Source organism: Papaver somniferum, chromosome 1 (assembly GCF_003573695.1).
Source record: "Papaver somniferum cultivar HN1 chromosome 1, ASM357369v1, whole genome shotgun sequence".
NCBI lineage: Eukaryota > Viridiplantae > Streptophyta > Magnoliopsida > Ranunculales > Papaveraceae > Papaver > Papaver somniferum.
In genome coordinates, this window is record NC_039358.1 from 92,563,772 (window position 1) to 92,635,860 (window position 72,089).

Genomic DNA, 72,089 nt, shown 5'->3' on the forward strand with positions numbered 1-72,089 from the left:
AAATGAGCATCGATATATGTAACAACTCTCTTACCTAATGTGACAGCTCTTGTTATAGGAGTAAGATTTCTACCAAGATCTTCCAGCATTAAGTTGACACAGTGGGCAGCACATGGAGTCCAGTACAGTGTCGGGTGTTCAATCATTAAAAGCTTCCCAGCATCCTTAAAATTAGAACCGTTATCAGTAATAAATTGAACAATGTTACCAATCCAAACATCCGCAATCCCCTCATTAACAAGTTCAGTTATGTAAAATTGATCATTGGTTCGAGATGAAGCCTCGACTGACTTTAGGAATATTGATCCTTTTGGACAATTTACCACGAAATTAATAAGATGACGCCCTTTTCCATCCGTCCAACCATCAGACATAATAGAACATCCAAATATCTTCCAATGTGGTCTAAACGTCTCAACAAACTTCTTTATTTCTTCAATCTACCTATTGAAGAGAGTTGAACGGATATGATGGTACGATGGTGCCGGCATAGCTAACAACAAAGATAGAGAAAACATATGCCATTAGTTTAAGACATTCAACCTCCAAACACATCAGTTGTAGTTATGCCATTAGTTTGGAAACAAAACACAAATTCTGATTGAAAAAGGAGGATATTATTGTTATGAAAATGTTATGAATTTCTTACAGATGAAGCACTTCTAAATGCTAGACAGGTAGTTGTAAAGTATATGTTCAATAATTTCCAAACCTCATAAAGCAGCAACTTCCTTAGCAGCAACTTTTAAATGCTAGACAAGTAGTTGTGCGGTATATGTTGTGAAGTATATGTTCAATAATTGAAGCATATGTTCAATCAGATGATTCCCATAAAAATACAACAGTTTATTATATGAATACCAGCAAAATTATTAACATCTAACAGTTCATAGAAACAAAACAAAAATACAAAAACGAAATTGAAAAGTAAACATTGGCATTATATGACATACCTTTTCCATAATCTCCAATATAATGGAGCATTACTTGGAAACTAGGGGAACAAACATTATTAAAAGGTATAGCATTTTTGGTCATCCAAGCCGATGTGCTATGCCACGTGGTCTCCTTCAGCTTCTTTTTGGTACCACTTTGTCTCTCGAGTGTTGTTTGCTTCACTTTTAAGAATCAGTTTTCATGAATTCTACAATAGAACCCCTTACGTTACTTGTGCCTTTAAATTTTTTTTTAGAAGGAACAATGACATCGGATTCAACCTCCTCTACCTCGATATCTTCGTTATCTCCAGATTCTTCTTTAAAATCAGCAACTGCATACATCATATCAATCCGACCCCTACGAACCTTTTCTGTCTTCTTTATTATATCAACATCTCTAATCTTCGCAATAATATCTCTACTTGATTTAGGACATCCTTTAACTTCCCCCTGCTTACTCAATATGTGCGGCTTGAACCTAGTGATTCCCCCAGATATTACTTTCTTACATAACTTACAAATAAGGGTGTCTCTTTTAGAAGTGCGTTCAACGCATTCCCAAGCAATATCTTTCTTCTGATCCTGACCAGCAGTCTGAGCTTCAGTAGCAGTTTGAGATTGAGGAACAATGTCGACTGGTAATGAATCACTTGCCATATCTAGCTCAGATTGAGGAGCAATTTTAAATTAGAAATAACTAGTAGAAGACATAAAGTAATTATCCAATTCAGTTAGACAAACAAGAAGAACAATAACAAAGTAATTATCCAATTAAGTTAGATATGACATGCTTTGAGCTTTACAGGAAAACAAACATTGACCTAGAGCTGGAAAAATATGACTAAGAACGATCATCCTCACTTAGGATCAAGGTAGTTAACAACGTCTATCGGTATCGTATCGGTCGGGTCCGATACACCTATACAAAAGATACTACCTGTATTTATCGGCGATACATCATTAGAAATTTTTTAAATATGTAATATTTATAGAACCATGATAGAAAAATAATATCTATAATAAACATATTTCAACCTTACAAAATAAGAGATGGTTGATTAGAGTAGTGTCTTAGCCCGTCAATATTACATACATTTACAGTAACTACAGTCTACATCCACCATTATATGGGGTTAGCAAAATAAGTAGAGTTACTTTCTTGAACTTACAGTTCAAGAAATCAAAAGACAAAAATATTAGTGATATACCGAGTATGACATTACTTACATTTCTAGAAGTCAGTATCACATTACATACTGCCATAAGTTATATTTCTAAAGTAAATCATCCATAATAGCGTTTGCAAAATCAGCCAAAGGACGTCCAACACCATAACCCATACTGGCAGGTCCTCGAGCTTCGCAGTTGAAATCCGAATCAAATTCATCTATTGTGGAATCAATTGGAGAGCGTCTATTAGATACTTGTCGGCTACTTCTTGTGACAGGTCCTGGACTAATACCCATGACACTGTTTGCTTGAGCACAAGTAAACTCATCGGCTCGATGAGGAAAATCATTTAAGTTCTCAGGGTCCAACCAATTATCTTCTTCTACAACTGCATCAAAGAAAATAGGGATTTCAGGACCCCCAGAATTATGCCTTTGTATCTCCTCGTATCTACGTTGCAATTTATTGTTGTATTGAATATACACACAATCATTCAACTTTTGTTGTAAGAAACGATTCCGCTTCTTTGTATGCATCTGATCATTAAAAAGACAACAAGTCTTGGTTAAACTGAGCAGTTGTATGTTTTGTAATAAAAACATTGGTTGTCCGCAGTCAACCTAAGGTGAAACTTTACTGGACATAGAAAGAAACATAGTCATGACAAAAATCCTACTGCACAGGAAAGGTGAAGTGTGCCATGGTAGAAAGTCTATTCAGGTGAGAAGAAAGTATGTATCGAAGTTTTCGAAAATCCTACTGCACCTGTACCAACAATTACAGTTGCATACCCAGTCCTAGTCTAGAAGTAATACCACCGACAGTTACAGAAGAATTTAATACTCACATTGCCTAAAGTACTCCAATTTCTCTCACACGATGAAGCACTACACGTTTGGCTTAAGACCCCCATCGCAAATTTTTGGAGGTTTGGAACATCCATTCCGCCATTCGTGATCCACCGGTCATCTGTCATGAAAAACAATCAACTTAATATGCAGTAACCAAATTTTGACTTAATATGCAGTTACCCCTAGCCCCGAACTAATATGCAGTAACCAAATTTTGTTGTTATCTATTTTTAGAAAATAAAATACTTGCAAGGTGATTTAGTATCTCTTGCTCTCATGGCAGCTCACGATCCTAACTCCCCAATTGCATCACTGTACTTTCTCAGCTCACCTCTAGCCTTATCATGTTCATCATCATCAGTTATAAGCCTTTCCATTGCGTTAAAAATTCCTCTCTTTATCTTAGCATACTTTGAGCTACTATCCATATATTCTCGCGGGATTTTGTAAAATATGGACGGGTTCAAGTACCAAGCTGCTACGTGGACAGGGTGATCTAACTGGTCCTCCCATCTTTCATTAACGATAGCCATGATCTTGTCCAAAGTTCCATTATCTTTTCTAAATGTTACTTGTAGTTGTTCCCTTGCTATTCTCATTGCTTCATATATGTAACCCATGGTAGGCTTCAGCTCGATATCCACCATTCTTACAACATCCACTAAAGGTTTCAATACCTTGCAAGAGAATTCACAATGACTCCATAATGCACTACTAGCAACAATCTGAACAATATTCTTCCCCGGAACTTCCTTAGCTAAGCTAGACTGCACCTACTTATCATTGACAAACATCATTTGCAGTGCTGTTTTGTGCTCAAGAAGGATGTCAAGTGTATAATATTGGGTTGCAAATCTAGTCTTTGCAGATCGATGCAACTATTTCTGCCCTGTCATTTCTCTCATCAAATCTAACACTTGAAAATGAGCATTGATATATGTAACAACTATCTTACCTAATGTGACAGCTCTTGTTATAGGAGTAAGCTTTCTACCAAGATCTTCTAGTATTAAGTTGACAGTAGGCAGCAGATGGAGTCCAATATAGTGTCGGGTGTTCAATCATTAAAAGCTTCACAGCAGCCTTAAAATTAGAACCGTTATCAATAATAAATTGAACAATGTTACCAATCCCAACATCTGTAATCACCTCATTAACAAGTTCAGCTATGTAAAGTTGATCATTGGTTCGGGATGAAGCGTCGACTGACTTCAAGAATACCGATCCTTTTGGACAATTTACCACGAAATTAATAAGATGACTCCCTTTTCTATCCGTCCAACCATCAGACATAATAGAAAAACCAAATCTCTTCCAATGTGGTCTAAACGTCTCAACAAACTTCTTCATTTCTTCAAGCTGCCTATTGAAGAGAGTTGAACGGATATGATGGTGCCGGCAGAGCTAACAACAAAGATAGAGAAAACATATGCCATTAGTTTAAGACATTCAACCTTCAAACACATCAGTTGTAGTTATGCCATTAGTTTGGAAACAAAACACAAATTCTGAATGAACAAGGAGGATATTATTGTTATGAAAATGTTATGACTTTCTTACATATGAAGCAAATGATACTATTGTTATGACTTTCTTACAGATGAAGCATTTAGACATGTAGTTGGGAAGTATATGTTCAATAATTTCCAAACCTCATAAAGCAGCAACTTCCTTAGCAGCAACTTCTAAATGCTAGACAGGTAGTTGTGCAGTATATGTTGTGAAGTATAAGTTCAATAATTGAAGTATATGTTCAATTAGATGATTCCCATAAAAATACAACAGTTTATTATATGAATACCAGCAAAATTATTAACATCTAACAGTTTATAGAAACATTAGCATTGAAACAAAACAAAAATACAAAAACGAAATTGAAAAAGTAAACATTGGCATTATATGACATACCTTTTCCATAATCTCCAATAGAATGGAGCATCACTTGGAAATTAGGGGAAAAAACAGTATTAAAAGGTATATCATTTTTGGTCATCCAAGCCGATATGCTATCCCACACATTCTCCTTCAGCTTCTTTTTGGTACCACTTTGTCTCTCGAGTGTTGTTTGCTTCACTTTTGAGTAATCAGTTTTCATGAATTCTTCAATAGGACCCCTTACATTACTTGTGCCTTTAAATTTTCTTTTAGAATGAACAATGACATCGGCTTCAACCTCCTCTACCTCAATATCTCCGTCATCTCCAAATTCTCCTTTAAAATCAGCAACTGCATACATCAGATCAATCCGTTCCCGATGAAACTTTTGTGTCTTCTTTATTATATCAACATCTCTAATCTTCGCAATAATATCTCTACTTGATTTAGGACATCCTTTAACCCCCCCCCCCCCCCCCCCCCCCCCCGCTTACTCAATATGTACGACTTGAACCTAGTGATTCCCCCGGATATTACTTTCTTACATAACTTACAAATAAGGGTGTTTCTTTTAGAAGTGCTTTTATCCCATTCCCAAGCAATATTTTTCTTTTGATCCTGACCAGCAGTCTGAGATACAGTGGCAGTTTGAGATTGAGGAGCAATGTCCACCGTTAATAAATCACTTGCCATATCTAGCTGAGATTGAGGAGCAATATTAAATTAGAAATAACTAGTAGAAGACATAAAATAATTATCCAATTCAGTTTGACAAACAAGAAGAAAAATAACAAAGTAATTGTCCAATTCAGTTAGATATGGCATGCTTTGAGCTTTACAGGAAAAGAAGCATTGACCTAGAGCTGGAAAAATATGACTAAGAATGATCATCCTCACTTAGGATACTGGTTTCAGTTAGAATTAGAAAATGGCTTCATCCAAAACCCCAATAATATTAGATATTGCATGCTAGATTTACAGGAAAATAAAGCTAGAAAATCAATTTGAATCAAGATGAAATACTAACATGATGTTATTTATATGAACATGCATGCAGAAATCAAGATGAAACACTAAACATGGTGTTATTCATTAATAAAAATGTGAGTAATTTGTGACTTATGATCCAGATTAAAGAAAAATTGCTGAAATCCAACACTAGGTCAGAAAATCCGAAAAATTAATAACCAATTGAGTTGGATCGAGCATCGTAGAGAAGACTAAGAACAATCAAATCTAGATTGGTTAATTACTTCTTTCACCACTACAAAACACGCCGCTGCTGCAGCATGAGAGAGGATATGGGAGTGAAACACAGAACAAAATTTAGGGTAAATAAAAACCTGCAGGTGAATTACCGTCTAATCCCTGATTCGTTTTTATCAATGTATCGGTATAACCGATATATCAGTCTGTATCGGCCGGTACGACCGTTTTTATCGCTTAATCTTTATATCGCCGATATTCTTGGTATCGTATAGTTTTTTTCCGATACCCTATAAAAACCGAGAATATCGGCATGTACAACCGATATTAACTACCTTGGTCAGAATACCAAAAAAGAAAATCTTCTAGTCTGTAATCTTTAAAGTATCACCTGCACAAACAACTTGATTCCTGCTAATAATCGATCACACACATAATGGAGTCTGTTAATGTTGGATGATCACTAGTCATATCTTCAGATCTTGAATCAAAAAATAGATATGAAATACCCAATCCTCAAATAAACTCAAGTCGCCTTAAATCAGAAGAGAAGAACCGTAAAATAATCAAGTTTGATCTATTAACAATAACTACCCCGTTAATCAAGCAAATCAATAATAAAAATTAAAATAACAATACAACTTACTTTCCCACCAATGGTATAACTCAAAGCTTCTTGATCTCAGAAAAGACTTTACACGAAGGCCACACAAGAGATTTCACATAATTAGACTACTTTCCTCTATCAACGAGTGGGCTTCCCACACAAATGATTAGGCACTGTGCCGCATGATGATTTTATAAGCATACAAGATCCACTATTTATAGAGTATTGACCAAGACTTGTTTGGACAACAAGGAATTACCAAATCCGAAAATACTTTAAATATGCAATAAATGTATATTTTCGGTTTTGACAAATTCCAACTATAATCCAACCAATATACCGAAATCACTCTTAGTTGACAAACTAATATTAACTAGCATATAATAATATACTTTCTTTTTTTTGATACGACACAGCTAGACTCACCCCCCTTGAGCAAACCTAACAAGATGGACTAGCCCCACTGTTAATCCAACCGCCATCCCATCAAAAAGATCCAATCTCAGCTGTATCCATATAGGAAATTAATGAAAATGGGGGATCCAACCTTCCCTGGTGGGAATCAATTTCCTTATCTCCTGCCATCTCTATGGACGAAATGGGGTGCTTTTACCACTGTACTAGACAATTGTTGGCTTATATTCATACACTTTACTAATATAATAACTAGATATGTGCAAGCCTCTAGGAAAAGGTAAACACTTAAATTCGAATATCTAAAATATATTTAAATATTTCGGTTTTGGGATCTCGCCTTAACAAGAGTTTAACAAATGTTGCAAATACTATGTCGACATTTTGTGAACTTTTCTTTTTAACCAAACTACGTTTCACTATTTACATAAACCCTAACATAGTAGACAAATCTAAAATGCACTTTTGGTTATATAAGGATCGGTCCTACTAGATATCTGTATGATATGTGCTAGTAGATATACTTCTTCGTATGATCTATCCTAGTAGAGATCCTTTAGTGGATCGGTCCTACTAGAGATCCTTAGGATAAGTCGTAGTAAAGATCCTTTAAAGGAATCGGTCCTAGTGTAGATCCTTTGAATCATCTATTCAACTATGAAATAAGTTTCACAGGTATACTTCCTTAAACTATGTAACTAAACACAATTCCAAGGTACGGAGTCGATCTAAAGTTCAACACACTAAATAATAAAGAATTACCAACTAGTGTTATGTTGATTCTACGAAGTTCATAGATAAACTATACTTTCTAACTCGATATATCAAACTTGTATAAAACAACTAATATATCTTTCCTTGACACTTTGATCATTGTATAAAGGCCAAGTCATTGATATTATAAACAAGTAAACAAATTATACTTCATATGTTATGTTTGCAATAAATACTGACTTGAAAGAAACGTTGATTGAAATGGTACAATTCAAGTCTGTGTTACTAACCCCGAACTGAAGAATGATATGTACGTTGATGTCGATATGTCTTCAAGTTCTTCATCAGTAACAAGAGTGAGTCTCAACATTTCTATGTTCTAAGTCTAACCTAACGAAGTTGACTATAGTAATCAAATAAAGCAGCTTCGAGTTTTGGAACTAAAATATGACAACTAAACTTGACATAGCAACGCTTGGTGGGTTCAACCGAGCAATGCTCAAATAAAGATATGCATACCTCTGGGATTTGGTAAGCATATAATTCGATACCAAAATAGATATTGAAAAATCGGTTTCAGGATCTCGCCTTAAGTATCAAAGGAATATACTTGAACATTGATATATTAGAGTTTAATACATGTTAAATCACCATGTCGACACTTATGAACGTTTTTAGTCTAACTCGTGCACATCTCAATGTCTGTAAAAATCCAAAGATAACAAACATATCAAAAACATGAAAACAAGTTAGACATAGTCATGATCGGTCTTGGGATCCATCCTTTCCATAAGGGATCGATCATGTACTTATGATCGGTTCTGAATCCAAATTTCAACTACGAAACAAGTTTTGCAAGTCTACTTCCTTAAACCATGTGTTTGAAATTTATTTCAAGCATAATTCCAAGGTTTAGATTTATCCGGAAGGTCAACACACTAAGTTAATAAAAAGTTACCAGTTAGTGCAGTGTCAAGAATACAAAATCCATAGATAAACTATACATTGTAAATCCAAACACTTAAGTTGCAGAAACAAGTCATTCCTTAATGGTACCTTGATCATATTATTATGAACAAGTTACCAATACTAAAGTCATTGTAAAAAACTTCGTATGTTATGTTTTCAATGAATAAAAACTTCAAAGAACAAAGATAGAAATGGAACAAGCCAAGTATGTAGTTACTAACCTCGAATTCATGGATGACGTCTTGGTTGTCTTCGATATATCTTCAGGTCTTCATGAGTAACTAGAGCAAGTCTTAACATTTATGTGTTCCTAGTCCAATCTAACGAAATTGACTTTAGTAATCGACTCAAGCGACTTAGAGCTTTGGATCTAAACTTGACAAACAAACTTGACATACCAACTATTGGCGAGTTCAACCGAGCAATGCTCTAACAATTTCCCCCTTTGTAAATAGTTTTAGGAATAAGAGACAGAAAAGTAAAGTTTATATTTTTCAGGAGGAAACCTAAGGTGAAGAAGTTTTGAACCATTTCCAACAACATCCCAATTAGCTTGGATTTTTTTTCGGTGGGAAGCTATCAGGATCAGGAGCTTTTTCACCAATCATGCTAAAGAGCACATTTTTGATTTCCAAAGGCTCGGGGATAATATTAAGAATGTTGTTATCAACATCATAGATGGTAGAAGGAATTACGTTAAAAATTCATTACGGATCAATTCAGCAGTGGCCATAGCCTTAAAATGACCAGTAAAGCAACAATCTCAACTTTGTCAGTAAGCCAATTACGATCAACATTTTGGATATAATCAATTTTGTTTCGTCCAGTCCTCTTCTTAGTAGTATCATTAAAAAACTTGATACTTCTATCATCTAGTCTAATGGTTTGGTCTCTACTGTTGGTTTTCCATTATTTTTTCCTGAATGTCAAATCAATATCTAATACTCCCTCCGTTTCTGCTAAAGTGGTATTATCTCTTTTGCAGAAACAAAGTATTATCAATTTCAGTCACTATAATGGATTTTTCTCTGTCAGTGTCAAATTTGTTATCAATAATTTCTTCAAGTATCTTTTTGCAATCCTTGAGATTACCTTTAGCGAAAGGAGAAGATCCAAAAATACTTTTGTTCCAACAATTTATTTATTTATTTATAAATCTCATAAAATTCATTCATAATAAAGTAGAAAGTAAACTTCAAGAACCGAAAATAATTTGTTCTAGCCATTTTTTGATCCGAAAATAGAGATTCATGATAAATTTTTTTTTTTATCCAGTAATTATTTCTGGATCCTACTTTGTTCCAGCCATTCTTACTTGGGGGAGACTTTAACTGGAAATAATTTCCACAAATAACAAAAAAGAATGCCTAGAGGCAACCATTTGCGAACCAAATATTTGTTCATACTTCATAGCACCCCTGCAGGGAAAGTATTCGCACCGAGCGTGGGAAATAGAGTCCTCCTAACAAAATAATCAGCCATTATTTTGAGTAGAATTTACAAAGAAGAAGAAGTGGGAAAAAGAAAAAGACAACAATGGGAAACTGAGAGAGGAGTAGAGAAAGGGAGAGAGAGATGCAAGGTCTCCATCATCAACAACAACAATTAGCAGGACTTCTCTCTGTTGCACTCGCCAAAGACACTTCATCATCAGCAAACCCTAATAAAATCACCAACACAACCACAGTTTCTGAAGAGGACGATTCAGCTCGTCTCGCTGCCATTAACTCACTTCATAGAACCATTCTTTACCCTCCTAACTCGTTACTTGTTTCTCACTCTTCTAATTTCCTTTTTCAAGGTTTCTCCCAACTTCTCTTAGACAAGTAAGTACTACAGAATTTTATGTTGATTTTTTTTTTGATTGAATTTAAGTTGTTATGTACCTGGATTTTGCGTTTATTTGTGTTTGAAGTGATTGAGTTTTGGTAGTTGCGTTATTTAATATGGTAAGTGATGTATTGAAATTTGAATTTTAGGTCATATTCAGTTAGGAGATGTGCTGCAATTGCATATGGGGGATTGTGTGCTGTGTTATGTCCAAACCCTTTAACAAGTAACGGAAGACAAAATCATCATGTCATTAATGGTGGTTTAGTTGATAGGTTTATTGGTTGGGCATTTCCATTGCTTAGAGATGTTGTCGTTGGAGATGGGAATGCTGAATTGGCATTGGAAGCACTTAGAGAGTTTCTTAATGCTGGAGATGCAGTTGGAATTGAAAGATATGTTTTACCGATACTTAAATCATGTCAAGAGCTTCTTGAGGATGAGAGAACCTCCTTGATAGATTGCATCAGCTTTTGGGTTTATTGACTTTAATTTCGGTTAAGTTTGTGAGGTGTTTTCAGCCTCATTTTCTTGATATCATCGACTTACTTCTTGGATGGGCACTAATACCAGACCTTCCGGAATCTGATAGGTTGGTTATAATGGATAGTTTTTTGCAGTTTAGGAAACATTGGTTGGGTAATTTGCAGTTTTCGTTGGGGTTATTGGCAAAGTTCCTAGGTGACATGGAGGTTTTGCTTCAAGATGGAAGCCCTGGAACTCCGCAGCAATTTCGTAGACTGCTTGCTTTGTTATCCTGTTTTCTGACAGTTTTACAAGTCACGGCTTCGGAAATGCTAGAAATGAATTTACTTGAGCAGATTAATGAGCCTCTCACGAGGATGCTTCCACAGTTGTTAGCGTGTCTATCTATGGTTGGAAAAAATTTGGGTGGTCAAACTGGATTGGTGAATCTTGGAGGTGTTTGACTCTGTTGGCTGAAATTATGGGGGAAAAGTTTTCTAACTTTTATCCAGTGGCTTTTGATATCCTGTTTCAAAGTTTGGGAGATGATAGCATCGCACCACCTCTCGGTTTTCGTAAGGTTCCATCGGCTCATGTTCATGGGATGCTAAAAACTAATCTTCAGTTATTGTCTCTCCAAAAAGCAGGTGTCATCCATCATCTGTTCAGAAAATTCTGCAGTTTAGTTCACCTATATCACAGTTGCGTTTGCATCCTAGTCACCTTGTCACTGGAAGTTCTGCTGCTACCTACCTTTTCTTGCTCAACATGGAAATGGAGAAGTTGCTAAACAGGGAGTTTTGTCCTTGATCGAGAGCTAGAGTTGTTAAAGGTCATGCTTGCTAATATTAGCTACCGTGAACATTCAGTCAGTGGCATCACAAATTCCAAGTCATATTCTGCACATGAGCTATTAGCAATGGTTAAATTTGACTTGAAAGTTTTGCGAAGTAGTATTCCTTTGGGTGGTGATGTCAGCGTGTTAGGCCAGCCTAAGATAGCCCTTTCATACCAAGAGAAGTCGATTAAATTGACATCATTTATTGTTGAAAAATTAAACCCTTTTGAATCTCCTATCCGAGGATTTGTGGATCTGCAGGTTAGCGTTGTAAGAACGTTGAGTGAGCTCAGTAAAGTTGAAATTTCAAGCAAGTTTGCTATGACAGAATACTCAAGCAAGACAGATTCAACTGGTGTTATAGCTGGCAAGCTGTTTCGTGAAAATGGTCCAAATGATGGACATTGTATTGTGGTTGTTGAATACTTGAGGAAGTACAGCTCCCTTCTTGTTAAATCTCTTCAGGCTTCTTCTCCTCTGACAATTAAACTAGAAGGCCTAAAATGGGTTTGCAGCTTCTGCGAGGTTGTTATAACTGCGTATGAGAATGCAAAATTGGTAAACTATTTATGTGCACAAGAGCATATTGGTCCCTGCAGTGATTTGCTTTTTGCAGTTCTGGATGCAGCTTCAGATCGGGAACTGAAGGTGAGGTTTCATGCCGCATATGTTTTGGAACTTTTACTGCAAGCAAGACTTGTGTATATGTGGAAGCTTCTCCTCCATTGCAGAAGTCGCCCTTGAAAAACTTGGTGATCCAGATGTTGCTACTAAAAAGCATTTGTGAGGGTGCTTTCTTTTGTCTTGCCTGCTACAGTTTATTCATATGGGCTGATTGATTATGAAGCAAGCTTCTCATCCGGGCCTGGCGTTCTCAGGGTCGGCAATAGATCGAACCTTCATTGGAAGAAAGTATTTGCTTTCAAGCAGTTACCCCAACAAATCCAGTCACAGCAACTTATTTCCATCTTGAGTTACATCTCCCAGAGATGGAAAGTGCCCCTTTCTTCTTGGATCGAGCGCCTTATAAATAGATGCCATGCCACAAAGGAATCTGTTCCAAGTCAAATGGAAGAAACAGGAACTCTCAGTGCTGATTGTCTTTGGGTGGACATACATGTAGATGGTGACATGCTGAATAAAATTTGCTCTGTGAACAGCCTGGCTGCTGTTTGGTGGTGTATACATGAAGCAGCTAGATGCTCATTAACCCGTGTCCGAACTAACCTAGGTGGACCCACTCAAACTTTCGCAGCCTTGGAGCGCATGCTCCTAGAGATAGCACATTTGCTTCAGCTAGAAACTGAACAAAGTGATGGTAACCTGACTTTGGGTTCATCTGGCGCTCACTTGTTGCCCATGAGGTTACTGTTGGATTTTGTCGAAGCACTAAAGAAAAATGTATAATGCTTATGAGGGCTCTTCTGTTTTAGCATGTACTACGCGGCAGAGTTCCTTGTTCTTTCGAGCAAATAAGAAGGTGTGCGAGGAGTGGTTTTCTCGCATATGTGAACCCATGATGAAGCTGGATTGGCATTGCATTGTCACTCTGCTACTTTTCATTTTTGTGCATTGCGCTTGCAGGAGTTTCGTAATCATGTGACATCAGCTCTTAAGGACAAATCTCGGACTCAGGTATCTGAGAACCTCCTTAGTCTAAGAGCTAGATATGCAGGAGACATTTTCAGGGTTTTACGCCATGCGTCCTTGGCTTTGTGCAGGAACTATGAACCAGAGGCTTTAATTGGACTTCAAAAATGGGTCTCAGTGACATTCTCATCCTTGTTTTCGGAGGAAAACCAGGTTATAGGCCATAGTGGAGTGATTGGCCCCTTTTCATGGATCACAGGACTTGTATATCAGGCGCAGGGGCAGTATGAAAAGTCTGCTGCTTACTTTACTCACCTACTTCAGACTGAGGAAGCACTCAGTTCATGGGTTCTGATGGTGTGCAGTTTGTTATAGCACGCCTGATAGATAGCTATACAGCGCTTTCTGATTGGAAGTCTCTAGATCCTGGTTGTCAGAGTTGCAGTCACTTCGTGCTAGGTATGCTGGGAAGAGTTATTCTGGTGCTCTGACTACGGCTGGCAATGAAATTAATGCTCTTCATGCTTTAGCCCGGTTTGATGAGGAGATGTTGCGGGGGCATGGGCATACCTCGATTTGACTCCTAAAAGTAGCAGTAAGCTCACACTTGATCCTAAACTGGCCCTCCAGAGAAGTGAGCAGATGCTTCTGCAAGCAATGCTTCTTCATAGCGATGGCAAGGTAGATAAGGTGCAAAAGGAAATAGAAAGGCCAATTTGATGCTAGAAGAAGTCTTATCTGTTCTTCCGCTTGATGGTTTAACTGAAACTGCGCCATATGCTACCCAGTTGTACTGCATCGCCGCGTTTGAAGAAGGCTATAAACTTTGTGGAAACCAAGATGAATCAAAGCAACTTCTAGCAAGTCTACGTTTGTTTGATCAAGTGGCACAGTCTCCAATTAGTAGGGTTCGTCAAGACTGTAATTTGTGGTTAAAAGTTTTTCGTATTTATCATGCCGTACACCCAGCTTCCCCAACAACATTGCAATTCTGTCAGAAACTAATAAGTTTAGCTCGTAAACAGAGTAATTTGATGATGGCAAACCGTCTGTACCAATATCTCAGCGATCAACTTTCAAGTTTCTCCAATTCAAAGCATCATGACTTGCTTCTGAAGAGTTTACAGTATGAACGTATCCTGTTGATGTATGCCGGAAACAAGTTTGAAGATGCTTTTACAAATCTGTGGTCATTTTTGCACTCTTTTATGTTGGAGCCAGAAACATCAGTTTCTGACACTGGCATTAGTAATCTGAAGGCTAAGGCATGCTTAAAACTTTCAACTTGGTTGAGACGGGATTATGCAGATGTAAGTTTGGAAAAAGTTGTTTATAACATGCATGAAGATCTCAAAACATTCAGTAATTGTTCTGACAGTGCATCTGGAGTCTCCGTCAGTAACCAGAACCTATCCTCGCCCCCAAGCTTTAGTCTTATTCGTGAAGAAATTGTGGGCACAGTTACTAAAATGTCTTCTCTTTTCTGCCCCACTATGGGTAAAGCATGGGTTTCTTATGCCTCTTGGTGTTACAGCCAAGCTAGAGTCTCCCTCTCTGTTCCACGTGATCCTTCTTCAGTCATGCTCCTTTCCCACTCTCCTTCCAGAAATTCAACTGATAGGTTTCAGTTGACCAGCAGAGAGATATCAAAGTGGAAGCTATAATAACAAAGGTTTTTCTGAAAAGAAGAGATGTAAACAGTCTGAATGTTGCAAGTGGAGAGCAGGTTGTTTCACCTGATTCTGGTGAAGATTTGGAAAAAGAGAATTCTGTGAAGGAATTGGTTGAGCAGGTAGTGAAGGTTATTGAATTTACACAGGTAAAACCCCGAGTGGAAGAAGCTGGAGACGTAAGCCACGCTAAGGCACTAAGTTCTCAGTTGCAGAAGTCTTTCCTCCACGTGGATGCTGGCCTAGATGAAGCTGATATTTTATCTTCAGTTCAGGAATTGGTTGAGGTTTGGCGGTCGCTGAAGCGCAGAAGGGTTTCACTGTTTGGATATGCGGCCCATGGTTTTATGCAATACCTTTCACATTCATCCTCCAAGCTATGGGAGGGTCAGTTCGCAAGCCCCGATCTAGATTCTGCGAAACAAAAGTCCGGAAGCTGCACACTCAGGGCGACGCTATATGTGTTAAACATTCTTCTCAATTATGGAGTGGAGTTAAAAGACACGCTTGAAGCTGGGCTTTCCACAGTTCCATTATTACCCTGGCAGGTGAGAATCTTGGGATGCGGCTTGTACCTATCAAAACCTGATTTTTTTTTTTAACCTCTTTTAAGAAGAGGCCTGATACTTACAAGCCCAGGTATATAGGCAAAGAAAGAAAGAAAATTTTCCCCCACCCTGATGGAAGTAACCCCAGAGCTTTTGGTACAACCAGAAAGTGTCTCACCCAATTAACTGTTGGACACTTGCACACAACTGATATTCCAGACAACAGAAAGTCGGTTGATTTATTGTAACATTCTTTTCTTCTTTTGTAGGAAATTATTCCCCAGCTTTTTGCTCGGCTAAGTTCTCATCCTGACCAAGTAGTTCGAAAGCAACTAGAGGGCCTGTTGATGATGCTAGCAAAGCTATATCCTTGGTCCATAGTTTACCCTACACTTGTCGATATAAATACTTATGAAGGGGAACCTCCTGAGGAGCTTGAGCACATACTTGGTTGTTTGGTATTGTATCCATCCTTTATTATATTTTCTTAATTTTTGTACGTGCTTAACTGTTCTTTTGTATAGTAATACTGAGTAAATGTTGTGGATATGTTTTCTGTTAAATGCAGGGAAATCTTTACCCAAAACTAGTTTCGGATGTTCAACTAGTGATAAATCAGTTGGGAAATGTGACTGTTCTTTGGGAGGAACTGTGGCTTAGCACACTCCAAGATCTCCATGCAGGTATTTTACACCATGCGTTTTGAAATTATGGGGTTTTGCTATTTAGGCTTATTATTTTGCTTAGCCATAATATCTTCTCGTCAATATACTCTTTTTTTGAAAGTTGTCTTCAACCAGCTTATGTCCTGTAGAGTCTTCTTTGCTGGTTATTTATCTGAATTCCTTTTTAAAACAGATGTTATAAGGCGCATAAATATGCTCAAGGAGGAAGCTTCGCGGATTGCTGAGAATCTCACTCTTAGCCATAGTGAAAAGAACAAGATAAATGCTGCTAAATACTCGGCGATGATGGCTCCCATTGTTGTGGCATTGGAGCGTCGTCTAGCTTCAACTTCCCGCAAGCCTGAAACCCCACATGAGATATGGTTTCATAAGGAGTACGGAGAACAATTAAAAACTGCCATTTTAAACTTTAGGTTGCCTCCAGCATCAACAACAGCTCTTGGAGATGTGTGGCGACCTTTTGACACTATTGCAGCTTCTTTAGCAAGTTATCAGAGGAAGACATCAATCATTATGGGTGACGTTGCACCACAGTTGTCTCTGCTATCGTCCTCTGATGTTCCAATGCCTGGTCTTGAGAAGCAAAATACACCTGAATCTTCTGAGAATTCTACCAATCATCAGAGAACTGTAACTATTGCTTCTTTTGCTGAACAAATCACTATCCTATCTACCAAGACTAAACCTAAGAAAATTGCTATACTGGGATCAGATGGCCAGAAGTATACATATCTCCTGAAAGGTAGGGAGGACCTGCGTCTTGATGCTAGAATTATGCAGCTCTTGCAAGCTATTAATGGGTTTTTGCATTCTTCCCCTGATACACGTAGTCGTTCACTTGGCATTCGTTATTATTCCGTGACACCTATTAGTGGTCGTGCTGGTCTTATCCAATGGGTTGACAATGTAATAAGTATATATAGCGTCTTCAAATCTTGGCAGCACCGTGCTCAGTCAGCACAAATGTCAGCGATGGGTGCTGGCAAGATACACAGTGCAGTTCCTCCACCTGTCCCTCGGCCGAGCGATATGTTCTATGGGAAAATTATACCAGCGCTCAAAGAGAAAGGTATAAGGAGAGTAATCTCAAGAAGAGACTGGCCCCATGAAGTCAAGAGAAAAGTTCTTTTGGATCTTATGAAGGAAACCCCTAGGCAGCTTCTTCACCAAGAGATGTGGTGTGCCAGTGAAGGATTCAAAGCGTTCAGCTCCAAGTTAAAGAGGTACTCTGAATCTTCCCATTTAAGCTACATATCTTTCCGTATGTTTAATTATATTTGTCAAAGACACAATCAACCTATGCACCTTAAAATGTGGGATTACCAAGTCTGAAACCACCAACTCAGACAAAATATTTTCAGAATATTTTTGTATAAAGAACAGGTTGTCCCGTGGATTTTGAGAAAATTTCATGACAGTTGTCATTTATCAACAGAACTGAAAATTTGCACAGCATGGCAATGATCATTTTCCTTCTTTTTACTGTCATTTTCAGGTATTCTGGTAGTGTAGCAGCCATGAGCATGGTTGGACACATACTGGGCCTAGGGGATAGACATTTGGATAATATTCTAATGGATTTCTATAGTGGAGATATTGTCCATATAGATTATAATGTTTGCTTCGACAAGGGGCAAAGGTTAAAGATTCCAGAGATTGTCCCTTTCCGCCTTACCCACATGATTGAAGCAGCCTTGGGGTTCACAGGAATTGAGGGGACCTTTAGAGCCAACTGTGAAGCAGTTATTAGTGTCTTGAGGAGGAACAAAGACATAATCTTAATGTTGTTAGAGGTGTTTGTTTGGGATCCACTAGTAGAGTGGACACGAGGAGATGGCCATGACGAAGCTGCGATTGGTGGTGAGGAAAGAAAGGGCATGGAGTTGGCAGTTAGCTTGAGTTTATTTGCATCTCGAGTTCAAGAAATCCGTGTACCTTTACAGGTATGGTGTCTTTTAAATACTTGTACTATGATCTGATGGTTCATTCTCTAATATCTACTGCTTATGGTCAGCATATGTATCCGGGTGGTCATAGAGTATTGTACCGTTTTTATGTCTAATTTAGTTGTTATCAGTTATTGGAAGTCTCTTAATTATTTTGCAGGAACACCATGACCTGTTTTTGTCTACCTTACCTGCTATTGAATGTGCGCTTGAGGTACGCAGGCATTCTCTTATTGTTGTCTTGTTGTTTCAATACTTTACCATGTTTGCATCTTTATCTGTTTTATCGGTGTTGTTTTTGCACTCCAGAGGTTTTCGGATGTTCTTAACCAATATGAAGTTGTTTCTGCCATCTTCTACCGTGCTGACAAAGAGAGATCTAACCTTGTACTGCACGAGGCATCTGCAAAGTCTAATGTTGCAGAGGCAACATGTAAGTCAGAGAAAGCACGTGCCTCCTATGAGGTGCAGGCTCATGAGTTTGCTCAAGCAAAAGCTGCGGCAGCTGAGAAAGCCAAAGAGGCAGCTGTATGGCTGGAACAACATGGAAGAGTTCTAGATGCTTTGCGAAATGGTTCAATTCCTGAGGCTCAAGCATGCATGAAGTTGAGTGGCATGAAAGAGGCTTTATCCCTTACATCTGCTGTCCTGGTAACAAGTGTCCCATTGACAATTGTCCCTGAGCCAACACAAGCACAATGCAATGATTTGGATAGGGAGGTTTCCGAGCTTATAACCGATTTAGAAGGTGGACTTTCCTGTGCAGTAAAATCACTCCAGGCGTATGCACTGGCATTGCAAAGAACTCTACCGTTGAATTACATAACAACAAGTCCGATACATGGCTGGGCACAAGTTCTCCAGCAATCATTAAGTACACTTTCATCAGAAACTCTTTCTCGTTCTAGAAGACAAGCATCTGACCTAATTGTGAAAGCACAAGGGGATGCTCTTGATTCGGTCCAGCGAAGGTATGATGAGCTGTGTCTGATGGTGGAGAAATATGTTATCGAGATAAAGAAAGTCGAGCAAGAGTGCTCTGAACTGGTGAACTCTCTTGGCTCAGAAACTGAGGCCAAAGCTAAGGATCGTCTTTTATCTGCTTTCATAAGTATGTGCAGTCAGCTGGTCTTTCAAGGAGAGAAGATGACGTATCACATGGCACAACTAGGGAACCCAGGTTGCAGGAAGAATTCGAAGAGAAGAAGGAAAAAGTTATCGTTCTACATCTTGCAGCTACTGGTCTTTATGCTGAAGTTAAAGTAAGATTCTCGAAACCTTGAGTAGTTTTAGTGGAAGAAGCGGATGGAGATGCAGAAGAGAGTGTGCAACTGATTCAGGAATCATTTGCTCTGAGTTTGAGGAGCAAATAGAGAAGTGCTTGCTTGTTGCAGGGTACATTAATGAGATTCGACATTTTATTGACATGGATGTACGAGTACAGATAATGACCCTGCAAAGTATTATTCAGAAGGGAACTGGGCTTCAATTTTCCAGGCTGCTTTACTCTCATGTAAGATCTTGGTTGGAAAAATGACTGAAGTTGTTCTTCCCGAGATAATTAGGTCAGTCGTTTCATACAATTCAGAAGTTATGGATGCATTTGGATCCTTTCACAAATTCGGGGGTCGATTGATATGGCACTCGAACAACGTGTTGATATCGAATTAGAGAGGGCATCCTTGGTAGAGCTTGAACAGAACTACTATGCGAAGGTTAGTCACATCACAGAAAGGCAATTGGCTCTTGAAGAGGCTACACTTAAGGGTAGAGATCATCTTTCATGGGAAGAAGCAGAAGAGCTTGCATCTCAAGAGGAAGATTGTCGAGCACAGTTAGATCAGCTCCATCAAACATGGAGTCAGAAGGATAAGCGAACGTCATCTTTAGTGAGGAGGGAGTTTGATGTTAGAAATGCACTGGTTTCTTCTGAACGCTGTTTCCTATCTCTAATTAGTAATGAACAAGGAACTGATCCACATATCTTCAGAAGCAAAGTCCTTCTGGCTAAATTAGCCGAACCCTTTTCTGAGTTGGAATCTATTGATCAAATTATATCCACTTCTTGTGCCCATCCTCCATCTTACTCGTATGGGTCGTCTAATGTGGTTGATTTGATGACCTCTGGCTATACAGTAGCAGACTTGGTCTGGAAGTTCTCCAGTTTACTAAACAATCACTGCTTCTTCATCTGGAAAGTGGGTATCATGGATGCGTTTCTTGATTCTTGCATACACGACATAATCTTCTTCTAGGATCACAGTTTCGGGTTCGATCAACTGTACAATGTTTTGAAGAAGAAGCTTCAGACACAACTTCAAGAGCATATAGGTCAATACTTAAAGAACGTGTAGGTCCTGCTTTTCTGGCTTGTTTGGAGAAGAAAGTGAACACTAAAAAAACTGCTGAGGGATCAAAGAAGTTGGCCGTGAACAGTTAAGAAGGGAAGTTGATACCGTGAAGAAGGTGCAGCTTATGCTTGAGGAACTGTAATGCACACGAGACTGCTAGAGCTGCAAGGTCAGCAGCTTCCATATGGCAAGACAGTTGAGTGATCAAGGAGTCTCTTTGTAAGACAATCTTTGAGATTGTTCAGATGGAATGGTCACACAATATTTCCGTACCATATCTACATAAAAACAGGGACCTCTCTCAGGATTTTCTTGGTAGTGATAATAATGTATACCCCATAATTCTAAACCTCACAGATCAAAATTGTTGGAAAGTTTGAAATCATCAGTCTCGTCGATTGCCAGATCAGTGGAGGGCCTGCAAACTTGTGAAAGGACTTCTGTTTCAGCAGAGGGACAGCTTGAAAGAGCCATGGGGTGGGCTTGTGGTGGTCCAAATCCTAGTGGAAATACTTCAGTCAAGAGTTCAGGAATCCCCCCAGAATTTCATAATCATCTTATGCTGCGAAGGCAGCTGCTCTGGACAGCAAAAGAGCAGGCATCAGATATAATTAAAGTCTGCACATCCATATTAGAGTTTGAAGCATCTCGAGATGGTGTCTGCCTGATGCCAGATAGGAGTGCTGGTGATGAAAGAAACTGGCAGCAACCGTACCTGAAAACCATATCGAGACTGGATGTTACTTATCATTCATTTACTCGTGAGTATCCATGCTTGCCACATGGTTGTTTGATGAAATATTTATCCCAAAATGTAGGGCGCTTGCAAGTTTCAAAATATAAGTAATAACGTGGCTCTCTCTTTTGTATGCCAGGTGCCGAACAGGAGTGGAAGTGGCTGAAAGCAGTATGGAAGCCGCTGCCAATGGCCTTTTTTGCTACTAATGAACTTTCTATTGTATCTGTTAAAGCAAAGTCAGCGTCAGGTATAATATGGACTTTTCTGGTTAATGCATCCTACCCTTCAATACCAAGATCACAGCAGGTACGGGTTTTAATAAAATTAAATTAATGACGTAGATTCAGGAGTTCGAGTGACAACATTTAACTAGAAGACCATGATACATGATATAAAGAAATTTCTTCCTTGAGATTGGTTAGTGTGAGGGGTCTTGGTTAGGAGAGTCTTCCCTGTTTATACATTAGGATTGTCATCTAAGAAAATTTCGAATTGTGGGGGGATATAGGGCCAACTTTAGGCTTAAGTATAATGTCCATACACTGAGTAGAGTTCATCCCTAAGCATCTGAAGATAGAATTGAAAATGCATTTCTAATCAAATATGTATACAGATGTATTATGTTTATGGATAGGGATACAATTGTGCTGACCTTTTCCATCCAGGTGATTTGCAAGGCACACTTGTAGCAACGAGGGATGCCCAGCAAGCCAGTGCAGCACTGTCTGCTTTTGGTCGCATTACAAGGGGCCACACAGCTTTGACATCTGAATGTGGTTCAATGCTTGAAGAGGTAAAAGTAGATTTTAAATACAATAGAAAATAATGCTTTTGCTTGGCTCAGACTGGTTCGAAGTAACTTCATCTATTATCTGATAGCTCATTGCTTCTCCACAATGAGACTACTGCTTTCTCTTGGCCAATTCTGATTTAAATTGGAATTTGCTCATGTTAGAAACTTGAGGTGCTATCCTAGTTGTTGACATGTTCTCTTCCTGTTTTGCATTCTCTTAATTGGTTATAAGCGTGGTTTATTTTGTTATGTAGGTTCTGGCAATCACAGAGGGGCTGCACGATGTTCATAGTTTGGGAAAAGAAGCTGCTGCAGTACACAGTGCTCTTATGGCAAATTTGTCAAAGGTGCTCCCTCTTCATTCCACTCTGCGGTTGTCTAGTTTATTTATTGAGAAATTGTACAGCAGTCAACATGTGATTGTGAACTTGGTGGTTCAAGCTCTATTATAAATCCGTCTTCTGGAGATATTTTGAGCTCTGCTTTCTTCTCTTGTGAACAAATATACTCTCTAAAGTTTGAACGCCTTTAAACTTTGACAGGCAAACGTGATACTTCTGCCTCTTGAATCAGTGTTATCTAAAGATGTAGCTGCCATGAATGATGCTCTTTCTAGGGACAGAGAGAGCAATATAGATATTCCTCTCATTCATGGGCAAGCTATATATCAGTCCTACTATTTGAAGCTCAAAGAAGTTCGTCAATCGTTGAAGCCCTTGGTACCATCACTTACTTTATCCGTGAAGGATTTACATTCCATGTTGATGAAATTAGCACGAACTGCAAGCACGCACGCAGGCAATTTGCATAAAGTAAAGTCACTGCCTCACCTATCTTTTATTAACTTGATTATAACTTGAAACTTTCTAGTAACCAAGAGAACAGACATCAGTGATGTGCCTCATTTTTCATGTCTTGTTTTCCACTGCAGGCTCTAGAAGGTCTAGGAGAAAGCCAGGAAGTAAGGTCACAAGATATTTCTTTTTCAAGGTCGGACCTGACAGATGATGCAGGTATTATGGACAACAAGGAGATGAATATATCACCCTTAACTAGCCAATCTCGTAGTCCTGAGAATCCGGATGTTAGTGGAATCTCGTTGCAAGGCGAAGGATGGATCTCTCCTCCTGACAGCATCTACAGTAGCAACTCAGAATCTGGGAGTACCTCGGCTGATACAAGTCTTCTTGAAAATGTTAATGATGAAGCTGGTGAGGCAGATCATGAGTTCAGTAGCCATGAAGTTGCAGGATGTTCAAATGTCGACAAACGTTCATCGCATCAAGAGGCAGAATCCCAATATCCAGGGCTCAAGGACAATGACAGTTTAATACAACATACTCCAGTCAAAAACAAGCAACCCGATGTTTTGGCGGAGGTCGAGGGGGAAATTTCCGATGTTGATCCTCAACATTCTTCAGGTAACGAAAAGTCAGAGGAGGTGAATATTGATATTGGAGATGAAACAATTGCCGTCAACCGAGTCGAAGGGAATTATCGTAATAGGGAAGCTCCCGCGCCATCTGTGGATGCTGCAACTCGCATTACTAGGAGTAAGATATAAACCCTCCTAACTATATTCTCTTATACCTTGCAGCTTATTGCGTTTTTTTTTTCCAATACGGAAAACAGTTACTCTTATTGCTACTGCAAGTAACTCGTTAACTGTCATATACTGTACACATCAACAATTTTGTTCTTTATTTCCAACTTAGGAGCATACTAAAGAACCTTTTTAAAGTAAACTTTTTCTTATTATGTTTTCTCCTCTTCTTGCCCCTAGGTAAAAACCTGTACGCATTGTCGGTGCTGAAGCGAGTTGATATGAAACTAGAAGGCCGAGATATTGAAAAGGGCAGGTATATGAAATTTCATGCAAGTTGGATTTGTTTATTTTTATCTTTGATTTTCTTCTTTTGTAGGGAAATCGCTATTGCAGAGCAAGTTGGTTATCTTCTTAAGCAAGTTGAATTTGCTCCTTTTGTAGGGAAATTACTATTGCAGAGCAAGTGGATTATCTTCTTAAGCAAGCTACCGGCGTGGATAATCTTTGTAACATGTATGAAGGTTGGACACCATGGATTTGAACCTCTTGCATATTATCATGCCTCAGAATGGGGAGAAAGGTATTCTTTGCAGTATCCCGAGATTGAGAGGACCTGGCAATATTTGACAGTTGATCTGGAGAGCTTGAGTAAAAAGCAAGACTTTGCTAATACTTCCTCGAATGAAGTCCAAACATCCTTCACACTCAAGATCCTCCCTCAGATGAAAGCATGCCCTTGCACAATTGGGTGGAGGACAGCGCTGAAACTCTCTTGGTTTATCTGCGTCGTCATTCGGAAGCCTGTATTGCGTGGCATGCTCTCAAGTGGTATCTTCGTAGACGGAGAACTTGATGAACATGAAAACCAAATCAATGAAAATTCCGCCTTCAGTTACAGGCTTACAGCTACTTCCTACATTGTTAGAAAGTAGTGTGTCAAGGTTTTGTGATGGAACCTGCTTTGGGTTTTCACACTCAGAACGATAACATCTTTTGAGGACATTTACCTTCATAGATGTAATCCACATACATGGATCCCATGTAAAACTACATAGAAGTGAAATAGTATAGTTGTCCTTTGTTTATAGTTAACAAGAAGAGATACATTGATTACACAGGGAAGGGTTGTGCTCATCCACAGCAAATTTGTATCTTTTCAGTCGGTGTCTGAGGTCTGTTGTATATCTGGTTATTAGTTTAGGAGTTTTAGTGATTTACATTGTATATATTTACTAAATTCTGTGTTCTAAAGAAACCAGTGATGCCTTTTGTTAGGTTTTGTGAAACGAAACCATTTTTACCTTAGTTAATCACATCAAGTGCCCCACTAATTGCTAAAACAACATTATAAATTCTCATTTTTCAAAAAGAACTTTTGACTCCCAAGTCCCAAACAGCGGTATTGAGATGAAAAAGTGTGCGGCTGTTGGTCCCATGAAGTAAAACCAACACCCGGGGATCTAGGACCTGTGGGTTTTGCATTGCTTAGAAAACAGTAGTTCTGTTTTCTATTCCGTCTGCTTCTTCTGATTCTATAAATAGTCTTACATGGTTTCCTATCTCAGTATCAATTCATTTCTCAGTCTCAATTCAAGATCTTCATTCAGGAGTTAAAATCTATTTAAAAAAAAAATAAAAAAAAATCATGTCTGGGTTGATTGATATATGGACAGTTGAGTTCGCAAAGCTTCGTGAGAAGACAGGTAAAGTCGATGAGCCCTTAGGCGTTGCCGCAAAATCAAGTAACAGCACACATGTAGGTGACACAGCTGTTTCATCATCTGCTGGGATGCCACTTAACGTTATCCACAAATTTCTTCATCGGTTTCAGTCAAACTATTCGGACTCCACTATTTCCAGGGTAATGGAGTGCTGCTTCTCTCCCTAAATGTCAAACTGAATAAAACTAGTCTTGTGTGTACGTAGTGTGTTCTGTCTTACTTTTATCTGTCGCCTTGTAAGTATATGTAACACATGTTTGTAGCGTGTATTTTCGTATGGTGGAAGTTTGTTGGCTATGTATTGCGTGACAATGAAAACAAGTTTCATCTGAAACTTTGCTCCTAAAATGTATTTCAATTGAGTGGTGACACTCGATAGTCCATGCAGTGAAGGTGAGAAGGATTATAAGCCACCTAGAAGAGAATTCCCATATAAACTGTCATCTATCCGCCGATGTATATCCTGCTAGCTCATAGCTGACACTTCTCCTCGAGTTAAACTTGGCCTTATCGGCAAAAGTCCCGTGGACAAGGAAAGGATGAATTTCGGAGCATGTATTATTTGAGTCATTGAGTGTTGTTTACTAAAACACGGTACGATGCATTACAGAGGTGGAGGGGACACCAGTGACGTGGCCATATTGTTCCTGGTCCAAATTGGTGTCTGCTGGTTCATTACAGGCTTCCCAACTCTCAACTCTAACGACAAGCAACATTTCACCTTCCACCGCGTGAACGCATTTTAGTCTTCAGAATATTCTTGAATCGAACACAGCATCATCCTGCGACTTGGGGGGAAATGGGAACGCTGCAAGTGATTTCCTATATTAGATACCTTTTTCAAGATATTTATTTATTTTTTCTAAGAATTTAGAGAGATATTTTTATTTTCCTGATTCTCTCTTCTCTTGCAACCAATTGGAACCGTTTATTCAAATAGCCTGATCCTCTAATGAGCCTCTAATAATTGGTATCACATTTTCCCTATAAATGCCCACTTTTACTGATAACCAATATACCATTCTTCGTTAGCTTACTCTTCAAAAAGAAAAGAACCCAAGAAGAAACATAGTGAGCCTTTAGAAGCAGCAACTTGAAATAAAACCAAAATGCCAGGTGCAATGGTAGAAGAATTTGTGAGTGAGATTGTTAAAAGAGTATCAGTTGTCCCCGTGGTACTACTCCGACGTCCCAACCGCTCTTCGACGTTGGACTCTCATCAAGAACAGCAACAAGGAGAAGCAAGAGAAGAACCCGCTACACGATTCTTCTCAATCAGGAAGTCGTCGTTTACGCCATCAAAGAATGGTAATAATGACAGAAGGGTTCGAGTCAAGAAGCAGCACAATGAAGGTGATTGCGAGAAAGACACTCTCTCAGAGGCCACAGTTTGTTTGCTAATGGACCGATTTACACCTTGTTAGGATTAACTAATGAAGCATATTTGTTGCCGATTCATTTTCTACTTATTAATCAATTTCCTGCAAGGAGTGAAGTAATGAGGAGTTCAATAAGAAGACGAAATCAAGTTCATCCACACCATTCAAGAACTATATGGCTCCTGTTTCGAAATGTGTATTATTCCATGTCTTCATTTAAATTTAGTCATTCTTGTAGTTTAGTTCATATATTGCATCTTGTATTGTATATACCAATATCTATATATGCCAATTTCCCATCACAGATATGACATTTTACCTCATATTCGATTGTTCTGGTTTTATCTTTCAAGTAATTAACGTATTATTATTTGAGTTGAGCTCTGAGGATCGGGAGATAACTCGACGATTTTTTTTTTCCAGATCTCGTTTTCAGTGCTTGAAGCAGTAAATTCGGGTGAAAATTCTGCTCTGATTGTTTGAATTACAATGATTACTGAGTATTAATTGAAGTGTTTGTTCATGGATTGTCCGAAAAATACTTCGATTAATCATAATACTTCTGAAATGGATAGATTTAGTAATGGAGAAAGTTTTAAGAAAATTCCTTCGATTCAGTTACCTGATGAATTGTTTGAAAAAGTTTAGATCCCTGGAAATTTTCTCTTATTGGAAGGCTTGATTTACAGAAGATCAAATTTGTTGATGCTTCAGTTATTTTAAGAAGTCAATGGAAGTTAGTGGGAGATTGTAGACTTATTCCTCTTGGAAGGGGCTTCTTTGCAATTAAGCTTGACAATGATCAGAATAAACAACATATCAAATTTCAGAGATGGGAAGTGTTGAATCAAATTTTCAAGTCAGGAACTGGGTTCACAATTTCAGGCCAGCAACTCAAAGAACTTCAAAGGCAATGGTGTGGGTTAGATTTCCTGGTTTAGGATTGGAATTCTGGAATGAAATTTTTTGTTTACAATATGTAAGGAAATTGGAACTTCACTCAAGATTGATAATGCTACAACTAGGTGTGAGGTTGGATATTATGCAAATGTTTTGGTTGAGGTAGATTTTTCTCAGCATATTCCTAGTAAAGTATGGATTGAGACCAAATATGGAGGCTTCTTTCAGGATGTTATGATTCCAGATTGTCCAAAATTTTGCTCTTCATGTAAAATTGTTTTGCTCTTCATGTAAAATTGTTGGACATATGAATTCTGAATGCAGATTTAAGAAAACAGACCAAGATAAACCTATGGAAAGTGTTCATAAACATGATCAAAGAAAGGAGCAACATACTCCTGTACCTTTTGATATTTGTGAACCTGTTATACAAGAAGATTCAGTAGTAGATTCAATTAAAGGTGTTGTTCAAGCTAGTTCTTCAAATGTGGAAAGTTTCTCACAAGGAAGTAAATTCAGTCCTCTAGAGAATGATCCTCATGAAGAGGTACTTGAAGAAGTAATTATGGAAACTCCTAAGATTTTAAAAGTTGTTGATGAGAATACTTTGAATAACAGTACTATCAAATTTATTAATGGGACAAATGGTAAAGTAGAAGACATGCCAATTCAAGTTACTTCTTGGGCTAAAGTAGTTGAGAAGGAAATGGTTACATCTACTTCAACTAGTACTTCTGGTTCAACAAAGGCTCATAAAAGTCCTACTGCTCCTTCAAAGGTAAATAGTCAGTTTCCACAAAACAATAAGTACAATTTTAGAAAACATCCTAGTAAAGGGGGAACTAAGAATCCCCATCACAAACAATGAAGATCTTTTTTTGGAATATCATAGGGCTAAGAAGAGTAAGAGCCTAGGATAAACTTTGGTCTTTAATCAATCAATTTAGTCCTTCTTTAGTTTGGGTTGCTGAGCCTAAAGTTGTTTGTAATTCTTCTTTCTGTAGTAAATTGAATCTTCCTGGTATGGAAAAAATGGTCATTCATAATTCTAGTCCTGGTATGAAAGGAAATATTTGGTTATTTTGGAACAAAAATATACAACAGCCTCAAGTTATTTTAGTTTCTAGTCAGATGTTAACTGTAAGTGTTGGAGATGTGTTGGTATCTGGAGTTCATGCACATGTCAAAGCTATTCAGAGAAGGTTTCTATGGTCTGAAATGAAAATTGTAAGTGATCTTAATAAACCATGGATTATCTTAGGTGATTTCAATGCAGTGCTTACTCATGATGAGAAAGTGGGAGGTAAAGTTCCTAACAGAAATTCAATGTTAGAATTTAGTGATTGTCTAAATCAGTGTGAATTATTACAAGCTCCTAAAACTGGTTTACAATACTCATGGTCTAATTGTCAACATGGCAGTAAGAGAATTTTATGCAATTTAGACAGGGTTGTGTTTAATCAAAAATGGTTGCAACTATATAGTGATTGGGGGTATAAGTTTGGCATGGGAATAGTTTCAGATCATGCTCCTTTGTTAGGAGGATGTGCTAATATTCCAAAGCCAAAAAACACTCCAAGGAAGTTCCAAAAAATGTGGCTAAGTCATCCAGAATTTATGCAGGTTGTATCAAATTATCGGTCACAAAATGTGGTGGGAGATCCTGCTTTTCAGTTTGTATACAAGATGAAGGAGTTAAAAAAAGTTCTAAATACATGGAACTGGGAAGTCTTTGGTGATGTTCAAGTAAAAATAAATGAAGCTGAAGATAAAGTTAATCTGGCAACTCAAATTTCATATGCTAATCCATTTGATGAGGAAGCTCTTACTAATTTAGTTTCTGCTCAAAATGAACATGCTAGTAGAAAAACTCAAGCAAATACTTTGATGAGACAAAAAGCTAGAGTCAAGTGGATAAAAGAAGGTTCGGCTAATACAAATTTTTTTCATACTAAAATGAAAATTAGAAATGCCAGAAATATGATTAGTGAACATGAAGACAATGATGGTAATGTAATTGCAGATCAAGACAAAATAGCTGAAGCTTTGTTAATCATTTTCAAAAAAAAAATTGAGTTTCAGCCTGTGAATGAAGCAGAAAAATTGTTGGATGTTATACCAAAAATCATTAATGAAGATGATCAGCAAATTTTGGATGCAATCCCAGAAGAGGAAGAGATTAAAGTTGTTGTTTTTGAAATGGATCCAGAGAGTGCTCCTGGTCCAGATGGATTTTATGGTATTTTCTTTAGAAGCTGTTGGAATATTATCAAAAATGACTTGGTAGCAGCTATCAAATTCTGTTGGAGGAGAAGATTTATACCAAAAGGGATGAACTCAAGTTTCTTATTCTTACTGCCTAAGACTCAAGGGGCAAAAATTGATAATAAATTTAGGCCTTAAGTAATGTGGTTTTCAAGACCTTTACTAAGATAATCACCAAAAGTATGAGTGGGATAATGGAGAAATTAATATCACCTCAGCAAGCAGCCTATATCAAGGGGTGAAGCATACATGAACAAGTTTTGCTTGCTTCAGAGTTGGTTAATGAAATGGAATTCAAAAGAAGGGGAGGAAATGTAGGAATTAAGCTTGATATCTCTCAGGCTTATGACTCAGTAAGTTGGGATTTTCTTATTAAAGTTCTTCTGAAATATGGATTTTCTGCATCTTGGTGTGAGTGGCTAATCATTTTATTCAAATCAGTAAGGATTTTTATGTTAATTAATGGAGGCCCATGTGGATTTTTTTCTGTTGGGAGAGGACTGAGACAGGGAGATCCACTCTCTCCAATTCTCTTTGTACTCATGAGGGATGTTTTAAGTAGAAACATTTATGCTTTGGTGGAAAAGGGTGAGATGCAACAAATGGTTATAAATAATGGAATATATCATACTCATCTGTTTTTTCGTAGATGATGTATTTATATTCTGCAATGGAGGTAAGAAAAGTTTAAATAATTTGTTTAAACTTCTTGATGAGTATCAATCTGTTTCTGGTCCGATCATTAATAAAAACAAAAGCAAGCTCTTTGTGGGTGACACTTCAAATATGAGAAGACAATTGATCAGTAACATGATAAAACACGTTTCCTGACAAATATTTGGGGGTATATCTTGCTCCAGGCAAAGTTACATCTGCAATGGTTTGGCATATAGTGGAAGTACTTAAAAGAAAATTGGAAGCTTGGAAAGGTAATTTACTATCTTTTCATGATAGATTGGTGCTAGTCAAATCTGTTCTATGCAGCTTATCTATCTACAACATGTCAGTTTATAAATGGCCTTTTATAAACATGCTAGTTTATAAATCAACATGTCAGCTGATTAAGATATGTGAAAACTCATAAGGAATTTTTTGTGGACTGGTGATGGAGACACAAGAAAATTCAAAACTATTTCATGGAAGAGGGTTTGTACCCCTTATGAGGAAGGTGGTCTAGGTATTAAAAAATTAAAAGTAGTCAACCAATCCTTGTTAATGAAGCTAATGTGGAGAATTTTAAATTCAGCTGAAGAATGGGCACTATTTTTATCTGCAAAATTGAAAGATAGATATGGACAATGGACATCAAATTGGAGACAATCAACAATTTGGAAAGGATTGAAATGGGCATGGAATACTTTAAAAGATGATATCAGGTGGAAAATTGGTGATGACTCAAACATTTCAGTATGGTTTGACATTTGGCTGGGAGAAAATCCACTGATAAATGAAATTGGTTATACAGAATATGTCAAGCAAAATATTGGTCTGAAAGTGAATGCTCTACTAACTGAAGGTCAGTGGCACATTCCAGTTGAACTGCAACAAATTATCTCCAATTATCAATTGTCTGCTATTAATAATGGAGTTGATCAAAGATTATGGAATGTGATAAAAATGGTAAATTCTCAGCTCATTCTGCAGTTGAAAAAAAAGATATAAAGAACCAGTATTGTCATGGAAAAAATACATTTGGCAACATTTTCTTCACCCTAGCATTGCCAGCAATGTATGGAAGCTGCAACAAGAAGTATATGTAAATGATGTGATTATGGTGAAGAGGGGATTTGAAATGGTCTCAATCTGCTGCATTTATTGTGCAGAGCAAGATAATATGAACCATACTCTCTGGGAATGTGACTTCAGTATTGCAGTGTGGGATTGGTTGACTATGGTTTTTGGATTTCCAAAGCCTAAATCATTTGCAGATGTTTGTCAAGTGGAAAAACACAAAGGTGAAATGGTAAAACAGATGTGGATGACAGCTGCTTGTACTACTATGAAAGAACTATGGTTTCAGAGAAATGCAAGGCTATTTTGTGAAGTTAAGCCTAATCTTAAAAGATCTAAAGCAGAATTATTCAGCATATTCATGAAGGTGGTTACAGAATGACAGTAAGAAGGTCTGGGCTACCATATGAGAGCCAAATTATGAACTTTTTCAAGATTTAAAATTCTGCTAGCTTGTCTTTCTTGAGTCTGTAATTTCTGCTTTTGATTTTTGGAATAGCTTTGAGTCAGTCCTATATTTAGTCTTTTGACATTGTTTTTCAATCAATAAAAAATGTGATTCGGCAAAAAAAAAAAATTCCCATTTCAGTCGTTAAATCATTTTAAATAATTATGGATCCTATACTTTTTTATGTATGAGCATATTAATTTTTTTTTAGCAATTGTAAAGATGATACTTAATGGCGATTTCCGAGCTACTTTGTTTTAGGGCTTACTACTTAGATTTTGCAACTATGTAAAACCAATTAGATGTTTTAATCAAATCAATTAGATGTTGCACACTTTCAAAATAAAAATAAAAAAAATAAAGTAGATGTTGCACGCACCTAGTCTACTTAAACATAAAAGAAAGGATATTGAGCATAAGGAACTACATAGTCGGTTGGAGCAAAAACCTTATTTTGGTATAAACAACAATAAAAGAAAATGTTAACTTAATGATATTTATGTTTTGCTAGTATTTAAAAAGGAAAATGTTAACTTAACAATATTTATGTTTTGCTGGTATTTAAATTTCGCCAATTTAGTTAATTAGGGCAAAGACAGTGTGGTATAAACATATCAAAAGCAGATTCGCAGAGTTTTGCCCACCCCGTCTCTAGGTTTGAGATGCTCGGCCTCACCTAAGCTGAGCCTCGGTTTCCTCTTTGAACCACTAACGACAACTTCCATCCAACGGCTCTAATTTCATTTTCTATGAATTCATCATTTTCAACTCTAAAATTACACATTTTACACACAAATTTTCTTATAGGTTTTGTTTATTTTCCCATCCGCATTTTCCCTATTTCCTATCCCAGCCATGCAATCCAGGTATTGTATAACCTTTTTTAAATTGGGTAAACAAAACTTGCTCTTTTATTTTCTGTAGCTAACGATGAGGTTGGAAACAAATTTTCAAATCACTATTTTATAGGGTTTGATTGAATAGTTAAACCTATTCAAAGCATAAGGACATACATGCCACACCCAACGCATGTAATCAAGGCTACTCAGCATTTCGAGAAAGCCTTTCTTTGCCTTTTCAACTATTAGTCGGTCGACGTCATCTTAAGTTGTTGTCATAAAAAACGTGTACCAAAATAGTTAACTAGAGTTTCGAAAAACATGTTTTCACATGATGTTTTTGAGAAGACGAGGGTACCCAAATATACCTCAATCTTTTATTTTTCAACCTATAAGTCCTTTACCAAGTGTGATCGTCTACGGACAGAGTCGAGATAATATAACAGCTTCGGTACACACTTCGTGTGATCGTCTTTGGATACGAGATCGAGACAATACAACAAAAAGATCACTTGTGTGAATGACTATGGATTCAAGATCGAGGCGATACGACAACGAAGTGTTCACTTGATAATAGGTTCGACATTAACCCGAAACTCTATATGATCAATATCAAGTGATATGGAGTTAACGTATGTGTGTAATTTACTTAATAATAATAACAATTATAATGCGGCAAAGTAAATGACGCAACAAGATTTTGTTAACGAGGAAACCGCAAATGCAGGAAAACCCCGGGACCTAGTCCAGTTTTGAATACTCTCAGAATGAAGCCGCTATATAAAATACAATACCAACTTCGTATAGTTGAGACCAAGTAGACTACCTTTAGCTACTTAGTTTCCTCAGTATCCCTGCGCCTTCGAATTCGAGAGTCACGTACGTGAATAACAAGTCATTTGCATCGTATTCCAAATATCAAAGGAAAAATCTGTTTGGTAACCACTCTAATAAATCTTTGCTATAAAGATATGTGAGTTGTTTACAAAGGCTCTTTCGTTTAAACTAATAAACTCCTTTGTCTGGTTAGATCAATATAAACTTTGATTACCGAAATAATCAAACTCTAGATTTGCAATCAATCAATATAGATCTCAAAGAGAAAATATAATGTGATGCCGATATCACGCAACTAGTCAATCAAGTCTATCAAAGATAAACACGATTCTAGTTGGATCCCAGCCAATCAAGGTTTGTGCACTAAGTCCACAAGATGCGAAAACTAATAAGAATTCTCTTTTGTCTTCAAATCTTCTATTGACTTTAATACATGCACAACACATCTTGAATCCTCTTGTGATCAATCTCGCGTTGAACGGAGTCTGTTAACAATGGATTATCACAAGATGTCTTTAGATCCGAATATGGCTCTAAAGATCTCGTCGATACTTTGATGTAGTTTGAGTGACCCTTATGTCAGAAGAAAAGGCTCTCAAGAATAATCAAACTAGGTTCAATCAAAGTTACAACAACCGTTAGTCAATCAAATCAATAATCGAAAACTAAAATAATAATGCAGTTATCTAGTTTCCCACCAATGGTACTCGTAGAGCTTCTTGATCCCACAGAAGTCTTTAAACGAGCGTTCGTAAGAGATGTCGCCCAATTAGGGTACTTTCCTTTCCGAATAGACGGATCCACCAGAAACTACACGAATGAAATTTTCCTGGCTCTTAGGATAGTTTGCAAGAAATGCAAACTCAACTATTTGTAGACCAAGGTTTTTTGGAAAACAAGGAAATTCCAAAACCGAAAATATTCTCAAGATATTATCATTAAAGTACCTAATTTCGGTTTTCCTATTTCCAATTAATTACCAAACCATATTTTCGAAAATCTCTTAGAAAACTTCTACTATTAGTCTAGCACATTAGCTAATAATATTTTCCAGAGGATACACTTTAATTGCTGGTAATTAAAAAATATATTATGAAAATCATAATTAAATGTTTTTCAATTTTTCGGTATGGGATCACCTTGAGTATTAAGGAATATCTTTGAACAATTAATGATAGGAGTTATGTACATGTTCAAATAATGTCGACATCTAGAAGCTTCTCATCTTAGCAAATCCAAAACCCTAATTCACACACATCATGGAGAAATATGTGAACCATGGAAACTTGGTTTTGCTCATAGAACCGATTATATCATCACTTCAAAATATGTTGTGACCGGATATAACATGATTCCCAAGATAGGTTGTAATCGGTTACACCTTGCTCCACAAAGTAGCTCGTGACCGGTTACACCTTGCTTCCCAAAGGTAGCTTGTGACCGATTACAACTAACTTCCCAATTCATCTTGTGTCCGGTTATACCTTGGATTCCAAAGTAACTTGTGAACGGTTACAACTTGCATTCCAATATAGATTGTGATGGGTTACACCTTGATTTCCAAAGTAACTTGTGACTGATTACAACTAGCTATATATCATAGACTATGACCAGTTATACCACAACTCTCAAGTCTCAACCAAAGTTAAGATTGGTTCTACCTAGTCATCTTGTATTGATAAATCAAAATATTCAATGAAGAACCGGATCAACACATCATGATTTGAATTTCGATTAAGAAACAAGTTCATACATCTACTTCCTTAAACTAATGTAATTTACATAGTTTTCTAGTTAGAAATCACCCCTATATAATGTACACATAATCAAGTAACTAAATACAATAGATTATGTCGATGTCGTATTTACGAAGTTCAAAAGATAAGCGTTATACTTTGTAATATAATTCCTTTATACTTTGATCATACTATTATGACCAAGTCTAACACTATAGTTTCACGTGTATATATCTTTGCATGTTATGTTTTCAATCTAAAACGACTTGAATGATACGTTAGGAATGGAAAAAAGATCAAGTCAATATTACTAACCTCAAGATAAAGGATGATGTCGCCATTGCAGTTCTTACTTCTTCACTTTCTTCAGGTCTTCGGAGTAATACTTTTATGTCTCAACATTCCTAGACTTTGTAGTCTAACATTAATGAAGTTGACTCTAGTATTTAATCAATCAACTCTAGATGAGTTTTGATACTAAAATATGACAACCAACCTTGACATACCAACACTTGGTGGGTTCAACCGAGCTATGCTCTAATAGTTGTTTTTTCCATACGAATGTACTCATTACAGGCAGACCATAACCTAGAATCCCTAGGGCTGCAATGGCCTTTTGTTCAGGATTATGTCCTCTCACATTTCCTGCATCAAATTGATAGTTGAATTAAGGATTTACCGGACAAAACTCCTCGATAATCCTAATAAACAAGTGGTGTAGCATACAAAAGCGGCTTTGAAAATATTCATCAGATCACACATATCCTTTGATAAAATAATGACACATCATTTATTGATGTCATTCATCTCAAAATATCCACTTATATCTTCTTGTCAATGATGCTCTTGGTACTAGAGCTCGTGGTACTTGCCCTATATATGACTGTATCATAGCGTTCGTTATCATTCTCTCTTAGTTTAAATCATCATCCATTTGATCTAACTGATATGTCCACTGTTGTTGTTGTTGTAGAAAGAGTACCACAACTGTCGCGCTTCCTCATTTTTCAAATTAGGATCCATAAAGAACATTTTTTTTTGTTTGTTTTTTTTTGAAACGACTGAAACTGTGAAAATAGAAAATGAATAGAAGTTGTGTGAGCTTATTGGTTGATGAAAGAAGATTTATATAGGTAGGATGGATATAGAGTCATTGGATTAACAGTATAAATATGGTCGTACATACTTTATTCCCCCTAGATGACGTCCTTTACATCCTTAGGAGTTGCTTCAGCCTAAGCGAAGATATTTAACTAATGTACATATAAAACATAAACTATTGATTTTCTCAAGAAAGATAGACAATCAAGGTAAAGTAAATTTATCATCTTATGAGGATTTTCAAGGTAAAGAAGATATCAAGAAAACCTCAAGAATGATGATAACTTACTATCTTCAAAAGGGCATAGAGATCCATAATTGATTATACCTCACAAGATCAGTCTAACAGGTATAATAATTGTGGAATTACATATTCTGAGACGAAGAGTACTTTGTTTCTATCAATCTTATTCCCTGATCGATAATTCTTGAACGATAGTTTAAAAGAAGAGACAAATCTTTAGAATAGTCAAGAATTAAGATGATCAAAATAAGATTCCGGATATTAAGAACTATCAAGTAAAAGATAGTCTGACGAAGCTTCACGGATCCCTTAGTGAAGACTTAAAAAGTCGTAACCTAATACAGTTTGCAAAAAAAACATACGTCTTTAGAAGACGACTCTATCCGCAACTAGGACACAAATATGTCAGGATTGACAATCTAATTTGTTGAGAGTCCTCTATTTATAATTATGAACAAGGATAGGTAGCTTATAATCAAAGCTAAGTTTGTGAACTAGTTTCCATGTTTATGAATAGTTTGGTGACTTCTCAATATAGATTGATTTTGAAAGCATGTGAGAAGTTTTTCTTAATTTACAAACAATAATGTGCAACTATATATGTTCCTAAAAAAGTTTTGTGACCAAATTGGTTATCCCAAGAACAATAGTTAAGTTGTTCATTAAACTATCAAGCAGTCGTGGAGTTTAATAACTCTCAAAAACTAAATCATTTCGTGAACTATCCAAAACAATTTGTAAATAAATTGTCATCTTAGAGTTCTGAAACTTTTTACAACCATAAGTTCGCAACTGTCCAAATCAGTCATGTATATAAGTTAAAAAAGCATCCAGGAACCTCTTAAAATCAACAAGTTCGCGCACTGACCAAATCTGTTCGTGTACTTGAGGATACAAAAGTATCAAGAAACATCTCAAAATAAACTAGTTCGCGAACCGACCACATCAGTTCGTGTATGCGTGTTAACTAATAAGAAAATAATTCATCAATTCTTATTATTCACAAGTTCCAAGTACTGACCAAATCATTTCTTGAACACAAAAGCTAACTTGAAAACCCCTTATGAACTTAATACGCAATCACAATATATGTAGAACAATAAATTGCTCTCAACCTATTATGCGGTAGGTTCTTTATTGCTTGGTTTGATTTATCAAGTACTACCTTGAACTAGAGTTTTATCACAATATTTATTATAATATTAGAGACGTACTACATTGTCTCAGTGGATAGAATGGTAGATAATATGAGTAAATAAGATAGCCAGTCTTCACACACCTTTGTTGGTGAAGTTCCCGTAGATGTCGTCGTTGTTCTTTAGTCTTCAATCTGCAAGGCCGACTAATAAATTATGATGCTCAACTACTATACTTTATTCCTAGTCCGAGACTGACCTTAGTAGACTATAAATCAAGATATAATTTTGATCAACTAAATTTGAAAACCATCTTGGCATACCAAAGCTTGGAAGTTTGACTGAGGGATGCTCTAACAATTTGTTAATTGCAGGAAGTATGTTTCTATTGTTGGTTGGTAATCTAGGTGTAATGGGGCCTATATGGGTTTAGTTCATTGCAGGAAGTATGTGTCTACGGTTTGTTGGACATCTGGTATAATGATCCTTCGGGATACTTCTTTCTCATCTCACTAGAAACGAATTATAGGAAGAAATTTTCAAGTTCTCTCTCTATATATATATTTATTGATCAATAATATGGTGCTGACGAGTTTCTAATTAAGATCACTGATATCATCACCCACACCAAGGTTATTAGACTCGTATGAGTCACTCCAAAAATTTCAGAAACGACACGGTTCGTCAATGTGCATCGTTTATCGTATGACTCGTAAATTTTGTTTTTGAATCGTAGATTCGTTCAAATTTTACGAGTCACGATTCTTTTTTATTTTCAACAAATCTCATATATCTTTAATTTTACAGCTCATATGTGTTTATTTTCATTGAAAATATCACATGTTTCAAACCATCTTAGGATCCGTTTGGCACATCAGGATTTGTAATGCCTACATGTAGTTGGAATGCCATGCATTAAAACTACAATTTAAAGTGTTTGGCAGGCATAAAAATGATGAACTACAAAAACGAAATTCAATTTTAGATGTTTGGCATGTAGTGTAATGGAAATAACTACTTCCACAATATAAAAACAAACAAACAAAAAAAAAAGACAAGAAAGACATCAGATTTCGTGATTGTTTTTTTAAATAGATCCAAATATATTACTTGAAAGATCAAATGGATAGATAAAGTATGTTAGTGCTAATTCCTTATACAAAAGTGAATGAGAAGAAGAATTATATAGGTTTAAAGACTTGACCTTCGTGCACCATTATGTTAATCCACCCACACGAAAACAGTTCCAAAACATAGGAAAAACCAAGCATTTATAGCTATTAAGCAAAAAACTAATGACCACACGACGACGTGTTTGTTGATGCTCCATAACGATCTTATATCCCTTAGTTTCCACAAGTTCCCACCTTCAGAAAATCTATAGTCACGCACAAGTATAATATAACTATAAGCAGGAGCAAGACGGAAACATACTTACAAAATTTAGTATCAAAGATAATCAACAAACAAATTGTTGAGTTTTCGAGTTCTTACGTTAAATATATAGGCAACAGACTCCATCTATCTATATATATCTATAAGTATATATATATATATGTAAAGAAGTGGATGAAAATTTCACCAAAACAATACTATATTGGGTCATGTTTAATGTGCAGGTGGAAATATTATTATGATAATCCTAATACGCAAGATATTAAATAGCCAAACTCTTCATAGGCTTTATTAATAACTAGATGACCGCTGCAACGGTGGGACGGCAGACCAAAAAAATTGACGCAAAATTAAATTTTGTACTCACAATTTAGTTCCGCCATAAAGGCATGGATTCAGACTTGTAAATTTCTAAAGCAAAGAAATGACGTGGAAGGTCATCAGGGACATCATCTTTAGGCAAACCATCAATATTAGCTTCATTGGTTTCTATATTTTCATAATACAGAAGATTCTCTTTCAACCACCACAAAGCTTTTCGAACGAATTCTCGACGTACTACAAATTCCTTTGTCGATATACTACCAGTCCTGTTCACAATTAAAATCATAGCCAAGTCACTTGGTTTATGCGGAAGAACCTCTGCAATTTCATTCACATCCTGTACAAAGTTGATCACGTTTCCTCCGTACTTGTAATGTTGTCCTTTAACTCTATACACGGACATTATCGGGTGGACACGATCAATCAAGAGCTTCTCGAGATCAGTTAATCGAGACAACTCGTCTGGCATGTCTCATGGATCTATGTTATTTGCTTCACTAAACAACAAAACTCCTCCTGGGTGTTGCTTTTTGTCTTTCTCACAAATATTACAAATCCCTTTAGCTGGAATATCAAAAAACTTTACTAATCAACAAAACAAAGATATCATATTTGTTTCTTTCGGAGGCTGTTTACCATTAAAAAAAAAGAGAGATAAAATCATAAACTTAAATGCATGCCTGAAGTGAAAATGAAAGACAAAATTCAACTATACAATAAGTAGTAATAGATGGGGAAATTACATACTCGATTGTCGTGTAATACGACATTCCCTTTTCTCTTACGAGATGCATCACAATGCAAGTTCTATGGGAGTTGTATTAGGTTGGCTTGTTACATTTGATTGACACTGAACTTTGGGAGTTAATCTTAAAGATCTGCGCAAAGATGTTGTTGCGTCCAAAGGTTGTTTCTCAAGCTTCCCCTTTTTGATAGCTAGACGACGCTTTTCAGTTATCTTCTTCTTCTTATATTCATTTAGCGAAACCCTCTGTTTCTTTTTGCATTGCGATCCTTGTCCAATTGAGTCAATTTTTGTAAACTTGCTGCACATGGTGAACAATTCAAATTATAAACCTACATGTTAATTTTATGGGATGAGCCTGTTTTTTTTCTTCAAAAAATGGTTTATCTTACAACTGGTTTCTTCGCGATAAGCATGTTTTTTTCATTTTGCGCCTGTCGTTTTTCCTCTTTCCCCTTCTCAGCTAGCTCTCGAAGTCTTGGACTTCTCATCTACGATGGTAACAAACAATGGTTAAGGAGAAGACAATGATTTGATCGACACAAATTGTGAGGACTTTAGATGCAGATACAAATTCTTTGCTTAAGTGAAAACTTGAAATCTCAATTCAATCTTCTGCGCCAGGGGAATCCTACTTCTCCAATTACACAACTAATCGTGGTCACTATTGGATCTTACTTCTCCAATCTTGTTTAAACAACATAAAAGTACATAAATCGAATCTACACGACACAATAACCTGGCTTAAGCTAATCGACAAGTAATTTAGTACTACCAAAAATCTGAACAAAAACGAGAATTTTTGATGAATTTGTAGTTGCAGGAAATCCTACACTACACCCCTCATATGATTTCATTGTTGATCAACTCATTTTTAGGTTTACGCTCTTAATTTTATTGATTAATTTTTGAATATTCTTACAAGAAAGATAAAGAAGTCAAGAATGATCTCTGCTCTCAACTTTCTCTCTCCTATTTACTTGTTTCTTACTCAAAAAAGATCTCTCCCTCCTTTACAACTCGAATGACTATTTATAAGGAAATACATAGTGGATGACAGCTAATCTATCCTTTATTTTCGGTAATGGTTTGCGACATTCTCGCAACCTTACAAATGTTAATTTCTCAAGCTCTCTAATTTTCGCAGGACTATCACATCTTTCTCATGATCCTTGCTGACGTCGTTTCTGAAATTGTTCTGCGACGCTATTGTGCTGTACCATTGACAATTTCGCTGAGACATAATTGTTGAGAGATTCTGATCCTACATCTTGCCTCTTCTCATATTTTCTCTACAAAGTAGAGAATGATGTGAGAAATGCCGCAGATGCTTATCTTTTCATATTCCACATTTATCACACGTACTCTCTTTTCCATTTATTTCTTGACACGTCTTCTGTAACCGCTACTTTTCAACCGCTCACGTCTCTTCATCTTAATGGTGTTTATTTCTTCGAGTAAAAAATTTTCTTTATATACTCTTCTCCCCCCCTTTTTCCACTTTTCTTTTTACTTTCTCTTCTAATTTTATTCTCTCATCTCTGCAACTCTGTTATTCTTCTGCAAATTCTGCTGCTGTAATTTTTTCTTCCTTCAATCCTTTTACTTTCCACACATTCCCATACTCTATATTCAAACATGGCTCCAAGTGGTCATAGATATGAGAAGAATTTACAAGATGTCCAAAAAGATCTTGCTGATAAAGGTTTTACACTCTCCACCATTCCTAGTGAGAATGCCAAATCAATTCTTTCTGTCAAGCTTTTCTCTAATCAAAACTGTGATGATCAATCAATCATAATTTCGCTAGGTCAGATTCTCGCAGGTCTCCCTATTCCTCTTTATAACCCATATCTTCCTTTATTTTATGAAATTCTCGCTCATTCGGGATTTTCGCGAGCCATCTTCCAACTAAGTGGGGACTGCATCCGTCTGATGTTAGAGTTTTCTAATCGTGGTGCTGGTAGAGGATCTCCTTACTCCAAAGAACTTAGGGATCCAAAATTCGCAAACCTAGAGATAGTTTCTGAGAAGTATACAGTGGAGAATTTCTTTGAAAACTACGAACTTATCTCCATGAAGAAAGAGAATACTCGCTGGGGTATTCGATTAAGAAGGAAAGATAACATTGATGAAGCCAAAATTCTTATGCAAGATATTGACTGGCATTCTGGTAAAAACACAACTCCTCGCCAATCCAAAGATGATAAATGGTGTGTTTTTCCTTTAATGCTAAAGGGACCCTATATTGCTGGATCAAACGTTCTTCCTGCGAATCTCGCTGCATATCAACCTTGGGTTTTCTCTTGGCCTGAGAAGGAGAAAGAGGTATGTTTCTCCCCTTTAACTCATTTTATATTTCTTTATTGATTTTTACTATTCTGTTCGCTAACTCTTGCGACATTCCGCAGATCCAAAAACTAAAGGATAGTTATAGCAGGACTGGGAAATCTAGTACCCTGTTAGCTCTTCACTCATACACAGATGAGGTAAGAAATTTTCTCTTATGACTTTAAATAGTATTGTTACTTCCATGCTTCCATTTCTTATTTCTATCTGTGTGTGAAGATTATTACTGAAGTAGAAGAATCTGCTGATGCTGCAAAGATTGGTGATAAAGGTAAAGGTGCTCTTCGCAGGGAAAAATCAACTGGTCCTCCTCCAAAGAAAATAAAATTTCGTTCTTCTTCTACTTCAAATGTTCTCCCTAACGAAAATTCCGAAAGTGACAAGGGTGATGAGGATAACGATGACCTTGCTGCAACTGAAGATTCTCCACCTGAATCTTCTATGGCTAAGCTTTCTGGCCTCTTTTCTGATTCTCTACAAGGAATGGGAGATATCCAATTCGCAAATACCTGCAAATCTCTCGCTACCCTTTGTGATGTCCCTTTACTAGATGGTGATAGATCTCTTCGTGGAGTTTCTAGATCAGTGACTCCCGACTTCTTGCATTCTCTCAATAGTCTGGTATACTTTTATCTTTTTACTTCTTCATTGTTATAACTCAAAATCTCTTTCTATATTAATATTTTTTATTTCTTTTCACATGCTAGAAAAGCTTCTTTTGCTGTTGCCTCAGATCTAGAGAGAAGACGCGAAAATCTTGAAAAGAAGAATCTTCAATTTCACAAAAAGAATGAAGAATTGGAAGCTGAAGTTAAAGGTCTTCGCGAGAAAAATAGACAATTAGAAATTGATTCTTCCTCGTATAAGAACAAAATTTCTAGTCTTCAACAAGCTAATAATCAACTTTACGGTATGTTACTTTTCGATTTTCTCTTTATTCATTCATCATGTTGTTTTATCTTATTTAAATGATCCTTTTTGCAGACATTTATGGTCTTTCTGATGAAGCTACCCTTCTTCGCTCATTTCCTAATGCCTTGGATAATGATACCCTTCTTGAACGTCTTAACAATTCCTTAAATAGCTTCTCAAATGATAGAATTTCATCTCTTTCTCTAAATGAACTTAGATCGAAATTTCGCCTCCTAGAAATTGATCATAGATCCAGTTTAGGCTTAGCCAACAGATTTAAGCGTCTCCTTATTGATTCAAAAGAGAAAACCAATGAGTTAAGAACCAAAATTAGCGGTCTCATAGATGATAAGGATCGTATCTCTGATCAAGGTGCCAAGGCTTTGGCGAAATTCCAAGAGGCTCTCCTTGAAGTTCAACTTGAGCGAGATGAAGCTAATCGCAAGAATATTGAACTCTGCAAAAGGTAAAATAAAATTCGTTCTCGTCTTCTCATAAGTAGTGAGGATGAATTTGTCTGGGCTGCGAAAATTTTAGATGATGCTAGAAAAGATTTAGGCGTAAATGTTAGTCTCCAAGTTGAACATACAGCCTTGATTAGGGACATGATTTATGACAGAGAAGATTTACTAATCTTTTGCTTCTTATGAATTTTCATCAAGTTAATAATTGGTTCTCTTTTGTTCGCAGATTCTGAAAATAAATATCTTGAAAAGATTGAAGAACTTGAAGCTGAAAAGGAGGAACTCGCAAAGAATCTTTCTTCTCGCAACGACAAGTATTCTAGATTGAAGAATCAAATCAAGATCACCGTTGCGAATTTTAAAAATGACGCTATGCATTTTCGCAACCAAACCATCCAAATGGTTTGTGATGATCATAATATCCCACATTCTGATTATCCTTGTCTTTTAGAAGAAATCCCACAGAATACTCCCAGTTTGATTATCTCTGATAGCGAAGCTGACGATGAAGAATCTGATAGTGATGGAAGTTCTGATGGTGATGAAGATTCTGACACAGATGAAGAAGGAAACAAGTCTGATGAAGATAATGAAGAATTAACCAAGAAATAGTCTTTACTTCTTTCTTTGATTCTTTGTAATACTTGTACATTTATTTCTTCTTTCTATATATTTGTGTTTCTTTCATTTTGACCTGCATAAATGAAAACAATTCTTCTTTGCAATACAATTAATCAATACAATCATTAATTCTTGAATTTTTGAGTAAATCTCTCATATGGAGATAAATAACATTTTCTAATTTCATACATTCCATACTTGCCTCTGTTATTTGAATCCAAATGAGAGATTTCATAAAGTTTTTCTTATTGTATAATTTCGCAACCTTTTGCGAAGTGAATTTTGTTTCTTTTCAAAATCTCATTCCTGTGTGGTCTTATTTTGCCTTCCTAATTAAAGGTCTTATTATGCCACCTCTTTTCATTGCGACAAAATCGCAGGACGTCCTTGCATTTTCATGCAAAAACCCATTGATCTTGCCTTAACTTTTTCTTTTGTATTATTGCCTCTTCAGGAATGTTGCGACAATATGACAGGCCTAAATATTCTTGCGAAAATAAATCCCCATGACATTGCCGTCTTGCGACGAAATCGCAGGACGTCTTCGCACTTTCATGTGAAAACCCATTGATCTCGTCTTATCTTTTTCTTTTGTATTATTGCCTCTTCAGGATTGTTGCACAAATATGACAAGCCTTAATATCCTTGCGAATATAAAGCCTTATGACATTTGCGTCTTGAGACACTTATCAGCTCCCTAATGGAGGTTGCCGCCCTTATCTCCCCCTGGTTGCCCCTTCAAGGAGGCGTACTTCTACCGTACAAGGTTAGCTCCTCCCATCCAGTCTTAACAACAACCAGTTGTTTTCGCAGCCTCTTATCCCTTTTACCTATAGGGTTTATGGTTACGAGACTGCACCCTAAGTGGGGTTTTCTTCAGGCCGAGTGCAGTATAAGCCAAGACTTGTCAAGAATGGCAAGGACGCTTCAAACCCCCGGCACTCTTGACTCAACCGTGTACCTCGGCGCCTTGATCAGTCTGCACTCCTTGGGAGAGTCCTTATTACCTTAGTCGCCCAACCTAAGTCATATGCTTAAGTTGAGAATCCAAGGTGCCTCTCTCGGATGGGCTTTATTGACCCCAAATCTTCATGACTCAGGTTCCGGTGGCGGTGTAGCCTTTCCCTGAGCCATGTAACAGGTACCCCCTAATATGACGTACTTTAGGTCTTACATTTGCCTCTTGCAAAATTGTATTCGCGAACTAGGGTGTACGCCATAAAGGTTCGCCTCTTTCTCTTTTGTCATTCTTCTCTGATTATTTTATGTAAAATTCATTATCTCTGCGAGAGTCTCGCAAATCATTATATTGTATCTCAATTTCAAATCATTATTTTATGTATTTTTGAGAATTTTACTTATTGCGAGATTGTCGCAACAACTTAATCATTCATACATTTCTTGTTTTTATTACCTTTGCCATCATCTGCTTCTTTATTATTTTCTGCTACTGCTTCCTTGGTAATGGTATGTTCATCCTTTTTATTCCGAGCTAGCATTAATTTCACAACATCTCTTCTCCTCTCTTTTCGATTGTATCCTCCATCAACCTCTCACTTATTTGTACGTCTTTGATTTTGTGTCGCCAGTTTTCCTTCTTGTTTGCTCTTCCTTCGCAAGATTCTATCTCAGTTTCGTAACATCTATTTCCTTCAACCCAATCTTCTTTTATGATTCCTACACCATTGGGGTGAGGGAATTTGATGCATTGGTGGAAAGTTGAAGCTACACCTAGAATCCCATGTAGCCAAGGTGGCAGGCCTTGAAAGGGTATAAAATTATGCGCAGAAAAACGGGGGCCTACAGTAATACCGCAAGTGCACGGTCGTCAGTTGTAGCTCGTGCAAGTACGGGTCGATCCACAGAGATCGGGTGTGTTTGGAGTTTTCTAGCTAATTGGGTTCCTAAATTTGCTATTGTTGGGCTTTGGGTACCAATGGATTTTGGTAACCAATGGGTTATGATTGTGCTTTGGGCCTTTGAATGATTTTGAATTGGATTGAACTGAGCTTGGGCTCAGATATGTGGACTATGGGCTTTGGTTTCAGTGAACTGATTTGAGCTTTGGGCTCAACAGTTTAACTGTGAATTGGGCTTAACAGTTTACTAGGCTTTGGCCTTAACTGGGCTTCAGAGGCTTTTGGGGGTGAACTGAGCTTTGGGCTCAGTTGGTTAGGCCTTTAGCCTTTGGTTTCACTGAAGTGGACTTGGGCTCAGGAGTGAAGTGAGCCTTGGAGCAGCAGCAGAAGAAGTGGTTTGGCAGCAGCAGAAGAAGTGGCTTGGATGCAGGAGGCAGCAGCAGGGGAAAGCAAAGCAGCACAAGTGCTGCAGCAGCAATTGCAGCAGTAGAAGAGAAAGGCAGCAATGCAGCAAGGGTTACAGCAGCAGTACTGCAGCTGCTCAAGCAGTGAAGAAAATGCACAACAGAAAAAAAAAACAACAGAGTTGCAGGGCAGGGAAAAAAAACAACACAAGAAAAAAAGCAATACAACAAGAAAACAAAGCTAAACAGTTGAAGATGGAATTGTGGATGAGAATGAAGCAGATTATGGATGGGAACTAGGGTTTGAATTCACTCTAACTTCTACTATGTATTCTCCTATAGAAAGTTAAACACAACTATGGTATTCTTTCCAAAGCACTAATTGTCTTTCTACAGCACAACTAGTCAAAGGATTATGAATTCAGCTTGAGTTGCAGCTTATCAACAGCTCATGAACCTAACTACAAAGTATACTTGGCATACATTGTGAAAGTGAGGTGATGATGAACTAAGTTCAAGTCTTTCCTAAACTTGTTTAACCTTCTAAAGCAATATGATCAATGTACTACACAATAAGAAATTAGGGATTCATCAAGTCCCTAGCATGATGGTTTAGAACATGACAAACATTACACTATCATTACAGGGCAGTGAGCATAACAGTGAGTAACATGGTGAACTAACATGACAATATTCATATAAACAGAGAATTAAAATCAAGAACAAGAACAAATGCAATTAAAGGTAAAAATGCAACTAACAGGAACAATTAAAAATGAACAGGAGCATCACACATTAGACATTAACAGTGCAATTTGAAATTGGAATTAACCTAACCCAAATTGGGTGGAAACTTGGCTAGTCCAAGAACAAGTTTTAACAGTGATACCCAACCCTCAATTTATACCCAGACAATAAAATTAGGGTTTCCCCCAAATTACAAATTAGGGTTTTCTTAAATTAAACAAAATTTAACTTACAAACTCCCAAAATCTGCTCGACCCATGCCTCCTCTAGTCCTTGATGCTCTTCCTCTGCTCCTATTATCCCCTAATTTCGAGTTATTTTACTCACCCCAAAACCTAGGGTTTCAGAGGTTGTGAGATGAAGAAAATAACTAGGCTAGGGATATGGGGGTGTTGTCGGTGAAGAGATAGTAGTGGCAGTGATGGAACTGGTGGTGGTGACGGAAGTGACAGCGGCAGAGAGGGGAGGTGGTGGAGTTGCAGAGCTCTGCAACTGTCGGGTGAAGGAGATGAAGTTTTGGGGCGATGGGTTGTTTGGGTGGATAATAGGATTCGGTGCTAGGGTGTGAAGCGGGATCATCTGGTTCGATGTTTGGCGAGCTGAGCCGCTGGATATGGAGATGGTAGGTAGATCGGACGGCTAAGAGAGAAGCAGTTTGTAGCGACCGTTGGATGTGGAACACAACGAAGTCAACGGTGCTAGATTAGGTTAGGTGTTGTAGTGTAAGGCGGAAGTATCGGGATTTGATGAACAGCAAGGGATCGACCGTTGGATTCAACTACCATCTAATCTGAAGGCTTGGAATTTCAGCGCTGTGGTGCTTGGCAGAGACTTCAGATTTTGATGCTCTATGAAGGAGCGACCGTCGGATGCTTCTGAGAACTGATCTGATGGCTGAGAACGGAGGCGTTTTTGTGTGTAGAAAATGAGGTTGTGCGCACCATTCTTCGCGGCTTCCTTGCGTGATTTCTCCCGGCTTTTCACTACTTTTCTGCTCTTTTTGCTCCGCAAGTCATCCGAACTTTATTTATTACCTAAAAATGCAAAATTAATTAATAAAAATATTTATTCTTGAAAACAATGAAAATACAGAATATGGGATAAAATGTAGAATTAATGATCAAAAGATGAGTTAAATGCCAACAAAAAGGGATAAATATATACAATATTTGGCACTCATCAAATACCCCCAAACCTGAATTTTACTTGTCCTCAAGTAAAACAAAACTAAGGAAATCCTAACTATACCACTGTCGCTGGTCTCTCGAATGCATTTAGCGTATGCACTAAGCCTTTTAAACCACTAAGTGTCCCTAGTGGACGAGTTGAAGTCTCGTGAAGGTTTACCAGAGGTGTGCCTACAAAACCTAAGGACAAAATATAAGCTCATTTCCATCAAATGTGACATGTGCAAAACAGTTTAAGCTCACAGCAAAATGGAGATGTCAATCTAGCTATCGAAGGCACAATCCTAGCACTGATAAAAAAAAAGGACATGTGATAAGAGTGTAAAGTGTATCTACACATGTGTAAAGAAAGATCTGAAGTTATGACTACTAATCACCAAGAGATAGTTTCTCAGGCTAAGAACTGAGGTCGAAATCTAGCTAGCTGTCCGGACTTTACGAGAATTGTGAATGAGTTGGAGGTATTTCACAATTACTCGCGTTGTACATCAATGGCATACACCCTCCTTGCTTATTACAAAGAAACAACAAAAGATGACTATTTACATGACTCTTATTTACATTGACTATTCTCTTTTTATTTTTGGAACAAGAGATGATGGAATTGATAAATACTTGAATTTTTTTTTTTTTTTTTTGTATTTTTCTGATATTTTTTTCTCTTTTTTTTTTTTTTTTTTGTATTTTCTGATATTTTTTTCTGAAAATATTCATCGTTTTTTTTTTTTTTTTTTTTTTTTTTTTTTTTTTTTAGGAAACACTTTTGATACATAACAAAAAGAAACAAAAGATTACATGACACTTTGCAAGAGGTAGCCCTTTTTGATGCACCCAGTTAAATTCGATGGTTGTCTTTCTTAATGTAACCTCCACCTTCTATCCCAACCAACCAAAGAACAAGCTAGTCAAGTTTCGTTCAGTATTCTAAAGTGATTGGCAATCGTAACTTCCTATCCAACACCTTGAAGATCGAGGCCATACATGTATTGGTAGATCGTGCGCGTGCAAATTTCTTATCACTATGTGAATTGTGCTAGAATCAGGGTGCCTAAATATCTAGACTAAGACTCCTAATAAAAATACATATTTGCACAAGAGTCAACATTTCAAGGTAAATGAGCTCCATTTTTTATGATTTTTCATTTTTTAATTAATTTTTTTTTTGAATTTTGATTTTTTACTTTTTTTTGGAATTTTTCAATTTTTTTCAAAAAGAAGAAGGAGTTTGTTTTCAATTATGGCAAATTATCATGGCATCTACTCTATACCCCCAAACCTAAACTAAACATTGTCCTCAATGTTTCAAAGTATGGAAAGAATTAAAATGCAACATATGGAAAGGGACATGCTAAGTAGAGTAAAAGGAGAGAGAATACCCGATTTCGGCGAAAGCAGAATTAAAACTCCGTTATTCAAGGCAAAAATCCAACATATTTCAACCGAGATCATATTGGATTAGCAAAATATATACAAAAGGAACAAAAGGGTTTTTAAAATTTTATCTACTGGATTATATACAAAAATATTCACCATACACTAACAATCTAAAGAGTTGAGGATCAACCCAAAAGACAAAGTGTAGAGACATAGAAAGTTTCAAAACACTAAAATTGGACTTAAATGGGAGTGAGAGTGAAAAACCGAATGAATCACCCCTAAACCAAAATTTTTCAACAGGTTTACTTTTAAGCACAAAATCTATTAATTTTAGGGGTTCAGGATTCAAAAGATCTAACTCATAATGGACTGTTTTCGGGGTGGGCAAAGAAATGCATTCCAACTGTGGCTCTTTAAAAGTGTCATATTTTGAAGCAAAATAGTCCAAGAGGACTTGGGAAGCACACAGTTCCAATCCTAGATTGGGAATCTTCAGAAAAGTTGGTTTGACAATATGGGTACAAACCAAATCTAGGTTGGGTGGAAGGCCATCAGATTGTGACTTAGGTAGGACGATAGGCACATCATTATCAATCAAATCAAAATCTCCTAACTCATCTACACATGTCACATCATGCTCACAATCATCAATCAAATTGGCAAGATCACAATTAGAATTATCAACATCAACAGATTTATTTTCATGCATCGGCAAATCAGGGGAAACATCACATGGAATACTAGAAGAAATATCATGCATTAAGGTCGGGGCAGAGAAGCCTAATGTATTTGAACCCAAAGGTTCCATAACATTTTCAGTATAGACATGTTCTTCTAACATAACATCATAATCATCATCATCATCATGATAGGAATTTTGCAATCTAGGATAATTTTCAATCCTAAGGTCGGAGCTATTACAAGAATAAAACTCTAATTCATGGGGGTGACTCATATCGTGTGGTGTTGTTCCTGTTTCCCTAACGGATTCCCATTGATGGGTTTTCTCTGCAATCTCGGCTAAAAAATTCCATGCATCATCCACAGATTTATCAATAAACTCACCATTACACATAGACTCAACCATGGTTCGAGATTTAAAGTCTAGTCCCTCATAGAGGATGACGACAAGTCTCCACTTCTCAATTCCATGGTGCGGACATTCACTCAACAAATCATTAAAACGTTCAAAATAGTGAAAAACAGTTTCCTCATCCAATTGGACAAAACAATTGATACTTTGACGAATAGCGATGGTCCTATGATGTGGAAAAAATCTTTGGAAAAATTGATTAGTGAGTTGTTCCCAAGTGGTAATTGATTGTGGTCTCAAACCGTAAAACCATGTTTTGGCCCTTTCCTTTAAAGAAAATGTAAACAAACGCAATTTCAGAGAGTCTTCGGACAAATGATCAGGTTGCATAGTCCGACAAATTTGTTCAAACTCCCTCACATGAGTATAGGGGTTCTCAGAATCGAACCCTCGAAATATAGGAAGTATTTGTATCATGTTTGCATTTATTTTAAAAGGGTTATTGGTTTGAGGTAATACAATACATGATAATGGAATTTGTATTGATGGATACATGTATTCATGGAGAGCATGAGGTTGGTCCATTTTGAAATGACACAAAGCCCACTATTTGGTTTTTAATGGGTTTGGATTTTTGGGAAAAATTTGGTTTTGGATGGGATATTTGAAAATTTGGTTTTGAAATGGGAGTAAAATAAAACTTTTGGTTTAAAATGGGAGCAAGTAAAATTTGGTTTTTGGATGGGAGAAAAGTAAAAATTTTGTTTTTTTATTTTTATTTTTTTTTTTTAAAAAAAGAAAATAAAATTTGGTTTTTTTTTTTTTTGAATGGGAGCAAGCCCACTGTGCAAGCCTTTTGTGTTTGCTTTGGCTCCGCTTGGTTGAAAACTTTTGGTGGAACTGAGTCCAAAATCTCGGCCTAGAATTTGGGTACTCGGCCCACTAACGAGTTCAACTAGCGTGATCGGTTACAAGCTCAGCTGGGTTTAAAAACCCAGAATACAAAATACAAGTCCAAATTAAACAAGCTCACAAATTAAACAAACAAGCCCACAAATAAATTATTACAAACCCAACAGAAAATAAGAGAAGCCCAAAAATTGGCTTTAATTATTACAAGCCCACAATTAAAGAAATTTGGAAGCCCACAATTCGGGTTCTCTTAAATGGGTTACCTTTTAAGCACAGCCCAGCTGCTCTGATATTGTTGCAAAAACCCAGTTGGGCTTTGGTTCTTTTCCTTGGTGGCGTCCCAGCAGAGGAAAAACAGGTTCAGAACAGCAGGTCCAACAGCAAATGAAGTGAAGCAGATGCAGATGCAAATGCTATGCAGTGAAATGCAAAAATAGCTAATAAAACTACTAGAAAAACACAGCACCAATCCCCGGCAGCGGCGCCAAAAACTTGGCAGGCCTTGAAAGGGTATAAAATTATGCGCAGAAAAACGGGGGCCTACAGTAATACCGCAAGTGCACGGTCGTCAGTTGTAGCTCGTGCAAGTACGGGTCGATCCACAGAGATCGGGTGTGTTTGGAGTTTTCTAGCTAATTGGGTTCCTAAATTTGCTATTGTTGGGCTTTGGGTACCAATGGATTTTGGTAACCAATGGGTTATGATTGTGCTTTGGGCCTTTGAATGATTTTGAATTGGATTGAACTGAGCTTGGGCTCAGAAATGTGGACTATGGGCTTTGGTTTCAGTGAACTGATTTGAGCTTTGGGCTCAACAGTTTAACTGTGAATTGGGCTTAACAGTTTACTAGGCTTTGGCCTTAACTGGGCTTCAGAGGCTTTTGGGGGTGAACTGAGCTTTGGGCTCAGTTGGTTAGGCCTTTAGCCTTTGGTTTCACTGAAGTGGACTTGGGCTCAGGAGTGAAGTGAGCCTTGGAGCAGCAGCAGAAGAAGTGGTTTGGCAGCAGCAGAAGAAGTGGCTTGGATGCAGGAGGCAGCAGCAGGGGAAAGCAAAGCAGCACAAGTGCTGCAGCAGCAATTGCAGCAGTAGAAGAGAAAGGCAGCAATGCAGCAAGGGTTACAGCAGCAGTACTGCAGCTGCTCAAGCAGTGAAGAAAATGCACAACAGAAAAAAAACAACAGAGTTGCAGGGCAGGGAAAAAAAACAACAAAGCAAAAGCAATACAAAACAAGAAAACAAAGCTAAACAGTTGAAGATGGAATTGTGGATGAGAATGAAGCAGATTATGGATGGGAACTAGGGTTTGAATTCACTCTAACTTCTACTATGTATTCTCCTATAGAAAGTTAAACACAACTATGGTATTCTTTCCAAAGCACTAATTGTCTTTCTACAGCACAACTAGTCAAAGGATTATGAATTCAGCTTGAGTTGCAGCTTATCAACAGCTCATGAACCTAACTACAAAGTATACTTGGCATACATTGTGAAAGTGAGGTGATGATGAACTAAGTTCAAGTCTTTCCTAAACTTGTTTAACCTTCTAAAGCAATATGATCAATGTACTACACAATAAGAAATTAGGGATTCATCAAGTCCATAGCATGATGGTTTAGAACATGACAAACATTACACTATCATTACAGGGCAGTGAGCATAACAGTGAGTAACATGGTGAACTAACATGACAATATTCATATAAACAGAGAATTAAAATCAAGAACAAGAACAAATGCAATTAAAGGTAAAAATGCAACTAACAGGAACAATTAAAAATGAACAGGAGCATCACACATTAGACATTAACAGTGCAATTTGAAATTGGAATTAACCTAACCCAAATTGGGTGGAAACTTGGCTAGTCCAAGAACAAGTTTTAACAGTGATACCCAACCCTCAATTTATACCCAGACAATAAAATTAGGGTTTCCCCCAAATTACAAATTAGGGTTTTCTTAAATTAAACAAAATTTAACTTACAAACTCCCAAAATCTGCTCGACCCATGCCTCCTCTAGTCCTTGATGCTCTTCCTCTGCTCCTATTATCCCCTAATTTCGAGTTATTTTACTCACCCCAAAACCTAGGGTTTCAGAGGTTGTGAGATGAAGAAAATAACTAGGCTAGGGATATGGGGGTGTTGTCGGTGAAGAGATAGTAGTGGCAGTGATGGAACTGGTGGTGGTGACGGAAGTGACAGCGGCAGAGAGGGGAGGTGGTGGAGTTGCAGAGCTCTGCAACTGTCGGGTGAAGGAGATGAAGTTTTGGGGCGATGGGTTGTTTGGGTGGATAATAGGATTCGGTGCTAGGGTGTGAAGCGGGATCATCTGGTTCGATGTTTGGCGAGCTGAGCCGCTGGATATGGAGATGGTAGGTAGATCGGACGGCTAAGAGAGAAGCAGTTTGTAGCGACCGTTGGATGTGGAACACAACGAAGTCAACGGTGCTAGATTAGGTTAGGTGTTGTAGTGTAAGGCGGAAGTATCGGGATTTGATGAACAGCAAGGGATCGACCGTTGGATTCAACTACCATCTAATCTGAAGGCTTGGAATTTCAGCGCTGTGGTGCTTGGCAGAGACTTCAGATTTTGATGCTCTATGAAGGAGCGACCGTCGGATGCTTCTGAGAACTGATCTGATGGCTGAGAACGGAGGCGTTTTTGTGTGTAGAAAATGAGGTTGTGCGCACCATTCTTCGCGGCTTCCTTGCGTGATTTCTCCCGGCTTTTCACTACTTTTCTGCTCTTTTTGCTCCGCAAGTCATCCGAACTTTATTTATTACCTAAAAATGCAAAATTAATTAATAAAAATATTTATTCTTGAAAACAATGAAAATACAGAATATGGGATAAAATGTAGAATTAATGATCAAAAGATGAGTTAAATGCCAACAAAAAGGGATAAATATATACAATATTTGGCACTCATCACAAGGTCGACCAATTAATGCATTGTAGGGTGATTCTACATCAACGACACAGAATGAGATTTCAGAAGATATTCCCTTCAATGGAATTTTCATAGTAACCTCCCCTTTAGGCTTGTTAGCAGTACCATTAAAATCATATATCTTATATGTTGATGGTATAAGATCATCATCTCTTCCACCCATGGTTTTATAAGTATGATAAAATAAGATGTTCACAGAGCTTCTAGTATCGACTAGAATTCTATTGATTTCCCATGAATCTTCAGCTTCATCATCCTCATATTCTTTCAGTTTTGGATTAATTTCTAATTTTATTACCAATGGATTGTCATGCACCTCTTCTCCTTCGGGAATTTCTTATGCGGTAAAAGAAATGATCTGTTTTTTCCATTCCTCTAGTCGCGAGATTTTCGCAATATTCATAATTTCTCTTCCATTATTATCTCTTGCGAACACTCTACTCAAAACATTATCATGAAAATCTTCAATTGTCTTATATGAATGTACGATAGAGTGACAGAATATATTTTTTGTTTTTGCACCAACTTCTATGAAGAATGTTTCTTTCTTTTTCATCGTATTCACTTTGTGATGTTCTGGCGGTGGTGGTAATGGTTGAGATTGCGGATGCCCTACCAGAAAGTCGTTTAGTTTTCCTTGATCTATCATTATCAAAATAATTCTCTTTACATTTCTGCAATCATTTGTGGTATGTCCATGAAAATGATGATAAGAACAAAATTCATGACTTCTGTGGTTTGGGGGTGGTTCCGTTTCCATGTTCCATGGTGTTGGTATATTCTCCAACAAAATTATAGCTTCCCATATCTTCTCCACACTTGCATTTTTAGAGGTGGAATCTTGATTTCTTCCCATATTACCTTGTGACCTCCTTGTCCTCTATTAAAGTTTGGTCTTTGACCTCCATAAGTTTCTTGCGGTTGATCGAGTCTTTGAATATTGTTATTTCCTCCACGATTGTATAAATTTCTTTCTCTTTCATACTCTTCTTGATCTTGGCTCCCCATAGCTACCAACTTCTGCTGATTGTTACCTGTCACCTTTTCTTGTTGTACTTGTGAAGTATTCGCCACTGTGTTTATTAGCTTGGGTAATAAGCTTGCATTCGCCGTTTGTGAGATGGTGTTCGCAACCGGATATGATTCCATTTCATTTTTCCTTTCCTCTAAAGCAGTGTATTCTTCTTTAAGTTCTCGCAATTCAGTCATTGTAATCGTATTCTTGACTCTGAAAATTTGGACATACAACAGGTTTGTTGCAAACATAGCATTGATAAATGATAATATGAGATATCTCTCATATACACGGCCAGCCATTTCGCTACACATAGTTCTCCATCTTTTAGTCAAGTGTTTCAAACTTTCGCCAATCCTTTGTTTTAATCCAAACACATCTTCTATACCAGGTCGTGAGGAATTATTACTTATATATGCTCCCAAAAATGTGGTCTGCAAATGATTGAAGGAGGTTATTGTATTCTTTGGTAAACCTTCAAACCATTTTAACGCTTATCCTGTTAAGCTGAATGCGAAATATTTGCACAACACCGCATCATGATTCTCCCATTGTAACATGCACCTCACATAAGCTTTAATGTGCTGAATTGCACAAGTTGTTCCATCGAAAATGCTGGTTAATGCGGGTAAATTGCATTTCGGTGGTATTCCTCCTAATTGTACTTCCCTTGTAAATGGAGTTTTCGCGGCTTCTTCTATTGCTTCATCCAATTGTCTTCTACCTACTTCTCCTATGTTATTTAGCATTCCTTTCATTTCTTCTAATTCTTTCAATATTTGTTTATTTACACCTGAATCTTGACCCATTGGTCTCTTTAATTTTGCTTCTCTTCTTCTGCGTTCACGTCTATCTTCTCTTGTGAAATTTTGTATCTCTTTTTCATTATTTTCATCTCGTCTTCTTCTGCGATTCTCTTCCCCATCTCTATCTTGAATTCGCAAATAATGACGTCGTTCATTTTCCCCTCCATAATTTTGTTCATTTCTTATCAATTCAATTCGCTGTCTTTCAACCATTCTCTTTACTCTATCATACTCTTCATTGAAATTATCATTATTCCGGTTTTGTATACGCTTTCTTTCTCGATTGTCATGATTGTTCTGGCGAATTGTCTCCTGAAGCTCTTATTCTTCCATTTTCGCTCTCAATCTTTCACGTTCGCAGATTAAACGTGCTTGTTCAGCATTATGTCTTTCAATTTCTTCTTCAATTGTCTGTTGATTTCTTTGAGTTTCCCTCACATGTAAAATTCTTCTTCCTTCCTCTTGATTTCCTTCGCCATCTTGGTTATTGTGTCTCTGATTTTGCCCGTTCTCTTGATTTCCTCCAATTTTCCCATCATCAAAAGTTTCATTTTGTGGAATGTAACGATTATCAGTTCTTTCTCTATTTTCGCGATATTCTTCATTAGGATTTGATGTTTCTTCTTGAATATTATTTCCAGCATTGATTGTGGGTGAATTTCGCCTCATTTCTCTTCTAGTCGATCTTGAATATGATTTTGTGATACTTCTCGATCTTCTATTCTGCAGTCTTATATTCTCCATCCTTAATTCGTGATTTTGCCTTGTTAAATTCGCACGTTCTTCTGCCTCAGCTCTTCTTTCTTCATGTATTCTTAGCCTCAATATTTCTAACGCTCCAATTTCCTCATCTCCATGAATTATTCCTTCATCTACTTCTTGATTTCTCTCTTCCTGTCTATAATTTCTATTTTGTTGCTCTTATTATATTTCTTCTGCTGAATTTGATCGCCAAGTATGTACGCTCACTCTGTCATAATCTGTATTCCTCTCTTGAACTAGTGTTTGTTGAATTGGCGATTGAATTAGTTTTTCTCTATTATTTCTCATTCTAGTAGATTCTCCCATTTCAGTTCTTTCTCTTCCAGCAATTCTTTTGCTTCTTCTAATAGTAGTCGGTTGTTCGGATGTATTTATTCTTCTAGCCATTTCTTCAATGCTAACAGTATTGCAAGAAAGTATGAAAAATTCTTAATCAATCACTTTAAATTTTCACAAATCTCAATATCAATCTTTAGCTTTTTCCAAAATAATATTCAACTCCTCCCTGTTTCTAGCGCCATTATGTAGTTGCAGGAAATCCTACACTACACCCCTCATATGATTTCATTGTTGATCAACTCATTTTTAGGTTTACACTCTTAATTTTATTGATTAATTTTTGAATGATCTCAAGAATGATCTCTGCTCTCAACTTTCTCTCTTCTATTTACTTGTTTCTTACTCAAAAAAGAGCTCTCCCTCCTTTACAACTCGAATGACTATTTATAAGGAAATACATAATGAATGAAAACTAATCTATCCTTTATTTTCAGATATGGTTTGCGACATTATCGCAACCTTACAAATGTTAATTTCGCAAGCTCTCTAATTTTCGCAGGACTATCACATCTTTCTCATGATCCTTGCTGACGTCGTTTCTGAAATTGTTCTGCGACGCTATTGTGCTGTACCATTGATAATTTCGCTGAGACATAATTTTTGCGAGATTCTGATCCTACATAATTCATGAGCCCCGGAAGTGTAAAAAAATTATTACAGATACGTGATACGTACTGGCACTGCAACCATCTATTCTCTATTTCATTATTGATTCTCCACATGTTCATGCTTGAATTTAGGTTAATTCAACCATCTATCATGTATTGCATATTCCATATTTCCAAGAACCTTGAGAAACAATAACGGTATTGTGAACATTGATTTTCCACCTAAGTAAGTTTTATTTGATGTTGGAAGTACTGACCTTGTAAGAAGTATTGACCCTGTAACTTGAAAACAGTTACTCAAAGATGTATACCTTGCTACATCCCAAGTTCACTAACACTTGGAGATATTAAGTTGACCCTCCTACCTTATATTAAATATGATTAATGTTGGTTGCAGCAAGCATTTGGATCTCGACTGAACTGCGACAGGTGGTCTAAGCTGTTGGGATTACACCTGAACCTATGTAACATAGTTGCTAAGCAGAAAACTCTACCATAGTGTGGTCAAATATTTCCCCTAAATCTTGACACTATGGAAAATAATTGAATATTTTCCTCAAATAAGTTTCAAGGAATTGATTTACTCGGAAATCCGTAATAAACACCACCCGAAGACCAAAAAAAGTTACTTGATTTTCATAAGCATTGTTAGTATAAATGAAAAAGCGGGGGTCTAACAACACCACTCAATATTTCGATTAGCAATCTGTATGGACTAACTCCGAAACACTTACTAGAGAATCAACTAGACATTCAGACTCAATCTAGATAAGAGTATCTCAAGGAGTTAATATCTCTCTCTTGTTTTGATTCACTCAAGCTAATAAAAATCAGCGAGTCTATAATCAACACAAGGAATAACTTGGACGGTACCAAATACCAATGTCCAAGTATCAATCAATATCAATCAACAACCAAAGGTCGGATTTCCAATTGATTGATTCAAACGCACAACTTGTACTATTTCAATTATACAAACAAATATAATGCTAAAATAGAAATAACACAGATACCAGAATTTTGTTAACGAGGAAACTGCAAATGCAGAAAAACCCCGGGACCTAGTCCATATTGAATACACAATGTATTAAGCCGATACATACACTAGCCTACTCCAAGCTAACTTCGGACTGGATTATAGTTGAACCCCAATCAGTCTCCCACTGATCCAAGGTACAGTTGTACTCCCTATGCCTCTGATCCCAGCAGGATACTACGCACTTGATTCCCTTAGTTGATCTCACCCACAACTAAGAGTTGCTACGACCCAAAATCGCAGGATTTAACAATAAACAAATCTCTCTCACACAGACAAGTCTATCAAAGGATCAATCTGTCTCCCACAGAAAAAACCTAAAAGTTTTTGTTTCGTCTTTTGATAATAATCAAGGTGAACAGGAACCAATTGATAATCCGGTCTTATATTCCCGAAGAACATCATAGATTAATCAATCACCTCACAACAATCTTAATCGTATGGTAGCGAAACAAGATGTCGTGGAATCACAAACGATGAGATGAAGGTGTTTGTGATTATTTTTTATATCTTTCCTATCGGAGAACTATCACGATCTCAAGCCAATCAATATGATTGTACTGTTACGATAGAAGATGCAAGATCAGATCACACAACTATAATAAAAGTAGTATCGGTCTGGCTTCACAATCCCAATGAATTCTTTAAGTCGTTAACCTGGTTTTAGAAGAAGAAAACCAAAGGTTAAAGGAGAAACGACTCTCGCACGCAAACTAGTATCACACATAAGGTGTGGGGATTATTTTTGCACAATACTAGATGTCTCCTTTATATAGCCTTTAAAATCAGGGTTTTACCTTAGTTACAAAGCAATCAATATTCATCATTAGATGAAAACCTGATTTAGATTCAAGCTAATATTTCTCAACCGTTAGATCGAAAACTTAGCTTGTCATACACAAACGACTGTACGCTTCTAGGTTTGTTACAATGCACCCAAATGTGTACATTGTTGGTTCAACAATAGTCTACCTAAAGAGGTTAACCATATGAGCGTTTCATACCAACCATGTTCTTCTTCACCATAACTAGTTCAATTGACTCAAATGAACTAGTTAAGAGAGTTGTTCAATTGCAAGGAAATCTTATGTAACTACACAAGATACAATTGAAGCAAAGATGATTTGATTCACTCGAATCGGTTCATGAACTTTAATATCCACGGTTTGCAAATGCATTCCTTAGTCTTTTAAGATTAAGTTCAGAAATCATCTTTAGATATATAACCTTCTCAAGTTAGCAGACTAGGTTCGCGGACTTAAGACACCGGATAGAGTTTACAAACTCCAGCAGAAATTCCCGGGCTCGAGAACTACGCCGGTTCATGGACTGGGTTGGCGGACTTGGCTCACGCAAGTAGTTTGTCAACTTCAGCAGAAATTCTCGGGTTTGAGAACTTCGGCAGTTCGCAGACTGAGTTCGCGGACTTGGCACTTGCCACACTTCCGGTTCTCTTGATCAACAAAGTTCGGAAACTTCGGTTCAAGGAATCCATTGGTTATGTAATCTAAACTCTCATTCCAATCATCGAAACATTCTTAGAGGACGTTATACAGTTGTTACACTATTTCTCGTCAAAGCAATTTTCAAAGTGATTGAAACATTCATGACTTTCGTCACTAGGTAAAGATAAACTTGGTCGAAGCGAAAAGCTTACCAACATATATTTCGAGATATAGATAGGCGAGGTATACTCTGAAAAAGCGGGGGTCTAACAACACCACCCAATATTTCGCTTAGCAATCTGTATGGACTAACTCCGAAATACTTTGCTAGAGAATCAACTAGACAGTCAGACTCAATCTAGATAAAAGTATCTCAAGGAGTTAATATCTCTCTCTTAATTTGATTTTTACTCAAGCTAAAACAATAGCGAGTCTTTATCAAATACAAGGAATAACTTGGATGGTACCAAAGACCAATGTCCAAGTGTTAATCAATGAAATCAACAACCACAAGGTCGGATCTCTAATCAATTAAACTTTAACGCACAACCTGTATTATTTCAATTATAAAGATAAACAATATAATGCGGAAAATGAAATAACACAGAAACCAGAAATTTTGTTAAAGAGGAAACCGCAAATGCAAAAAAACCCCGGGACCTAGTCCATATTGAATACACACTGTATTAATCCGCTACAGACACTAGCCTACTCCAAGCTAACTTCGGACTGGACTATAGTCGAACCCCAATCAGTCTCCCACTAATTCAAGGTACAGTTGTACTCCTACTCCTCTGATCCCAGCAGGATACTGCGCACTTTATTCCCTTAGCTGATCTCACCCACAACCAAGAGTTGTTGCAACCCAAAATCGCAGACTTGATAATAAAAAAATCTGTCTCACAGAGAAAAGTCTATCAAAGGATAAATCTGTCTCCCACAGAAATACCCTAGGTTTTTGTTCCGTCTTAAGATATGAAATCAAGGTGAACAGGAACCAATTGATAATCCGGTCTTATATTCCCGAAGAACAGCCTAGATTAATCAATCACCTCTCAACAGTCTTACTTGAATACACAAGAGGACGTCGAGGAATCACAAACAGTGAGACGAAGATGTTTGTGACTTCTTCATCTTGCCTATCGGAGAACTCTCATGATCTTAAGCCAATCAAAGATTGTACTCGTACGATAGAAGATGCAATATCAGATCACACAACTATGATAAAAGTAGTATCGGTCTGGCTTCACAATCCCAATGAAGTCTTTAAGTCGTTAACCTGATTTTAGAGAAGAAAACCAAAAGTTAGAGGAGAATCGACTCTAGCGAGCGCACTAGTATCACAGAGACGTGTGGGGATTAGTTTTGCCCAATGCTAGATGTCTCCTATATATAGTCTTCAAATCAGGGTTTTGCCTTAGTTACAAAGCAATCAATATTCACCGTTAGATGAAAACCTGATTTAGATTCAAGCTAATAGTTCTCAACCGTTAGATCGAAAACTTAGCTTGTCACACACACTTGAGATATACGTTTAATGGGTTTGTGAAAACCGTGCCCAAACGTGTACGTGTATGTTGGTTCAACATAGTAACCCAAAAGGTCAACCATATGAGCATTTCATATTAACCTTGTTCTTCTTCACCATAACTAGTTCAATTGACTCAAATGAACTAGTTAGAGAGTTGTTCAATTGCTATGAGATCTTATGTAACTACCCAAGACACAATTGAAACAAAGATGATTCGATTCGATTGAGATCTTATGTAACTACTCAAATGAACTAGTCAGAGTTTTCCAAACTCAGCAGAAAATCTCGGCAAGGAGACTTCCGCCAGTTCGCGGACTAGGTTCGCGGACTAAACATGCAAACGAGTTTTTGGAAAATCCCAGCAGAAATTCTCGCAAGAGAACTTCCGTCAGTTCGCGGACTTGGCAAAGCCAATTCCTCCGGTTTCTCTTAATCAACAAAGTTCGCAAACTTCGGATTAAGGAATAAGACTTATGCACATATGTGTTTCCACACAATGCTTATATCCATCATTGGTTATATAGACCTAAACTCTCATACCAACCATTGAAACATTCTTAGAGGACGTTATATAGTTGTCATTAGGTGAAGATAAACCCGATCAAAGCGAAACGCTTTACCAACACATGTTTTTGAGATATAGATAGGCGATATATACTCGGATCGAAATATCAAATGTGTATGATCCAGTCTATATAGCATACGACTTTTGTCTCATAAGAAGTAGGAGATAGAAGAGATAGACTTTTGAGTGATAGATAAGTTCAAGTCTCCACATACCTTTTTGTTGATGAAGTTCCATGGTTCCTTGAGTATATCTTTGTCGGTGTATGATGAATCGCCATGAAGTCCTTGAGCTCAACTACACTTTTCTATCCTAGCCCGAGACTTAGTTATGTAGACTAGAAATCAAGACTCATAGTTTTGATCACTAACATTGACAAACATGCTTGAGATAGCAACGCATGCGAGGTCGACCGAGCTATGCTCTAACAGTCTCCCCCTTTGTCAATTTTAGTGACAAAACTATTAATACATATGGAATACAAAAAAGATAAACTTTAGTGGCTCCTATTCCATAGTCTAATCTTCAACGATCCCTGAAATCTTCGTCCTTCCAAGTAATCCAATGATCCCAAAGGTTGTAAATTTAGCATCACCGTTGTTGAAGATCCGTAGCTATAACAATGAGAGAAATCGAGATTCTCGATCACATTATACAGTGACATCGTATTATTATGTAACATCAAAGTCCAATTGTATCACGACTTTAACAATAATACTACGGTGATATGTATCACTCTCCCTTAGTCAATACTCCATCTCACATGGAAACCACTCCCCATTACACAATGATCCTAAAACCACATGTATATGTAGTAGAAATACATATTAATTCTCCCCCTTTTTGTCAATAAAATTGGCAAAGGTACAAGAACAGGTTCCTAATGAAATTTCCGAGAAGAGACGTTTCATAGACTAAAATAAGAAATACATACCAACTTAATTTAGATGCAATTATAAAGCCGAAGCTAAATGCATTCATCAAGGAGTTTTAAGATACAAGATAACCCCTATAAAATTCCACAGCCGCACACCCCGCAAGATATTACCATTAAGCACAAGTTCAAAAGAACTCTCCCCTATTTGATGTCATTCCCGAGAGAACAACAAGAGCGACCTTAATTTCGAAAGAAAAGAAGGATCTTTAATTGGACACCAAAAACCATAGGAAAATGATTTTCTATATCCAAAACTCAATCAAATTAATCACAAGTAAACCCATGATTAATTTAATTGGAATACACAACTAAATCAAACCACAAAAGTGATCAATTTAATTGACTGTGCTCAACATAAGTAAACTTACGGAGCTACGACTAAGGTAATCATACGGAGATGACTAACTTAATCGTTCACATACTCAACATAAGGAAAACCTTACGGAATATACGACTACATCAACCAATAGAACATAGTTAGTATAGCTTTTCATATACTCAACACAAGAACTTGTGGAATATATGAAAACTCAACTAGACTAATTACAAGAGAACCCATAATTAATCTAATTGGAATACAAACAACCAAACTAATCACGAAGGTAATCAATTTAATTGTCAAAATTTTTGCTCGACAAAAAAAGACTTTCGGAGAAAATAACTAAATAACCAACCAAGATGATTAATTCAGTTCATAATGCTCAACATATAGCATCTTATGGAACAACCAACAAAGCCAATAATAATAATCGACTTAGTTGTATCGTGCTCAACATAAGACACACAATGGAGCCTTCATGGTAATACAAAAAGAATGGATCAAAGAAGATCAATACCGTGGATTACATACAAGGATTTATTCTATCTTTCCATCACTATATGCATAATGACATAATAGAGTTTATCCTTGTCACACAAAAGATTTTATCCTATTTTCCATCAAATAAATGACTGCATAGGTATAAATTTTGTATTTGTCAAAAGTCCATTCGTCCTTTCATCAATACGAAAACCAATTCATGAACGACTTTACTTTTGACAACATATGGGACCTTCAAGTTCACGGACGCAAACAATACATATCCCATAAAAATATTGCAATATCACAAAATCATAAAGATTAATACTGCAACAACATCATCCTCCAAATATTTTTTAGAATTTAAAACCAATAAACCTAAAAAAATAAACATAAGAAGATGAAAACAAAAAATAGCTATGTGTAGTCACAATAATGGCTATTCCAAACTCTAGTAATCCTTCTCAAAAATAAGAATAAATTCTCGTAAGAAGTTTCCTAGGCAACAAGACAAACTCGTAATGCACATACAAGATGATCTGTCCTTATAGGGTAGAATCAATCTTTTTCGCATGGATTTATACTAATAATATCTACCAAAGGCATATAAAAAGATTTTCTTAATCAAAGAAGAACATACAAAGTCAATAACGACTATGCACCATTGTTCACAAAGGATGATTGTGAACATTCAAGAATTCCGTAGCACTGCCGTACTACTTTCCATTATTCAACTTCCTTCTTTGTGATTCACCAACAACATTCTTGTAAAAGCTACGAATTATCTTAGAAGAGTAGTATTCCAAGAATCCAAGTGCCCAAGTCCAAGAAGTGGAATAAGTGCAACAAAAAGGAGCAAAACACTCAAAAACAAGAGACAGGACAAATACAAATCTTAACTCATTTAAATTCAAAGTTTCTCATCTCTATTTTGAAGAGAATTCAAAGAGGAAGATAATGCAAAAAGAATGAGCTCATTCCGAGTTCGGATGAAGAAGATACGGCCAAAACAACTTTACCGAATATCGACGTCAAGTATGGGTTTGCAAATGATATTTCAAGTCCGCGAACTTATACCCCTGGATTTTGATTTTAAAATATGTTATGCATACCTGGTAGGTGTACCATGTAGTCCAAACATCCCGAACTATTATTTTCAAACCTAAACATTTAAGAACCTTAAACACAGATCAAGTTAGGTAGAAAAGAACGATAAGAAAGGTATGTGAATCATTATAAGTTCTCTAAGAAAATAAAAGTACAAATCTTGCTCAAGTTTATAGACATACCTTTTCAGATGAATCCAATCGAATTCTACCGTCTTACTGAACATAATTTGTGTTCCCCAATTCTTGTGCTTCCCTCACCGTATACAAAGCAGGGCATTCCTTGGTGAGGATGCACTTCCAACACAATCACATTGCGTTGGGGTGAACAAAGTCTTGCTCACCACAAGTGACCTTTGGATTATCATTAAAGAGATCACTTTTAGAACCTTTCACATCCAATTCCATTTTTCCAAAAAACTTGTTAAGTTCCAATATCATGGATACTTCCTTTTCCATAGTCATGGAGTTTTCTGGAAGATCATTCCTTTTCACACTCAAAACATCATTGTCTTTCTTCGGTATCCACTTCTGAGTGCGTTTATGAACAGTCGGAACCTTCTTCCCATCACTCTACTCTATAATTCTCGGAAGAGAATTGGATTGACTATTCTTTTGAAAATTAGTCTTTCTCCAATTGGGAGCATCGGATCTTGTCTTCTTCTTTACGAAGTTATCCTTTTGATAACCATTACGATTGTGAAAAGGATTCGTACGACGTTTATAGGCAAATCTAGGTTTATCATAACATTGATTCCTTTGCCTAAAGGTTGGACAATTACAACCTGTAACATTAAGAGGATCAGTCTTAACGTATGATCTTGGCTTCACAACTTCTTGTGATGCCCAAACAAGAACATCATGAAGTTTCCCATTCCTTATATGGAAATGACATCTCCTTTCCAGGTGACCTTTATTTCCGCAATAGTGGCAAACATAAGGAATGTTCTTACCTTGATTCGTGTGTGCTAACTTTGGAGGTTGATAAACTTTTCTCTTTTGAAACTTAACTTCCGGTGAAGGTATTTCACTTTTTCCATCAGTGGAAACCTTTTGTTGAGAAGAATCACTATCCTTGACAAATTTTACCTCTTTGATAGTACTTGGAGCATTTATTCCCTTATAGCCCAATCCTCGTGTATCACAATGATTTTTACTTGCTCCTAGCATAGTGGTTAATTTGCTTGAACTAGTATTTAACTTTTTCAAGTCATCTTCCAACATCTTGATTTTATCAAGAGCAACAGCTAAATCAGCCTCAAGGCGTTTTTCTCGAGCGCTTTCTCTGTCGTCAAAACTTGTTTGCTGGGAGTTAAACCGCGCTTCAGATTCTGCAAATTTCTCTTCCAACAAAAAGTACTTTTGATAAAGATTATCATATTCAAGTGACTTCATACGTACGTTTTCCTCAGTATCCTTGAGGATCGATTTGCAAGAACGATTCGAAAAATAAACACCTGCGCAACATCTTCTCAATTTCTTGTTTTCTTGACAGAGAGGAATCAAAAGAGGTGAGACATGAGAAGTTGTAATCTTCTTCATTTTCCATGAATCCAAAAACTTAACATACTTTGAGACTTCCTCATCAACATCTCTATCAATATCTGAATCACCTTCAACAGAAAGTTCATCCAACTGTTCTTCTAGGAGAGTTTCCCAATCAACAATTTTTACATCAAGAGAATGTTTAGATATTGACTTAGATGTGACAGTTCTCTCAGGTGAATCCAAGATTTTAGAACCATCTGGTAATTTCTGAGCTGGTACGTTATTAGAGATAGACTCGTCCATAATCAGATCGCTACAAACACAGACTTATAAGGTCTTTAACGTATTTGCCTGCTCTGATACCAATTGAAAAAGCGGGGGTCTAACAACACCACCCAATATTTCGGTTAGCAATCTGTATGGACTAACTCCGAAATACTTTGCTAGAGAATCAACTAGACAGTCAGACTCAATCTAGATAAAAGTATCTCAAGGATTTAATATCTCTCTCTTGATTTGATTTTTACTAAAGCTAAAATAATAGCGAGTCTTTATCAAATACAAGGAATAACTTGGACGATACCGAAGACCAATGTCCAAGTGTTAATCAATGAAATCAACAACCACAAGGTCAGATCTCTAATCAAATAAACTTTAACGCACAATCTGTATTATTTCAATTATAAAGATAAACAATATAATGCGGAAAATGAAATAACACAGACACCAGAAATTTTGTTAACGAGGAAACCGCAAATGCAGAAAAACCCAGGGACCTAGTCCAGATTGAATACACACTGTATTAAGCCGTTACAGACACAAGCCTACTCCAAGCTAACTTCGGACTGGACTATAGTTGAACCCCAATCAGTCTCCCACTAATTCAAGGTACAGTTGTACTCCTACGCCTCTGATCCCAGCAAGATACTGCGCACTTTATTCCCTTAGCTGATCTCACCCACAACCAAGAGTTGCTGCAACCCAAAATCGTAGACTTGATAATAAACAAATCTGTCTCACACAGAAAAGTCTATCAAAGGATAAATCTGTCTCCCACAGAAAAACCCTAGGTTTTTGTTCCGTCTTAAGATATGAAATCAAGGTGAACAGGAACCAATTGATAATCCGGTCTTATATTCCCGAAGAACATCCTAGATTAATCAATCACCTCTCAACAATCTTACTTGAATACACAAGAGGACGTCGAGGAATCACAAACAATGAGACAAAGATGTTTGTGACTTCTTTATCTTTCCTATCGGAGAACTCTCACGATCTCAATCCAATCAAAGATTGTACTCGTACGATAGAAGATACAAGATCAGATCACACAACTATGATAAAAGTAGTATCGGTCTGGCTTCACAATCCCAATGAAGTCTTTAAGTCGTTAACCTGGTTTTAGAGAAGAAAACCAAAGATTAGAGGAGAATCGACTCTAGCGAGCGCACTAGTATCACACAAATGTGTGGGGATTAGTTTTTCCCAATGCTAGATGTCTCCTATATATAGTCTTCAAATCAGGGTTTTTCCTTAGTTACAAAGAAATCAATATTCACCGTTAGATGAAAACCTGATTTAGATTCAAGCTAATATTTCTCAACCGTTAGATTGAAAACTTAGCTTGTCACACACACTTGAGATATACGTTTACTGGGTTTGTGAAAACCGTGCCCAAACGTGTACGTGTATGTTGGTTCAACATAGTAACCCAAAAGGTCAACCATATGAGCATTTCATATTAACCTTGTTCTTCTTCACCATAACTAGTTCAATTGACTCAAATGAACTAGTTAGAGAGTTGCTCAATTGCTATGAGATCTTATGTAACTACATAAGACACAATTGAAACAAAGATGATTCGATTCGATAGAATCGTCTCATGAACGTTATAGCCACGGTTTGCATACTGCAATACTTAGTAATTTAAGTTTCATGTTCAGAGCACATCTTTAGATCATAACCCACTCAAGTACGCAAACAAGTTCGCGGACTTCAGACAACCGGCAGAGTTTTCCAAACTCAGCAGAAAATCTCGGCAAGGAGACTTCCTCCAGTTCGCGTACTAGGTTCGCGGACTGAACACACAAACGAGTTTTTGGAAAATCCCAACATAAATTCTCGGTGATGAGTGCTAAAAAGCGCATATTTCTATATATTTTTCTTGGCATTTAACTCATCTTTTGTGCATTAATTCTACATTTTATCCCATATTCTGTATTTTCATTGTTTTCAAGAATAAATATTTTTCTTAATTAATTTTGCATTTTTAGGTAATAAATAAAGTCGGATGACTTGTGGAGCAGAAAAGTGGTGAAAAGCCAAGAAGAATTACGCAAGGAAGCCGCAAAGAATGGAGCGCACGTCCAAAAAGCTAGGAATGGGCTCAAGAAGGAAGAATTGTTCTTAAAGAAGATATGGGCTTGGCATACCCAAGGCCCAAAACCCTTACCCAAACCCATTTTCTATATCCATACCCGCCTCCATTCTCAGCCGTGAGATCGGATCCATCTCATCATCCAATGGTCGCTTCTTCATCGTTCATCAAAATCTGAAGTCCCTGCAAAACACCATAGTACCTAAATTCCAAGCCTTCAGATTAGATCACATTTAGATCCTACGGTCGCTTCTTTGACTGCTCATCAAATCTCGATACTTCCGCTTAACACTACAACACCTAACCTCGATCTTCGCCGTCAGTTTTGATGTATCTCGTCATCCAACGGTCTCCCCTCATCCATTTCCATCGCGCCGTTGGATCATTCCACCATCCTATAATCCTACGGTCCATCTTCGCGAAACATCAAAATCCTCTACACCTGCTCAACACACTAGTATCCTATACCTATACCCTAACCAAACACCCCCTCCTTCTCCTCCATCGACTTCTTCTCTTCCCCCCCCTCTCTGCAACAGAACCACCTTCTCCATCATCACCACTACCCACTCCACTGCCACGCCACCACCTCTACCTGTCTCACATCATCCCTAAACTACCAACCCATCATCACCCCCTAACTATCTAGCCCCCTATTCCCTCAATCTCTCACGTTTCTTCCCTGAAACCCTAAGCGTGAGAGGTTGATGAAGTAGGTGACCTAGAGAAGAAATCAAGGTATGGGAAAGGCACCAGGAGAAGCAGAGAAGACATGGGTCGATGCTAATTGAGGAGATTTGTCACATCAAGGTAAGAAAAAAAACCCAAACCCTAATTTCAGTTAATTTGGGGATTTTCGAGTAAACTCTAATTACTGTTAGGGAGAAGCATGGAGGAGCATTATAGAAGATATGGGTCTGATTTGTACTGTCAAATTAGGTAGAAATAATTTACCTAATTTCTGTTTGATTTTAGGGATTTTTTTTGGAGAACCCTAACTTGTAATTGGGTATAAATATGACTGTGGGTGTGATGTAAAGGCTTATGCTGGAATATCCAGTGTCCAGAACTTTGATGTTCTGCATATGTTCTATGTTTGGTTTTGTGTAATGTTCATGATGTTTTAATTCCATTTGCTAGGGATTTGATGAAACCTTAGTGTACTATTGAATGATGAATTGCTAGGAAGGCCTGTTTTGCTTGAGTAATGGGAAGAGGTTGGTGCTCTGATATGCCTGTGATTGACTGTGCTTTCAAAAGACAGTCAATGCTAGGGGCAAATCAGTGAGCAAGCTGATTTTCTCCCCATTCTAGTTGGATGCTTAAGATTTTAAACCTAGAATTGCATTGTTTAGCTAGGACACAAGGTGGATTCTAAGCCTTAGCTTAGCCACAGCTGCAATCTCCTCCCTGCCCTTGGCTAACAGCATTGGTTTATTTGGCTTTGTTTCCTGTTAACTGCCACTGTTACCTTTGCTTCATTGTTTTTATTCTATTTCACTGTCACATTTACTTCACTGCCTTCACTAGTTCAGTTACAACCATTGTTCACTCTTACACATTTTGACATCTCACTGACCTCAGCTGAGTTGTGTCTCAACACAGCTCAAAGTTCTCAACTGCCACTGTTTTAGCTTAGGAAATATTCAAACATACACCCAAGTCCCTATGGAATGACCCGTATTTGCACACACATACTACAATCGACACCGTGCACTTGCGGTATAACCGCAGGCCCTGCCATCTTTATCTTTGCTCTTCATTTTATACACCAATCCGGGCCTTCCACTCGGAAAGAGAACTTCCGTCAGTTCGCGGACTGAGTTCGCAAACTGACTTCGCGGACCTGGCAAAGCCAACTCCTCCGGTTTCTCTTAATCAACAAAGTTCGCAAACTTCGGATTAAGGAATAGGA

General features: G+C 37.2%; 2 protein-coding genes and 1 pseudogene across 2 annotated transcripts; 2 read left to right on the forward strand and 1 right to left on the reverse strand.

The window, feature by feature from the left end:
• Positions 1 to 2,212: 2,212 nt before the first annotated feature.
• On the reverse strand, positions 2,213 to 3,606 carry LOC113347517. Its single transcript, XM_026591195.1, has 3 exons — positions 3,291 to 3,606; positions 2,956 to 3,077; positions 2,213 to 2,644 (listed from the first exon to the last, which is right to left on the reverse strand). The coding sequence occupies exons 1-3, from the start codon at positions 3,604 to 3,606 to the stop codon at positions 2,213 to 2,215; spliced, it is 870 nt and encodes a 289-aa protein (XP_026446980.1).
• A 6,448-nt stretch (positions 3,607 to 10,054) lies between these two features.
• On the forward strand, positions 10,055 to 25,056 carry LOC113347523 (annotated as a pseudogene).
• Positions 25,057 to 28,778: 3,722 nt separating this feature from the next.
• LOC113347531 lies at positions 28,779 to 30,149 on the forward strand. The gene has a single exon (XM_026591217.1). The coding sequence runs from the start codon at positions 28,779 to 28,781 to the stop codon at positions 30,147 to 30,149; it is 1,371 nt and encodes a 456-aa protein (XP_026447002.1).
• Positions 30,150 to 72,089: the final 41,940 nt, after the last annotated feature.

What these genes read in the sequence shown, in the direction of transcription:
- LOC113347517 (XM_026591195.1), bottom strand. Translation starts at nt 3,606, where the DNA reads ATGGTGGATATCGAGCTGAAGCCTACCATGGGTTACATATATGAAGCA. An exon ending in TGAACATGATAAGGCTAGAG is followed by an intron (nt 3,078 to 3,290) that starts GTGAGCTGAGAA and finishes TTTTCATGACAG; the next exon opens with ATGACCGGTGGATCACGAAT. An exon ending in ATTGGAGTACTTTAGGCAAT is followed by an intron (nt 2,645 to 2,955) that starts GTGAGTATTAAA and finishes TTTAATGATCAG; the next exon opens with ATGCATACAAAGAAGCGGAA.
- LOC113347531 (XM_026591217.1), top strand. Translation starts at nt 28,779, where the DNA reads ATGGTCATTCATAATTCTAGTCCTGGTATGAAAGGAAATATTTGGTTA.